Source organism: Rana temporaria, chromosome 1 (assembly GCF_905171775.1).
Source record: "Rana temporaria chromosome 1, aRanTem1.1, whole genome shotgun sequence".
NCBI classification, from domain to species: domain Eukaryota; kingdom Metazoa; phylum Chordata; class Amphibia; order Anura; family Ranidae; genus Rana; species Rana temporaria.
The window spans coordinates 301,352,353-301,424,441 of NC_053489.1; the positions used below are offsets into that span (position 1 = coordinate 301,352,353).

The following is a 72,089-nucleotide window of genomic DNA, read 5'->3' on the forward strand; positions in this document are numbered from 1 at the left end:
CGCCTGTGTACTTTCAGTACAGGTGCTATGTTAAATTTACAGGGGAATGAGAGAGTTTTTTTTGCTCTCATTCATGATGATTTGTTAAATTGGGCCTCTGCTCTAGCTGGGCTGTGCTGTTAGTTCATTATGTGTCCCAGAGATGCTTTCCCATCTTTGAGCGACAGGTGGCAGCAGTAGGGTTCGGTCGGGGATGCCTCTTGCCAGCAGCCAATCAGAGGAGTTTCTCCCTCACTGGGCATGCTGGGGGAGGGTACTTCTAGAGTGTACGCCATTTTGTGGGGTCTTCGCTTGTTCCTGGTTCTGGGTGCGGCACCCATCTTTAGGGGTATCACGGGCCCCGGCGAGATGGCCTACCAGGCCGGGGCGCACGTGCTACGCAAAGTTCCTGACTCTAGGCTCTCATGGCCCGGAGCAACTAAAACTGCAAAGGGGCCCCAGTAACTTACTGGGTCCTTACGCTTCATGAGGAAGATCCCAAGCGAGTTGTGCTGTTCGATGGGGAGTCATTCTGAGATGAGCCCGGAGGCAGGCAATCTAACAGGGCCTAGACAATCCATCAGGGATCACAGTGACCGCACACTGACAGTTTGCTCAATGGCAACCTGTTAGTCGGTAACCATATGGAAAGCTACCTGAGGGAGATTCAGGCAAATTGTATTCACTGAGAGGATTTGCTCTATTATCTTCGTTCTGGAGCAAAGGGCCTGTGGCAGAGGTTCCACTCCTAATTGCAATTTCACTAGAGCCAAGTCAGTGGCAGAGACTTGCTCCTTCTCAGAAGTTCTAAGTGATACTCTGGCTGCCAGGTCGGTGTGAGAGGCCTGTCCGGGTGCACTTTACCCACTCCGGCTGGAGTGGCGACGCAAGTTAAAGTCCCATTGGAGGCAGGACTGCTTCCATTTATCTATAGGCCTGAATCTGCAAATTCTCCTTTCAACAACCTATCTCTATCTACCTCAAGTTAACTGTTTGCCATGTTGGGCAAGTAAATAAAGCACAGAAAATGACACTCTGCTGTTTGGACATTCCGTTACTCCATCATCATCCCTAGACACATCACAGAGGTAACATAATCATGCTGTCCCAATCTAACCAGCGGCACCTGAGGGGGTAGCGCTACATATATATTGCACATTCACATCAGTCCCCTGCTGTGCCACCCCAATGGGGCATAGAATTTATATAGATTGTTTCCCTGAACCATTTTCTATGGACATTTAAATTTAGTACACATGCTGCCATCTAGTGACCTTTTGTGGCAATGCACTTGTTTTTTTCCAATTCTTTTCCCTGATGTTATGACATACTTCCTTTGTATGTAATGTTCCACCCTTTCTTGCTGTGATTGTACTTCCTCTGTCATGGATGCAGCTACAGGCCACATGTAGCAGGACACATGTATTCTGCATAGTAAGCTACAGACAATATCATCTTTTGACCGCATAATACCAATCTATTCCAATCTATTCATCTGTTGTATCCTGTCATCTGCTGTAACTGGATGTTCAGAATAAATGTGGATGGAAACGGTATTGGTGAGTTCAGGCTATCTAATGAGGATTGTCCTCAGTGATCATAATTGCTTAAACAGGCCAGGCATAGAGGTCTCACAAGGGATAATCGTTTCAAAACAGTTAGAATACCTGCCCTCAAGGAGCTTACAATCTAAAGTCCCTAACTTGCATTCATACATACACATACTAGGGTCAATTTAGGCAGGAGTCAATTAGCCTAACCAATATGTCTTTGCAGTTCAGGAGGAAACCTGGTACCTGGTGAAAGCCCACACAGGCACAGGAAAAACATGCAAACTCCAGCAGGTAGTGCCATAATTGGAATTTGAACCGATGACCCCAGTACTGTCAGGCAGAAGTACTAAATACCTAGCCACTGTGCTGTCCTTTATCTCATTTTACTAGGGCCTTTTTCACTTCAGAATTCACAGCTTGAACCTGTTAATGAAACAGGCAAAATAGTCTTTTGTTTGCAGCATGTTACCATATTGTGCACCAAATCACTACATCTTTGGTGCAACAAAGTATCACATCTTTATTCACTTTGTCAATAACAAATCAATACTTTTTATTTAAAAGGATAAGTAAGCTTAAAGGGAAAGGCAGGCAGAGGCGTCACTAGGGGGTGCGGTCCGCAACCCTGGTGACACTGGTTGGAGGGGTGACACCATCCCAAGCGTAGTCATGGCCTCCTTTTAGCATTTTTTTTTGCCTGAACACTTCCGGCGACGCGGCCGCACCTGGCCTGTTCTTTCCTCCTCCTCTCTCACTACTGCTCTGCTGAGCAGCTATCTATTCCCCACCCAGGCAGCGCGGCTACCGCTGTACACTGTGTCCGCTGCCGCGTAGAGTACCAGAGACTGAGAGCTGCTCTGAGATGGTGCGGTAATGAGGAGGGGTGTCGTCTGATTGCAATGGAAGTGTCCACTGCCGCCCAAGGTGCTGAGGTGAGTTGTTGTGCACAGAGTTACAGCTCAGACTGCTGGGGGGGGGGGACACAGCTATATATATGTAGTAGCTGAGCTGCCCACCCCGAGGGGGGGGGGGGTGTAGGTGTACTGCCGGACACAGTTTTTGTTATATATATTAGTAGCTGAAATGGTCTGATGACTGCAGGGGTGGGTGGGGGGTTTGGACACAGCTGTATTTTATATATATATATATATATATTAGCTAAGCTGCCCACCCTGAGTTGGTCTCATAACTGGGGGGGGGGGGGTTGCTGCTAGTCACAGCTATATATATATATATATATATATATATATATATATATATATATATATATATATATATATACAGTGGGGCAAACAAGTATTTAGTCAGCCACCAGTTGTGCAAGTTCTCCCACTTAAAAAAATGATAGAGGCCTGTAATTGTCATCATAGGTATACCTCAACTATGAGAGACAAAATGTGGAAACAAATCCAGACAATCACATTGGGGCTGATTTACTAAAAGCAATGTGCTGCGCCGGTTCATGGCTTAATTGGCACGCCGGATGAATCCTTAAAGGAGTTGTAAAGGAAAAAATGTTTTTTGCTGAAATGACTGTTTACAGGGTATAGAGACATAATAGTTAACTGATTCCTTTTAAAAATGATTAAAAATAGATAAAAATCAATCATATAATGTACCTGTAGTTTCAATTTCGTTTATGCATCTAGTTTCATGCTTCTGTGAAGTACAGAGACACAGAGCCAATAGAGGGCACTGATGGTTTGTTAAAACGAAAGTGATTGGTTCTGAGGGGTTTAAGACACACAGTAATCACACCTCCTTGATTAGTGCCACAGAGAGAAAGCTCCCATGACTGTTTTTATCAGGAAACAGACTGTTCAGAACAGAGAAGGATTACAGCAACATCATAGCAAAAACGAACAATGAGGACATGAAAACAGGACTGCAGTAAGGTAAAGGAAGCTATTTAGCTAAAAAAAAATCCTTTAGTGACCCTTTAAATAGGCACATGAACCGGCGTAGCAGCGGGTGCAATGCAATTATTATGTAAAGCCGCCGCCAAACTCCCTTTAGAAGTCTATGAGAGAAATCAAAAGTGTTCATTTTCAGGGTTAATATGCTAATTTTTGTCCAAAAAAGTGTTTGGGGACCTGAGTCCTGCCCCAGGGCACATGTATCAATGCTTTTTTTATTTTTTAAAACGGCCGTTTTTTTTCGGGAGCAGTGAATTTAATAATGCTTAAAGTGCAACAATAAAAGTGAAATCTTCCTTTAAATTTCGTACCTAGGGGGAGTGTAAAGTAAGCATGTGAAATGGCGCGTGTTTCCCGTACTTAGAACTGTCCCTGCTCAAAATTACATTCTGAGGGGAAAAAAAAATCACTCGCGGCTATAATGAATTCTCGGCTCCCGGCAATTCAGAGCAAATTCATTCATTAAAAATAAATAAAAATAAAGCTACCTATAGCAAGAAGCAGGTAACCCAGCCCTAAACAATTGTACTGCACAGACAGTATATGACAGGGGACAGGTAGAGTGTGCTGTTGAAATGGGCAGAGATTCACCTATATATTTCTCTACCTAGAGCAAGAAGCGGGTAACCCAGCCCTAAACAATTGTACTGCACAGACAGTATATGACAGGGGACAGGTAGAGTGTGCTGGTGAAATGGGCAGAGATTCACCTATATATTTCTCTACCTAGAGCAAGAAGCAGGTAACCCAGCCCTAAACAATTGTACTGCACAGACAGTATATGACAGGGGACAGGTAGAGTGTGCTGGTGAAATGGGCAGAGATTCACCCATATATTTCTCTACCTAGAGCAAGAAGCAGGTAACCCAGCCCTAAACAATGTACTATATGAAGCAGATGTCACAGAAATCAAGATTGCTGGTTTAGATTTCTGAAGCAGCATACACCTCACTGACGCTGTCCCTCAAAATGCAGAGCCTGTCCCTGCCATAGCTACACCAGACTGACGAGCGGCCCATAAACCATAAGATGATAATGATGTCAAAGAAATAAATAGTGCGTTTTTAGAGTTGAAAATATGTTTATTGGAAATTTCGACATATCAAACAGAAAAAGGACAATAAACATTAGAAGGCACAGTCCGCATACAGTCACAATAATGATTGGAGGGAAGAGTCAGCCAAGTGGCTATCGCCTACAACTAGACTCTCACCAATAAGCATAACAATAGACATGGCAACAACTGTATATAAAATGAACCAATAATAAAGGAAATTATGCGTGACCACTAAGGTCTCTTCTTTTTAGCGGAGCTGCAAATGTAAACTACGGTATTGATACAAAAAGAAAAAAAAAAGGGGGGGAGGGGAAAAGAAAAAAAAAGAAACAAGGAGGAGAAGAGGAACAAGAGTGTAGAGAAAGTTGAAATGAGAAGGGAGAAGGAGAGAGAAGGAGGAGAGAGGGGGAGGTGAAAGAGACACAGGTGAGAGGGGATTTGAAGGGGGGAGTGTGGGCTGCCGACAGGACAATCTAGAGGGAGGGTGAGGGGGGGTGTATCTACGGCGGAAGATCCCGCATCGGGGCCCCAACCCGTCCCGGGGCATAAATAATAGTGTTTTTTTAGATGTATGAAGCAGGATCAAACCTCACTGACACTGTCCCTAAGAATCATTCAGCAGCCTGTCCCTGTCATAACTAGAGCGGAGTTCTATGAATAAAGAATGCTTGTTTAGATGTATGAAGCAGGATCAAACCTGACTAACACTGTCCCTAAGCAGCAGAATCAGCAGCCTTTCCCTATCATAACTAAAGCAGAGTGACGATCTGTGCTGTGTGCCTCGATCTAATATAGAGGCTGGTCACATGCTGGGTCACATGCTGCACTGGCCAATCACAGCCATGCCATAAGTAGGCAAGGCTGTGATCAGTTCCCAGTCACAGTAGTAAAGCGAATGGCGATTGGCTGCCATGCAGCGCGCCAAAACATACCCGAACTCCGAACCCGAACCCGGACTTTTTCCAATTATTCGGGTTCGGGAGCAAAAAAAACCAAAGTCCGTACCGAACCCAAACTTTACAGTTCGGGTTCGCTCAACCCTAATGTTAACCTGAACTTTGCTTTTCTTTTAAGTAAACTACAAACGGAACTGTGTTGTGTATTCCCGTGGAGTTATTCCATTAATAACATTGCCAGGTGTGCCAAAAGGGGCTGGGACAGTTCATTGGGGTTGAAAGGCAGAGTAACGAACTGAACAAACAAAAGCAGCTCCTTTGGAGTTTGCTACATATATATATATACACATATATATAAATGTATATATACATTAGCTCACAAAAGTGAGTACACCGCTCACATTTTTTAAAGTATTTTATTATATCTTTTCACGTGACAACATTGAAGAAATTACACTTTGCTGCAATGTAAAGTAGTGAGTGTACAGCTTGTATAACAATGTACATTTACTGTCCCCTCAAAATAACTCAACACAGCCATTATTGTCTAAACCGCTGTAAACAAAATTAGATACACCCCTAAGTGAAAATGTCCAAATTGGGCCCAAAGTGTCAATATTTTGTGTGGCCACCATCATTTTCCAGCACTGACTTAACCCTAGTGGGCATGGAGTTCACCAGAGCTTCACAAGTTGCAACTGGAGTCCTCTTTCACTCCTCCATGAGGACATCACAGAGCTGGTGGATGTTAGAGACCTTGCGCTCATCCACCTTCCATTTGAGGATGCCCCACAGATGCTCAATAGGGTTTAGGTCTGGAGACATGCTTGGCCAGTCCATCACCTTTACCCTCATCTTCTTTAGCAAGGCAGTGGTCGTCTTGGAGGTGTGTTTGGGGTTGTTATCATTTTGGAATACTTCCCTGCGGCCAAGTCACCGAAGGGAGAGGATCATGCTCTGCTTCAGCATGTCACAGTACTAGTTGGAAATCATGGTTCCCTCAATGAATTGTAGCTCCCCAGTGGCGGCAGCACTCATGCAGCCCCAGACAATTACACCCCCACCACTATCCTTGACAGTAGGCAAGACACACTTGTTTTGGACTCCTCACCTGGTTGCCCTCACACAGGCTTGACACCATCTGAACCAAATAAGTTTATCTTGGTTTCATCAGACCACAGGACATGGTTCCAGTAACCCATGTCCTTAGTCTGCTTGTCTTCAGAAAACTGTTTGCGGACCTTCTTGGGCATCATCTTTCAAAGAGGCTTCCTTCTGGGACGACAGCCATGCAGACCAATTTGATGCAGTGTGCGTTGTATAGTCTAAGCACTGACAGGCTGACCCCCCACCCTTTCATATAAAGAAAAATATAAATATATAAAAAAAGGGGAGTAGCCATCCGGGGCCCTGGGGACCTCTGGGCCCTTTAATAAAAAAAAATATATATAAACAAAAATAAAAAAATAAACATTTATAAAAAAATAAAAATAAAGGGTGTTTGCCACATGGGGACCTCCGAGCCCTTTAATAATTATATATATATATATATATATATATATATAAAATAAACATTTTATAAAAAAAAAGGGGGGGTTATATTTTATATATATATATATATATATATATATATATATATATATATATATATATATATATATATATATATATATATATATATATATATATATATATATATATATATATAATAAAAAAAATTAAAGAAATAGAAAAATAAAAATAAAAATATATTAAAAAAAATAAAAAAAAGGGGGGTTGCCATCTGGGGCCCTGTGGGCCTCTGGGCCCCTGGGAACCTCTGGACCCCTAAAAAAAGAAAACCATTTTTTTTTTAAATGGGATTGCCATCCGGGCCCCTGGGGACCTCCGGGCCCCTTACAGGTGTACTGCCTGTACCCCCCTGATGGCCCTGCTGAGCACATACACTCAACTTATTTGATCGACCATGGAGAGGCCTGTTCTGAGTGGAACCTGTCCTGTTAAACTGCTGTATGGTCTTGACCACTTTGCTGCAGCTTTGTTTCAGGGTCTTTGCAATCTTCTTATAGCTTAGTCCATCTTTATGTAGAGCAAAAATTCTTTTTTTCAGATCATCAGAGAGTTCTTTGCCATGAGATGCCATGTTGAACTTCCCGTGCCAGTATGAGTGAGAGGTATAACACCAAATTTAACACACTTGCTCCCCATTCACACCTGATACCTTGTATTATTATTATTATTATTATTATTATTATTATACAGGTTTTACATAGCGCCAACCAGGCCCAGACTGGGACAAAAAATAGGCCCAGGCATTTTAGGCTGAGCAGCCCATTTTTTTTTTAATACAAATCAGGGAAGCATGACATGTTTGTTATTTAATCAAAAGTGGGTGAGGTGGGTGCAGAGGGTGGGGTGGGTGCAGAGGGTGAGGTGGGTGTAGGGTGCAGAGGGTGAGGTGGGTGCAGAGTGCAGAGGGTGAGGTGGGTGCAGGGTGCAGAGGGTGAGGTGGGTGCAGGGTGCGGTGGGTGCAGAGGATGAGGTGGTTGCAGGGTGCAACAGGGTGAGGTGGGTGCAGAGGGTGGGGTGAATTCAGAGGGTGGGGTGGGTGCAGGGTGCAGAGGGTGAGGTGGGTGTAGAGGGTGGGGTGGGTTCAGGGTGCAGAGGGTGAGGTGGGTGCAGAGAGTGCAGGGTGCAGAGGGTGAGGTGGGTGCAGAGGGTGAGGTGAGTGCAGAGGGTGAGGTGGTTGCAGGGTGCAACAGGGTGAGGTGGGTGCAGAGGGTGGGGTGGGTGCAGGGGGTGGGTGCAGAGGGTGCAACAGGGTGGGGTGAATGCAAAGGGTGGGGCGGGTGCAGGGTGCAGAGGGTGCGGTGGGTGCAGATGGTAAGGTGGGTGCAGAGGGTGAGGTGGGTGCAGGCTGCAGAGGGTGAGGTGGGTGCAGAGGGTGAGGTGGGTGCAGAGGGTGCGGTGGATGCAGAGTGTGAGGTGGGTGCAGGGTGCAGAGGGTCAGGTGGGTGCAGAGAGTGGGGTGGGTGCAGAGGGTGCAGAGGGTGAGGTGGGTGCAGAGAGTGAGGTGAGTGCAGAGGGTGAGGTGATTGCAGGGTGCAACAGGGTGAGGTGGGTGCAGAGGGTGGGGTGTGTGCATGGTGCAGAGGGTGAGGTGGGTGCAGAGGGTGAGGTGGGTGCAGAGGGGGGTGTGCAGGGTGCAGAGGGTGAGGTGGGTGCAGAGGGTGGGGTGGGTGCAGTCTGCAGAGGGTGAGGTGGGTGCAGAGGGTGGGGTGTGTGCAGGGTGCAGAGGGTGGGGTGGGTACAGGGTGCAGAGGGTGGGGTGGGTGCAGAGGGTGAGGTGGGTGAAGAGGGTGGGGTGGGTGCAGAGGGTGAGGTGGGTGCAGAGGGTGGGGTGGGTGCAGAGGGTGAGATGGGTGGGGTGGGTGCAGAGTGCAGATGGTGAGGTGGGTGCAGAGGGTGAGATGGGTGGGGTGGGTGCAGCGGGTGGGGTCGGTGCAGAGGGTGAGATGGGTGGGGTGGGTGCAGAGGGTGGGGTCGGTGCAGAGGGTGAGGTGGGTGCAGAGGGTGAGATGGGTGGGGTGGGTGCAGAGGGTGAGGTGGGTGGAATGGGTGCAGAGTGCAGAGGGTGAGGTGGGTGCAGAGGGTGAGATGGGTGGGGTGGGTGCAGAGGGTGAGGTGGGTGGGATGGGTGCAGAGTGCAGAGGGTGAGGTGGGTGCAGAGGGTGAGATGGGTGGGGTGGGTGCAGAGGCCGGTAAGGTGGGTGCTCTCCTCTCCCCCCCCCAGATTCCAGTACAGTCAGAGCTCCACATTCAACTCCCCTCCAAGGCAAGACTCTCCTCCCACAAAGTTCCCCCCATTCCAGTGCAAAGTTTTCCTCATTCTACTCACAGCGCTCCAGATGCACATTTCCGACATCAGGCAGAAGGGGACTCCTCCAGGCAGCTTCTCCCCCTTCATGGTCACCTGACCTCTTCACTTCCGCCCCCCCCCCCCCCCCCCCCCTGAGCTGAATAGTCAGTCGGACGGCCGCGGAGCTGGCCGTGGTGAGGCTGGCTGAGCGGCCCCGACTCACGGAGCAGCCCAGATGACGCAGCCTTTTGATAAGGGATGGGGACCCCGGCCAGAAGGACATGGATGCGGCTCTTCCCGCGGAGCCGGCCATGGAGAGGCCGGCAGCGGGTGAGCAGGGCCGGCTCAAGCAGCTGCTAAATCAGGCACAGCATTGACATGTGGCCGGCTGCCGCGGCCCACCGGGCATACGCCCGGTGTGCCCTATGGCCAGTCCGGGCCTGGCGCCAACAGTTTGTGCATCGCTTATCAAAATAAAGGCAGACATTACAGTTACATTACAATTTGGTACAAGAGGAATCAGAGGGCCCTGCTCATTAGAGCTTACAATCTAAAAAGGGAGGGTCAATTGATACAAAAGGTAATAGCTGTGGGGGGTGTGCTGATGGAGGAAGTAAAACAGTGTTAGTTAGAAGCAGGATAGGCTTCTTTAACCACTTGCCTACTAGGCACTTTCACCCCCTTCCTGCCCTGGCCATGTTTCAGCTTTCAGCGCTGTCACTGAGCTTTCTTTTGGTGGTATTTGATCATCTGTGGTTTTTATTTATTGCGCTAAAAAAAAGGAGAGGGACAAGTTTGAAAAAAAACCACAATATTTTTTACTTTTTGCTAAAAAAAAATATCCATTTTTTTTAACCACTTAAGGACCGCCTCCTGCACATATACGTCGGCAGAATGGCACGGCTGGGCACATCCACGTACAGGTACGTCCTGTACTAGTACCCAGCCGTGGGTCGTGGGCGCTCCGCGCTCCGAAGCTCCGTGACCAGGACCGCGGGACTCGCGGACCCGATCGCCGCTGGAGTCCCGCGATCGGTCCCCGTCGCTGAAGAACGGGGAGAGCCGTGTGTAAACACGGCTTCCCCGTTCTTCACTGTGGCGCTGACATCGATCGTGTCATCCCTTTTATAGGGGGACACAATCGATGATGTCACACCTACAGCCACACCCCCCTACAGTTGTAAACACACTTCAGGTCACACATAACCCCACCAGCGCCCCCTGTGGTTAACTCCCAAACTGCAACTGTCATTTTCACAATAAACAATGCAATGGTTCCAAAAATGTGTCAAAATTGTCCGAAGTGTCCGCCATAATGTTGCAGTCACGAAAAAAATCGCTGATCGCCGCCATTAGTAGTAAAAAAAATAAATAATAAAAATGCAATAAAACTATCCCCTATTTTGTAAACGCTATAAATTTTGCGCAAACCAACCGATAAACGCTTATTGCGATTTTTTTTTACCAAAAATAGGTAGAAGAATACACTTCAGGCCTAAACTGAGGAAAAATATATGTTTTATATATATTTTTGGGGGATATTTATTATAGCAAAAAGTAAAAAAAAAAAAAAAACGCAGAGGTGATCAAATACCACCAAAAGAAAGCTCTACTTGTGGGAAAAAAAGGACGCCAATTTTGTTTGGGAGCCACGTCGCACGCGCAATTGTCAGTTAAAGCGATGCAGTGCCGAATCGCAAAAAGGGGCCTGGTCTTTTACCTGCATTTTGGTCCGGGTCTTAAGTGGTTAAACAATTTTTTTCTCAGTTTAGGCCGATATGTATTCTTCTACATATTTTTGGTAAAAAAAATTGCAATAAGCGTATATTTTTTTTTAACCACTTAAGGACCGCTTCCTGCAGATATACGTCGCCAAAATGGCACGGCTGGGCACAAGCACGTACCTGTACGTCCTCTTTAAGTGCCTAGCCGTGGGTCGTGGGCGCGCGCCCACGGCGCACGCCCGCAAACCCGGTCCGAATATAGGGAAACACGATCAATGACGTCACACGTCCAGCCCCGCCCCCCTACAGTTAGAAAAACATATACATAACCCCTACAGCGCCCCCTAGTGGTTAACTCCTAAACTGCACTGTCATTTTCACAGTAAACAATGCATTTTTTGCTGTGAAAATGACAATGGTCCCAAAAATTTGTCAAAATTGTCCGAAGTGTCTGCCATAATGTCGCAGTCACGAAAAAAATCGCTGATTGCCGCCATTAGTAGTAAAAAAAAAAATGTTTTATAAAAATGCAATAAAACTATCTAATATTTTGTAAACGCTATAAATGTTGCCCAAACCAATCGATAAACGCTTATTGCGATTTTCTTTACCAAAAATAGGTAGAAGAATACGTATCGGCCTAAACTGAGGAAAAAAAGTTTTTTTTATATCTTTTTGGGGGATATTTATTATAGCAAAAAGTAAAAAATATTGCATTTTTTTCAAAACTGTCGCTCTATTTTTGTTTATAGCGCAAAAAATAAAAACTGCAGAGGTGATCAAATACCACCAAAAGAAAGCTCTATTTGTGGGAAAAAAAGGACGCCAATTTTGTTTGGGAGCCACATCGCACGACCGTGCAATTGTTAGTTAAAGCGACGCAGTGCCGAATCGCAAAAACTGGCCAGATCCTTTACCTGCATAAAGTTCCGGGTCTTAAGTGGTAATTCTTACCTGCCCGATGCAATCGTTTTGTACAGAGCAGCCCCAAACCTCCTCTTCTGGGGTCCCCGTCAGTGCCCCTGGCTCCTCCTTCCTTCTGAGTGCCCCATAGCAAGCCACTATGCTCTCTCCTCACAAGACAGTGGGATCCAATGTCTCCCACTGCTGCTTTCAAGTTCTGTGATGAAAGGATAGCGAGAGCAGCTCTGCTGTTTTCGGTACAGCGCTGGACTGAAATCAGGCTCAGGTAAGTATTTGGGGGAGCTGAGGGGGGGGGGGGGGACCTCATCATCACAGAATATTTTTTACTTGCATTAGGATAAATAAAACTTCTATATTTATAACCACTTTAACTCTCCCAGATCTGGACGTACCGATTCTTTAAATGCATTAGTAAGGCCAGCCTGTTGAACAGACATTTGGTCAGGAGTTATGAGTGCTGCTATATAAGCAATACATGTAACCAACTTTAAGGTTAATTTACAAAAATTATTATTCCTTAAAATTATTTTTCGGACTGGTAAATATAAAGATATTTTATTATGTCTATCAGAGAGAGCTGAAAATTGAGCCACTTGCAGTGGAGATAAAATAGCAATTTATAAAATGATTTGGTTCTCATGCTGGCTCTTTAAATGTAGTACTTTCTGAGTTACCTAATCTGAAACAAGCAACAAAAAATAATTCTGACTTTCACAGGCTTTCATTGGTGGCATGCTTGTTTTGGGTCAGCGACTCAGAAAGCTGAAGCTAGCCACAGCCAGTCGAATAGCATTTTCCAAAAGACAGCAGTGGAAACGATCATATTTCCTCTATGACAGGTATACTTTCAATCACTAAACAAAGGGTTAATGAACTAATTAATGAACAAGTGGTCAGCTTGATCACTCATCAATGGATTTGATAAATAGGTGCTTCAGCAAATAGTGTTGCATGTAAGCTGGAGCTCTTTCTAGGTGAGTAGTATTGCCACTGAAATTGTTGTGAAAAAAACTTTTAAGAAGCTATTTTTTTTTTTTAATTGGTAGTTATATAACCAGCTTTTCCCTGTAATGTGCATGTGATGTTGCACTGACTTGATAGACAATTGCTCTCTTTAATACATATGTTTGGGGGGGGGGGGGGGGAGTTGGTCTAATAGCTGCTAAAGGGGAAACATTTGGTTTAAGGAATGTTCTATCCAGGTTTGTCAAAATTCTTTTCTTTGACCCATGCTCAAGCCTTCTGGTCACAAGGCGATCATAATGAAAGAGATCATGTGCTGGGTAAACTACACTGGTATAAAAGGATTAGACTGGGCAGGAAAACTCTCCTGACTCTATCAAAAGGATTATAAGGAAATGGACCTGAAAACAAACTAAAGGTCATCTTTTTAACGTTAACTTTTAAGTGCAGACAATCCTTTTGATGTAAAGGTATGTAATGTTTAAATTGGTGGGGATACTAATGTGAGGACATTTAAATCTAGTAGTTGAGAATATATATATATATATATATATATATATATATATATATATATATATATATATATATATATATATATATATATATATATATATATATATATATATTTAAAAAAAGGTTATCTTTAGAGCTGAAATATTTAATGTAAGCTTGTTCTATTTTCATGTGAAATGACTAAATCGGGAAATCCTTTTATATGAAGGAACTATATTTTATTTTTTTTCCTCTCCTCTTCATGACTTCTAAAGATTTATTTTGCTACACTTTTGTTTAAAAAATAAAATAAAAAAATAGGGATGACAGAATTGTCATTTTAATATTGCAAAACAAGTATTCTTCATTTTTTAGTTATATTTTAAATGGGTATTTTTGAATACGTATGCCTATAATATAAATGTATGTGCAAATATCGTGGGTTTTTTTTTTTTTTTTTTTTTTTTTTTACTATATTTACCCCCCGGCCCTGCATATGATTGGTGGACAAGTAGAGGCTGAGCATGGATATTAAATGGACTAAAAGCAGCTGTATCAGCTTGTCATTAGCAGGGATTATAAGACGCATGCTTTATTGTACAAGCCTCAGAAGTAATTGATGTGTGGGGGGGAAACTGCCTGGGTGTGGCTTTCATCCATAAAACTTTAGTTGAAAGTTGTTAGAGCACCGCTGATTCATTAATGTGTGCCTTTTCTACTCCTGTCCTGTGAAGGTAAGATGACAAACTTTTTTATTTTTTTTTATTTTTTTCCTTTCAATGTCCAAAATATTTTGCTGCCTTGCAGCTTCATTACATGCATATTATAAGTTTTGTTTAACTGACTGCAGCGTACAATCACGGCAATCAGATTAGTTAAGCTTGGTGTGAAAATCGCTTGTTCTGTCTGAGCAAATGCTTTTTATAATTGCTAATATGGCAAACATCGGTTAATATGCCTATTAGATATGCTGAGTTAAAAAGGAGGGGCCCTTCATCAAAGCTGGTAAAATTTAACTGCTAAGCTTTATTAGGCTTCATTTCTGAGGTTTTATGTAATCTAGTTAAATGTTATAACTGACAACACCAGTTCTCTCATCTGTATCTGTTCTTCTACAGCTGTCCACCAAACAATGATGTCGTGCTACATGTCTTGGCGTTCCTTTGCGGTGGCATTTGTAGTTGCCCTTTTTCATGACCTGATTTCTGCACAATTTCCTCGTCCGTGTGTGACTCCAGAAGCCTTAACCAGTGGAGAGTGCTGCCCTGGTCTTTTTCCCCAACAGTCTCCAAATCCTGCTGACCAGTGTGGCTTTACTGTTGGCCGGGGGCTATGTGTGCCAGTTACAGCAGACTCCAGACCTCATGGACCCCAGTATACACTTGATGGTCTGGATGATCGTGAACTTTGGCCTCTCCGCTTCTTTAACAGGAGTTGTTTGTGTAATGGACGTTTCTATGGGTACAATTGTGGAAGCTGCAGACCGGGATGGACTGGTGACAACTGTGATCAACCGCTTGTAGTTGGTAAGTGAACAAAAATCATTTTGACAGCTAAATACTAGGGGAACCCTATAAATCATACCTGTTAACACAGACCTCATTATATTAAACTGTCGGACAAATCCCCATTTTTCTGATTGCATTTACTAATCGTTTCAGGTGTTTGAAAAATAGTTTATGCAATAATTCACTCGTATTTTACCACACATTCTCTCTATTACAGCTTCTCTGTGCACATTTGTAGCCATAAAACTGTTTTATACTGACAATACTTTATTAAATGTCTTTTTAGTCCAAAAGTTTTTCAAATGGTTATAGATGACAATGATGGGTATCCTTAGCATGAGAAAGGTGTATGCTAAAGAGAACTTGACTATGTACATGCAATGGATTTATAAACGCCTGATTTGTTCTTCCTGTTGCATAAAAGGGGTATCTGGGCATGTAAACAAGACGCAAGACTTGCGTTCAGTAACCTGATATCTGGGTTTACTTGGGTGTGTTTTTTGAGCCTGGAAAGCATTGCATCTGCGAACAGCAGGTTTTTGGTGCCATGCAGGACTTCTGTGTATATGTTTTATATTCAAACTATGACAGTGGGCACTGGGGAACAAATGCCAGTCTGCTGTCACTGGAGGGGGAATAGCTGCAGCTGTTGGAACACCTTTAAATATGGGTGGAACATGTTCCCAAAGGTGAATTACTGTTCAGACCACCAGATGAGACTGCTTGGGGGTGGAGGAAGGGCTGACCTGGCACTGGTTCTTGGGGTTGGATTAACTTGTTGATGCTGTGCTGGGGAAGACATCCAAAGGACAAAATATTCTTGTGCTACTCGGTCACATGACATCCCCCCCAACTGATTAAATCTGGCATTTGGAACCCTTGATCCATTCTTGTATGTAATGGGCTAAAACTTCCTATCAAGGGTAATATCTAACCACTCCCTTGATCTAGCCCTTTTTTGTGAAGGAATGACTTGTACAGCACTACACATGCGAACTAAATTGCCTCTAGGCGCTTTTTTTGGCTGGTGCGGTCATTTTACCCTGTAGGATCTCAACACGCTTATGACAGTCATACACACGCATATATATATATAATATATATATATATATATATATATATATATATATATATTTATTCTGGGCCAATTTGGACAATATCCAATTTGCCTACCAGCATGTCTTTGGAGTTCCAATGCCATGCCCAAATCTTGATGTATCCCTAGGGATGCACTGGGGGCTTCTTCACAGCCTTATGGTACAATCAAACACCTGCAAGGCTATAAAGTCTGACATGATGTAAGCAGAATCTCTAATTGCTGGCCCTACTTCCTGAAACTTGAGATTGGATGGGGAAAGGATGTGCTCAAGAGCCAGTAAATTTTGCTTGCACATTTTACCAAACAAAATTACAACCCACTTCAATGAACTCCTTCTCACTAAGCACATACTTGGTACATTCTGGATGCCTTCTTCACATTGTACTCTATGGGGAGAAGGCGGGATGTGTTATTTATAGTGTTGCTCACGAATATTCGCATTGCGAATATTCGACTCGAATATAGCATATTCGAGAAATCGCGCTATATTTCGAAATTCGCGGTGAATATTCGCAATTCCGAATATTCGATTTTTTACAATTTTTTTTTTGAATCAGATCACATCCTAGATATCTCCATCGACGTCTAAAAGCATTGCTGGTATCATTAGAGACCCTGGGCCGAGTAGCTGAAGCGTTCATTGAATTTTCCAGAAAGATCGCAATGCGATTATTCGGCAAACGCAATATCGCGCGATTATTTTCCTCGCCCCGATCTTCCGCATCAGAGCGATTTTTACAGTTTCATTTTTAAAACAGATCACATCCTAGTGATCTCCATAGACGTCTGAAAGCATTGCTGGTATGATTAGAGCCATTGGGCCGAGTAGCTGAAGCGATCATTTTATATTGCCGAATATTCGCAATGCGAATATTCGGCAATAGGAATATTGCGCGATTATTTGCTCCGCCCTTTTGCATCAGAGCCAATCAGAGTTCTCCTTCCACACTCGTCACAGGTTAGCAACCAATAGGAACCTGCCTGCATGGACATTATATAAGCTCACTCCCAGCACCATTTCATTGCAGATTCAGAAGCTTGCTATAGAGTGTGGAGGCTGTTTCTGTGTTCCTGGTTTCCTGGTTTCCTGTGTCTTTGTTCTTGATTGATTTAGATCATCACCAGCATTGCTATTTAGTGATTCCAGTGGATCTTTTCCAGTATATCAACTGCTTTTTTCAAAGCAATAGACCCAAGAGCTTTTTTCAAAGCTACGTTTTGTGCTGTTTTGTGCTGTTTTTTTCATTTGTGTTACTGTTTGATCCTGCAATCCTCCCTGTTCAGTTATATTTGCAAGAGATTTCAGAACACATATTGATCTGAGCTTTATAAAAGAGCTTTTCTAAAAGCTAAGTTTTGTTCATCTTGTGTTACTGTCAGATCTTGCAGGTTCACTGTTCAGTGATATTTGATAGGCATCTCAGTTCAAATTTTGTTTAGTTTTCCCTAAAGAGCTTTTATAAAAGCTAAGTTTTGTGTTCAGTTTAGTTAAATTTTGTGTAGTAAGTGTACACACTGTTAGTGTACATTTATTTCATCTAGCTTAGCTTAGTGTGTGTTTAGTGTCTGTGTTTTGTGTTTAAAAAAAAAAAAAAAAAAAAAAGTTAGTGTTTGTTTAGTGCTTTTTTTTTTTTTCTTTAATTTTGTAGTCCTTGTCTGGTGTACTACTTTTCTTATAGTTTAGTAGCTGTCTGTGTACGTCTTTGTCTGCGTGCCTGTCTTGTAAAAAAAACACAAAAACACATTTTGTTCACATTTTCCCCCCCAATAAAGTTTAACCCCCCCACACACATATCAGCAATTATGAGCGGCATCCGTGGCCGTGGCAGTAGGGGTAGGGGAGTTACTCCCAGTGCTGGATCGCTGCCAGCACGGGGTACCTCTCGTGCCCCTACTAGTGGTAGAGGATCGGGTGCAAGGGGAGTACGCCTGATCCGGGAGTTCTTCCCATCGGGCAGCCGCCCGATATTGCCATCTCAGGCTCAAGTAGTGGTGGACTACATGGGGCACAGCAGTGCCACTGAGTCGTCGGTCCCGACTCACAGTAGTACCACCATTACACCGTTGCCTGTACTACCCCCCCCCAGCCCCCAAGAGTCCAGCATCTTACTGTTCGACAGCGACAGTGATAGGGATCTCTTGGGGGAGGCCATGCATCAGGCAGACCTCCAGCTCTGTCCTGATGGTCAGGACCTTTTTGAAGGGATGGATGAGGAGGATGGGATACCTGCTGGCAGTATCCCAGAGACATCCCTTCAAACTGGTGCTGCTGTTTTGGTGCAGGAAACAGCAGCACCTAGTCAGACCCAGGCGTGGGTGAGGGGACAGCGGAGCCAGGCTAGAGGCTCCATGTCACGTGGTTCCCTCAGACCAACACATCTCAGCCCTTGGTCTGACATCTCTGGGGGCGAAGAGGGTGACCCATCATGGTTGCCATCTGACGCGTCGGCTCACTACGTCAGTGACGACGGGGAAGGTAGGCACCCTGGTGAAACGGTGCGCCAGGTCACCACCAGGGAGACCATCGTCAGGGTCTCCACTGGTGATGGCAGCAGGAGGTGTCAGGAGGAGGAGCAGCAGCAGCAGCAGCAGCAGCAGGCAGCTCCACCTGTGCGCACCGAATCCCAGCAGGTGCAAGTAAGCGTCACCCCATCTGACAGGAGGGCGGTGCTGAAGTCACCTGTCTGGAATTTCTTTACCCTGGTGGCAGACAACCCTACCGTGGCCATCTGCCGGATTTGTAAAGTGAGGGTGAAGAGAGGGAAGTGTTTGGCTCGGGTGGGTACCACAGCCCTGAACCAGCACCTCAGGATAAACCACTGGGCGTTGTATGAGGAGATGAAGCGTGGTGGTGGTAGCAGCGCCACCACCACAAGTGAGCAGGGTACAGCAGCCCCTGCCACATCTTCATCTGTTTCCAGCAGGTCATGCCCCCCCGCTCCCTCTAGTAGAGGTACTGGTACCGGCAGCCAGACCTCTACTTCCACAGCACCCTCCACGTCTGTGTCCCGCACTGCCGTCCGGCGCCAGGCGTCGATTTCAGACGCCTTTGACCGCACCACTCCCTTCCCCCCTGGAGACCGACGTGTGCGTTCCCTCAATGGGCTCCTGGCAAGGGTTATTGCCCAACATCTGCTGCCCTTCAACATAGTTGACAGCAACCCCTTCAGGCAGATGTTGGAGCAGGCCCAACCCCAATGGCGTGTCCCCAGCCGCCATTTCTTTGCCAGGACTGGTGTCCCTGCCCTACACCAGCACATTGTTCAGAATGTAACCCTGTCGCTGGATCACGCTGTCAGCGACAGGGTTCATCTGACAATGGATGGCTGGACCAGCAGGCATGGGCAGGGACGCTACATCAGCTTCACGGCCCATTGGGTTTCCCTCCGAGGCGTCGGTGAGGGATCGTCGGCAACCGATCTTGTGGTGCCGCCCCGGGGTGTCCAGGGGAGAACTGCTGGTCTCCCTCAAGCCACTGTCTCCGCAGCTGCTGAGCCTCCCAGCAAGCGCCCCCGTAGCTACTCAAGTGTGGGGCACGTGCGCTGTCAGGCCGTGCTCCAGCTTGTTAGTTTAGGGGACCGGAGACACACTGCAGAAGAAGTGCTGAAAGCACTTCAAGCTCAGGTCCAGAAGTGGCTGACACCCCGAAGGCTCCAGCCAGGTATGGTTGTCTGCGATAACGGCAGCAACCTACTCGCCGCCCTCCATGCTGGCAGTCTGACGCACGTGCCCTGTCTGGCACATGTCCTCAACCTGGTGGTGCAGAAGTTCCTGCGCACTTATCCAGGGTTGAGTGACATTGTGGCAAAGGCGCGTAGGATTGCCAGCCACTTCAGGCGCTCCCCAACCGCTACCGCGTCCCTGTCCAAATTGCAGCGGAAGTACAATCTGCCCCTTCACAGGCTGATTGTGGACAGTGTGACGCGGTGGAACTCCACCCTCCACATGCTGAAGAGGTTGTGGGAGCAGCAAAGGGCGGTGAGGGAGTACCTGATGGAACTAGGCACTCAGAGGGCTTCACCACAACTCCCTTTCATCGCCTGTGCGGAGTGGGGGCAGATAAACCAGGTCTGCCAAGTGTTGTCCTCCTTCGAGCAGGCGACCAAGATGGTCAGCAGTGAGCAAATTGGCCTCAATAGCGTGCTGCCAATACTGTTCATGCTGGAGAGGACACTAGATCGCCTGCTCGAGGCTGGGGAGAGTGCCTTGGTGGAGCAGGAGGAGTCAGCAATGCTCCACCGAGACCAGGGCCAGGACCAGGAGGAGGAGGAGGAGGATGATGATGAAGAGGAGGAGGAGGTGGTTGCTGGTGTCGTCCCGGAGTCAGGGCCTGGTCAGGAGGGAGAGCCGGTGTTGGGGGCACCGATAGTCCGGGGGTTGGGCATGTCTGAGTTTGACCAGCAGCGCCTCAGGGAAGAAGAGTCGCACCTCATTCACCTGGCCAGCATTGAGGAGTCACAGCGGGCTGTGCTCTTCCCCATGGCTGCCCACATGCTCAGATGCCTCAGGAGGGACCCCCGGGTTAAGACCATCAAGACGAGGGATGATTTCTGGATGGCCACCCTTTTGGATCCCAGGTGCAAGGGGAAACTGGAGCAGTTCATCCCAGCCAGCCGGAGGCAGCACCGGATGGAGGAACTGCAGGCAGCCATTGTCAGACGGTTGGAGCAGGCAACTCCCCGGCCTCCAGTTGTCCCCCCTCATCTCACCCAGCAGGTGGCTGCACCCAGCTGCAGCCGAGCAGGGGACCTAATGGAAGAGATGAGGATGTTCTTCCAAACCGAGCGACCCAGTACCACCACCAGCAGCAGCAGCAGCAGTCACCACCAGCGGCTGGCCCACATGGTGGCAGACTACATGGCGTCCGTCGGTGCTTCTGACAGTATGAGCACCGACGACCCCATGGAGTACTGGGTTGCCAGATTGGACACCTGCCGCGAGCTCGCTCAGTATGCGCTGGAGTTATTGTCTTGCCCCCCCTCCAGCGTACTATCTGAGCGGACATTCAGCGCGGCAGGTGGGGTGGTCACGGACAAGAGGACCCGTCTGTCCACAGAGTCCGTGGACAGACTCACATTCATAAAGATGAATGAGTCCTGGATCGGCGGTGACTTTCTGGCACCCGTCGTCGGTTCAGGGCGCTGAAGGGTCCCTTGCCATGCATTCCCTGATGAAGCCCCGGACCTGATGTATTTACAGTGCTGAATATAACTATTTCAACATCAGAGAAAATCAATGTTAATATTTGGTACAGTAGGCTTTCTTTGCAATTACAGCGGTCAAAAATTTCTTGTAGTTTTACACCAGCTTTGCACACACTGGAGGAGGGATTTTGGCCCACTCCTCCACACAGATCTTCTCTACATCAGTCATGTTTCTGGGCTATCGCTGAGAAACACGGAGTTTGAGCTCCCTCCAAAGATTCTCTATTGGGTTTAGGTCTGGAGACTGGCTAGGCCACGCCAGAACCTTGATATGCTCCTTACAGAGCCAATCCTTGGTTATCCTGGCTGTGTGCTTTGGGTCATTCTCATGTTGGAAGACCCAGCCTCGACCCATCTTCAAAGCTCTAACTCAGGGAAGGAGGTTGTTGCCCAAAATCTTGCAATACATGGCCCCGGTCATCCTCTCCTTAATACAGTGCAGTCACCCTGTCCCATGTGCAGAAAAACACCACCAAAGCATGATGCTACCACCCCCATGCTTCACATTAGGGATGGCGTTCTTGGCATGGTACTCATCATTATTCTTCCTCCGAACACGGTTAGTGAAATTATGATCAAAAAATTATATTATAGTCTCATCTGACCACATGATTTTCTCCCATGACTCCTTTGGATCAGTCAAGACAATTATGTCAGCAGTTATTTCACACCCTATATACTCTTATTAAGACTGCTGTACATCATGGCAACTCCTGCCCATGTGATATGACTCTGTATCAACTACTACTGTTAATACTACTACTGATGCTTCTGCTGCTGCTGCCGCCCAGTCAATACACCTATGTCAGCAGTTATTTCACACTCTATATACTCTTATTAAGACTGCTGTACATCATGGCAACTCCTGCCCATGTGATATGACTCTGTATCAACTACTACTGTTAATACTACTACTGCTGCTTCTGCTGCTGCTGCCGCCCAGTCAATACACCTATGTCAGCAGTTATTTCACACTCTATATACTCTTATTAAGACTGCTGTACATCATGGCAACTCCTGCCCATGTGATATGACTCTGTATCAACTACTACTGTTAATACTACTACTGCTGCTTCTGCTGCTGCTGCTGCCGCCCAGTCAATACACCTATGTCAGCAGTTATTTCACACTCTATATACTCTTATTAAGACTGCTGTACATCATGGCAACTCCTGCCCATGTGATATGACTCTGTATCAACTACTACTGTTAATACTACTACTGATGCTTCTGCTGCTGCTGCCGCCCAGTCAATACACCTATGTCAGCAGTTATTTCACACTCTATATACTCTTATTAAGACTGCTGTACATCATGGCAACTCCTGCCCATGTGATATGACTCTGTATCAACTACTACTGTTAATACTACTACTGCTGCTTCTGCTGCTGCTGCCACCCAGTCAATACACCTATGTCAGCAGTTATTTCACACTCTATATACTCTTATTAAGACTGCTGTACATCATGGCAACTCCTGCCCATGTGATATGACTCTGTATCAACTACTACTGTTAATACTACTACTGATGCTTCTGCTGCTGCTGCCGCCCAGTCAATACACCTATGTCAGCAGTTATTTCACACTCTATATACTCTTATTAAGACTGCTGTACATCATGGCAACTCCTGCCCATGTGATATGACTCTGTATCAACTACTACTGTTAATACTACTACTGATGCTTCTGCTGCTGCTGCCGCCCAGTCAATACACCTATGTCAGCAGTTATTTCACACTCTATATACTCTTATTAAGACTGCTGTACATCATGGCAACTCCTGCCCATGTGATATGACTCTGTATCAACTACTACTGTTAATACTACTACTGCTGCTTCTGCTGCTGCTGCTGCCGCCCAGTCAATACACCTATGTCAGCAGTTATTTCACACTCTATATACTCTTATTAAGACTGCTGTACATCATGGCAACTCCTGCCCATGTGATATGACTCTGTATCAACTACTACTGTTAATACTACTACTGATGCTTCTGCTGCTGCTGCCGCCCAGTCAATACACCTATGTCAGCAGTTATTTCACACTCTATATACTCTTATTAAGACTGCTGTACATCATGGCAACTCCTGCCCATGTGATATGACTCTGTATCAACTACTACTGTTAATACTACTACTGCTGCTTCTGCTGCTGCTGCTGCCGCCCAGTCAATACACCTATGTCAGCAGTTATTTCACACTCTATATACTCTTATTAAGACTGCTGTACATCATGGCAACTCCTGCCCATGTGATATGACTCTGTATCAACTACTACTGTTAATACTACTACTGCTGCTTCTGCTGCTGCTGCCGCCCAGTCAATACACCTATGTCAGCAGTTATTTCACACTCTATATACTCTTATTAAGACTGCTGTACATCATGGCAACTCCTGCCCATGTGATATGACTCTGTATCAACTACTACTGTTAATACTACTACTGCTGCTTCTGCTGTTGCTGCTGCCGCCCAGTCAATACACCTATGTCAGCAGTTGTTTCACACTCTATATACTCTTATTCCTACTGCTGTTCATCATGGCAACTCCTGCCCAAGTGATATGACTCTGTATCAACTACTACTGCTAATACTACTACTGCTGCTGCTGCTGCTGCTGCTGCTGCTCAGTCAAGACAACTATGTCAAAAGTAATTTCCCACTCTATATACTCCTATTACCACTGCTGTTCATCATGGCACCTCCTGCCCAAGTGATATGACTCTGTATCTACTACTACTACTACTACTGCTGCTGCTGCTGCTCTGTCAAGACACCTATGTAAAAAGTTAATTCCCACTCTATATATACTCCTATTACCACTGCTGTTCACTGATACCACTGATAGTTAATTTATCCCTTAACTACCCCCATTTGTGAGGGTCGGGGTTTTCCTTTAAAGTCCCATGCAAATCAATGGAAAATGTATGTTCCCACATAACTTCTGTACGCCTGGAGATATTTCAATAATACCCGCTATACATATTACTTATATGCCAAATAAAAATATATAACAGTTAAATTAACCCTTACCAACACCCTTATATAAAAGATGGGTATATTTATATTACTATGATTTTCCTCCCCAAAAGGTTAAGATAGGAAGACCGGGCAACGCCGGGTATTCAGCTAGTAATAGTATAAAATGTTTTCGGTTATTATTAAGCTAGATGTGTTGATGTTGATGTTGATGTGTTAGATGTGAAGTTAGATGTGAAGTTAGATGTGTTTAAAAAACTAACAATTTCAATAAGAAATGAAACCTTTGCAAAATATAACATTTTTTATTAAAAAAAAAAAAAAAAAATTAGGACATTAACTTCTGAAGCTCTGTCACCTCATCCATGTTTTTCGCCAGTTGTTGCACCAGTTGTTGATTTTGGCGCATCAAAAACAGTATCTGCTGCTCATTTGCCATTACTCTCTTCGTGAGGTTTTTCATGGCAGCTTGCTTCACCTCTAGCTTTTTTAGAACTGTTAGGATATAAGAAAAAAACATTTGGATTTCAAAGACCGTTACGAAAGATTATTTTCAGCCATAAAAATAATAAAGTCTGACTTAAGAGACTCTATGAAAGAGGATCTGGCAGAGGCAATTCTCTTCCTTAGAACTCTACATTGCATTTATTTGCATTTGCTAAGCCTAGAACTACATTTCAAGATTAATATAAACCATTTCTAGGTTTTTCATATTTTTTTTTTTGGGTTCATTATAGATAAGCTTTGTTTTGGTTCTAAAACAGCCAAATAATGTGGTCTGTATTTTTGAACTGTTAAAGATCATGTTCCTGATGTTTAAGCCTGCTGCTACTATCCAGTCACTTGATTGTTTTCATTGTGTTTGTCTTTTGCTTAAACTGTGCAATACAGTAGACTGTTGGCTTCCCAGCCAGTAGTCCTGTGGTAGTTTGCGTTTCTTTCCCTCAAGGAATCTATAAAATACATTTGCATATTAATACAGAGGAGTCGGAGTCGGGGAGTCGGGGAGTCGGAAGTACATAAAACTGAGGAGTCGGAGTCGAAAAATTTATCTACCGACTCCACAGCCCTGCTTTAAATGCTGTCCATTTTTAGAGCTACATTTTATTGTTGAAATTTTATTAATATATGTGCACATATTTACCCTCCTGATTGACGGTATAATTAACCGTCTCATCCTGCTCCTCTTCCTCGTCACCCACTACTCCACCAGAAGTTTCGGGGGGGGGGGTGCAGCTCCTCCTCTTGCTCCTCCACAGGAACTGGGGGTGGTGATGTGGATGGCCCTGGCTGCTCCTCCTCATCCCTCTCCTCCTCTTCCACATCCTCCTCCTGCTCCTCCTCTGCGGCCTGTCGCCTTGTGCGCTTGGGGCGCACAGTTGGTAGCGGAGCTCCTATAATAACACAATGTTCATATATTATAAAAATGTTTTCTAATGACGTATGCAAATTCTGTGTACTCTACTGTATTGTATATGAATACAAATTAATTTATATAGACAGTTAACCAATGGGACAATGTTATATTAAAGGGTCTTGTGGGCACTACAGGGGACTGAGCGTGAGCTGGGCTGCCACCATGGTAAAATGAGCTGTTTTTGTCTCCTTTGTTTTGTTCAGACGATCTCATGTTAAAAAAAAGTACTTGATGGAGTACACAGGATTACTATAACAACCCCACGCCTAACACAGGAATTTAGTGGGAATCTATATATATAAAACTCAACGTGTGTGTGCATGTATGTATGTATGTTCCACCATCACGTCCAAACGGCTAAAGATATTTACATGAAACTTGGCACACAGGTTACTTATATGTCAGCCACAAATATAGGATTGGTGGTTTAACCCATACCCACCCCCATTTGCCTTGGTCAGGGTTTTTCTTTAAAGTCCCATTCAACTCTATGGGAAATACATGTTATTTCATAACAGCTGTAGATATTTCGATAACACTTGGTCACATGTTATCTATACGTCCACTTAAAGTATAGGATCGTTAATTTATCCCTTAACTAACCCCATTGGTGAGGGTCGGGCTTTTTGTTTAAAGTCCCATGCAAAGCAATGGGAAAAGTATGTTCCCACATAACTTCTGTGTTCCTGTCTGCTGTCCCATGTTTTTTTCCAACAGTACTATGAATACCTTGGCTGGTGGTGATATATGTTACAACAACATGGCGTCTTGGTTAACAACATCTGACCTTACATTAATTACATATGACCTTCCATAACTGTCCCCAAGGGACCCGGGCTGGCTCAACGCGATTGCCACTGCGCTGACAAGCCATTCACCTCTGCAGCTAGGGGTTCGGATCCCGCTCTCGGCTACATGTGAATTGAGTTTGGTGGTCTCAGCTCGGCCCCCGGTGGGTGTGCTATGCGAGGTAAGCCTGCGCTTAGTATGCCCACCTCCCTCCCACAAAAACCACCACACTTACACACGCACTCGCAATTGGGTTAACATGCACGCACTCTGACCATGCGGTCTCTAAAAAGAGAGGCGAAGGACTAACGGGGCTGGTTGAGCGGGCAAATCCTCTCACTCCCTTATAGGGAGTCCCTCTGCCCCGTGGGGCTTCGAAGCGGAGCAGGTAGGACGGTCTGTGTGGGAGGACCCCCTCACACCCGCCATTGCCACCCGGGGCATGGAGAAAGGTGGCAGATTACCTCTGGGGGAGGCCTGCCTACTCCCAACTCCTGCAGTCCGGCTCCTCTCTCGAGTACACGCACAAAATACACTTTAGGGAAAAAAAAAACATAACTGTGACCAATAACTTACCAGGATGATATTTATTCCGGATACGCCTGACCCGGTTCATCTGGCGCCTCTTCAGGTCGGACCACTTTTTGAGGATCGCCATGCGAGTGTGTTCTTCGCCTAGTTCCTCAATCAGGGAGCTTATAACTCCCTGTTTTTCTTGCTGCCTCCGCAGCTCATCGTATCCTGTTTCCAGGAACTTCTGCAAGATGAAGAACAAAGTATATTGTAATACTTTTGTTGACAGCCTTATGGATATATGACATAAATGTATGCTATTCAACAATTGGAAGCATTCTCGCCTTATTAATCAATGACAGGGGTAACATGACAGATTTTATATACTGCCATTTCCGTCGCCACCTTTTTTACATAAATATAGCAGCCATTATCATTTGCATAATTATGAATATATACTAACTTTTAAACTAGACTAAAATGCAGTTGAAGATAATGAAATAACAGTGGTCAAAATACTTACACAAATCAGCAACTTTTCCTCAGATACAGTGAAATTACTTCCAACCATCTTGCTCTGCGATTGCGTTGCGATCATAAAGTTGGAAACTGGCAAGGGTCCAGGAAATGGTCGCGTGTTGTTCGCGTGTTGATTGCGCTGCTTGGACCGAGATGGGTCCATATGGCTTCGGCTGTATGGACCACAGTAACTCTTTTCCCTGTCAGGAGCCTAACGCCCCGGGGGGTCAGAGACGGGACCTTTTCGGAGGACCACTGACGTATGCAACCGTCGCAGTTTTTTGTGATGTCACTCTTTAGGTGTGTGCAAATTTTTCCTTGCACCGGGTGGAGTTTTTGGGTTGTGTTTTGCACGCCACAGGCTTTTCAACAGAAAATAACCAGCTGGAGGCAGAATGGTTGCAAAACACTACGGGTTTGTTACCTAACTCTGGGTTTCAAGACCAGTCCACCTCCAGCTGTTGCAAAACTACTACTCCCATCAGCCACGGTCTTTCAGTGCATGCTAAGAATTTTACTTTTGCTGCATCTAGGGTGCCACAGTTTAGAGACCCGTGCATAAAGGCCTGAAAAATGTGGGCCTGCAGAACTTACAATACTAGAAGTGCCAGCATTCCCAGGCATGCTGGAAGTTGTAGTTCTGCAACATCTAAAGGGCAATATGTATTCGAACGTCCTTGGGCCTTGAGGACACTGAAGTCAGGACGTTCGCATACGTCCTATGTCCAAAAAATTTTTAAATTCATTATGCTAAATAACAAGGAAAAGTGCCTAAATACACATTTGCCAACCAGGGTGTCTGCAGCTGTCCAGGCATGCTGGGACTTGTAGTTTTGTAAAAGCAGGAGACACATTTTTGGTTAAATACTAATATCTGATCATATATACTAACTTTTAAACTAGACTTAAATGCAGTTGAAGATGATGAAATAACAGTGGTCAAAATACTTACACAAATCAGCAACTTTTCCTCAGACTTTGAGAAATTGCTTCCCACCATGTTGCTGTAATATTGGGAAACTGGCAAGGCTCCAGGAAATGGTCGCGTGTTGTTCGCGCAATTGCGCATGCGCGATCGAAAAATCGCAATCGCAATATGTATTTTGGTTAAAATATCATACATATTCGATTTCAGAGTGCTGCTACAGCAGTTTTCGAAATATCTGCAATAAATTTCGCATTCGCATGTTGCGATATTTCGATAAAATATCAGGAATATTCTGAGCCAATCAGAGCGCTCCTCCAGCATATCTCGAAATTGCGCAATAAATATCGCATTCGCATGTTGCGATATTTCGATAAAATATCACGAATATTCTGAGCCAATCAGAGCGCTCCTCCAGCATATCTCGAAATTGCGCAATAAATATCGCATTCGCATGTTGCGATATTTCGATAAAATATCACGAATATTCTGAGCCAATCAGAGCGCTCCTCCAGCATATCTCGAAATTGCGCAATAAATATCGCATTCGCATGTTGCGATATTTCGATAAAATATCACGAATATTCTAAGCCAATCAGAGCGCTCCTACCGCAGTTATTAAAAAATCGCAATTATTTTCGCATTCGCAATAGCGAAAAATCGCATTCAATTAATTTCGATAAAATATCACGAATATTCGAATTTAGCGAATATATCTCGAATATTCGAATATATATTCGAGATATATCGCGAAATCGAATATGGCATATTCTGCTCAACACTAGTTATTTAGACTACTGAAAAAAAAAAAAAAAAAATAAGAACTTGAATCCTATCTCTCCGTAAAACTAGAGGGGTGTACAGATATATTTGCATACCAAGTACCTGCTACAAATCCATTGTGTGCCAAAAAAACTATCCTGTTCACCTAATGTAAACCTCTTTCCTGACCTTGGAGGCCAGGAACTGATTTAAACTATGGGAAAATTGCTTAAGAGGCCACCCAGTTTGACTGCATTGGCTAGGATCTACCTGCCACTGCTCAGACTTGGAGGCTTTGATCTTTTAAATCTGTACACCTTATATTGTTATCCTGATGACCCAGCTATTGCTCTTAAATTATGTTAACAAGTTTGCAGAGTCAATGTTTCAAAGCATGCTATGCACAATTATGAGAAGTAACCAGAGCGAAGACTTTTGCAAAGGGTTAATTTTGGTATTTGAATCATTTTAATCCTAAAAATCTATATTGTCTGCCTTCTGAAAATGCTAGATGACTTTCTCTGGTTTTAGTTGTCTGTCCTAGGGCAGGTATGTGGCACATAAAGCAAGAACTGCTCTGCATGCTTGTTGCAGGTTGGTAACAATTGACCTAAATTGATAGGGGTGGAAAAAGTACTACGTGGCTATGCCATTGGTGGCAACCTACAGATTTTTACCAGCAGTCTTCCTTTTAAAGCTTTACTGGGTTGGATGTAGTTCATCAGAAAACATGCTGGTGTTTTTCAATTGTGACCGTTTGCATTATTCCCTGATCATGTAACTGTATGCTCTTTAACTCCCATTCTCTTGCTCGATTTATACTTCCTCCATTAGCATGGGTTTGCACTACCCGCAACTTCAAAGACGGACCCCAGCGCGACTTGGCATGACTAGCATGCAAATTTTTAACAGATGTCAATGCAAGTCGGAGAAAAAGTAGTGCAGGAACCTTTTTTTAAGTCTGAGCGACTTAAAGGGGTTGTAAAGGTTCGTCTTTTAATTTCTAAATTGGTTCCTTTGAGCTAGTGCGTTGTTGGTTCACTTACCTTTTCCTTCCATTTCTGAAATGTTTTTTTTTTCTTCTGTTTGAATTTCTCACTTCCTGTTTCTCCTCGGTAAGCTTTCCACCATCATCCGAGCGGTGGAAAGTCAGTCAGAACAGCTTACTGAACACCTTACTGAGGAGGAACAGGAAGTGAGGAATTTAGATAAAGAAACAAAAGGATGGAAAATGTAAGTGAACCAGCAATGCACTAGTTTAAAGGAACCTATTTAGAAAATAAACAAACCTTTACAACCCCTTTAAGTTGCACAGAATGGGGTTTGACTTCTCATATGACAAATGCTCAAGTCAGAGCGATTGTCGCATCAGTGAGAACCGGGCCTAAGTTCTGTGACAGCATTTGCTATTTCTTCTTTAGTAAGGATACCCATCATTAAAGATGTAGTGAGCATTTTAGGATCGTGGAACCTAAATGGTGGGCATGTAACAACTTTAACCACTTCCCTACCTTAGGACGTCATATGGCGTGGGGATATCTGAATATTGGGTGCAGCTACAGGCATCATTCAGATATCCTTTTCGGGTGGCAATTCTGTGCACGATAATGATCATGATGGCGGTTCTGCCCCTTGATCGTTCTTGTAGGCAGCGGGAGGGGATGTCCGCCCCTGCCGCCATTTGGTGCTTCTCCAGGCTCTCCTGTGACATTGGAGGCCCAGAGAATGAATTGGCTGCCGCTGGATGGGGAGGATAGAGATTTCTGGTGACCAGATAATCATCGGTCATTTCTATGGCCGTCAGAGGTCCGGGCGCGATGTTGTGACGTCACGCCCAAGTACCTGGAAGTAAACAAAGCTGCAATTGAAGCTGAAAGCATGAGATCGGTGACTTAATTTTTTTTCACAATCTCATGCTTTCCAGCCTGGAGGAGAGATGTGGGGTCTTTTGCCTATGGGGATTTATGTACCGAAGTTTGGCGCCATTTCATGAGTTTCATGGATTTTAAAGCGTGACAAGTTGGGTATATATTCGGCATAACATCTTTCACATTATACAAAAAAATTGGGCTAACTTTACTGTTTTGTTAATTCATGAAACTTTTTTTTTTTTCAAAAAAAGGTGTTTGAAAAATTATTGCTCAAATACCGTGCAAGATAAAAAGTTGCAATGACTGCCACTTTATTCCCTAGGGTGTCTTCTAAAAAAATATGTTTGGGGGGTTCTGAATTTTTTAGCAAAAAAGTGCCAGAATAGGTGCGGTATGGAAGTGGTTAATGTCAGAAGTGGGATATGTTTGCCAGTTGAGTCAGGCACTGGAATGCATAGGTATGCATCATAACCACAAAACCTAAGCCATCTGCCAAAGATTCCCCTTTTATGATATTGGGTCTTGTCTTTCTGACAACAGCTGAAATTGAGCTCCAAGAGCTGGAAAGCAGCCATGTGGAAACCAACTGAACTTTCAACTGCTGTAAGGGCTGGCATCACCTACCGACTAATGGAATAAATTACTCACTTTAGGTTGAGACTATGGCCATTTGTACTAATTGTTTAATACACAAACTACTTGCCAGTTTTGCCTATATTGAAGCCTCTTCCTGTGTCAAAGGATAACCAATGGTGGCAGCAGCTTTTCTTCCTCTTAGCATGAGCAGTGACTATTTTTTTTATGTTTCTTCAAAACCTAGTATTGAGTAGAACCTTTTATCTTTAGGGGAAAAAAGTAAAGTTCATCCTAATCCTTTACACTTTGTATTCTAGTAAGAAAAAACCTTTTGGACCTACGCGCTGAGGAGCGCCAACGCTTTATTAGTACACTTGACCTTGCAAAAAATACTGTGCATCCAGACTATGTCATTGCTACAAGGCACTACAACGAGCTCCTCGATCAAGACAGAAATACTACAAATTTTGAGAACATTTCAATTTATGACTTCTTTGTCTGGACACACTTCTATAGTGTCAGCAAAACCTTTCTGGGACAGGGTCAAGGAAGTGCTGGTGGAATAGACTTTTCTCATGAAGGTCCAGCATTCTTAACTTGGCACAGGTTCCACTTGATGCAACTGGAGAGGGACATACAGGTACAGCTCTTTAACTGTAACTAAAATATTTTGACTGTGAAATGGCTACTTTTAGCCATCTTTTACCACTGGGTACAAGAATGTCTATCTGTGGCCCTAACGGATGTGCACACTTGTCCTGGGTCAGATGTATACATTTCTTTAGTGTATTTCATTAGAAATTTTTAATCTCTTAAAAGTAGCTGCAACCAGGGGCATGGCTGCAGAGGGTGCACTTGTGACCCGCCTCCAGGGGGCCCCCTTGTACAGCTGAATAGGAGGGGATGGACTTGGATCTCTGCCTCTTGCAGCCGCTGAATGCCAACTTGTTCTCCTCCTGCAGGCATTCAGTGGCTGCAGGAGGCAGGAATTGATTCCTTTGTCACCCCTCCTATCCAGCTTCCCTCTGCTGCTGCTTCCAGGCCCCTCTTCAGCTCTACACTGAGCTACTTGGGAACACACCTTAACATGACGGCATGCCAAGCAACCCACTGCTCGCAAGAGTGAGAAATCTCTGAGCTGCCGGTTACCGAGTGAGAGCAGTGAAGAGTGGATAAACTGCCCTAGTATTTCACCACTGTAGGGAGGGGCAGTGGCGGTTCGTCCATAGAGGGCGCTGGAGCGCCGCCCCCTCTGGCTCCGCACCGCCACTGACTAATAACAGATTCATTGCATGAATCTGTTATTGTCGCCGCTGGTCTATTCAGATGGCCGGACATAGAGCGCCGGCCACCTGAATAACGGCAGCTGGTTGGCTGTACGAGAGTGCCTATCAGAGCCAGCGTTCCTTGGATAAGACTGACAGGCGTCAATCGGGTTCACCGGTTCTGGCTATCGGTAACCTGATTGGCTGAAGCGTCATCGAGGGCGGGAGAATACATCGAGGGACGTGGCTGGCTGACTCCAGTAAAGCTAAGTGCCGGGGAGGGGAATTTTACAGGGCACAGTGACATCGAAAGGCACAGTGGTGACAATGGGGATAATTGGTACAGTGGGGATGCAATTTTTTCTTTTCGTTTGCGCCCCCCCAAAAAATTTGAGCACCAGCCGCCACTGGCGGTGGGGTTGCTTGCTGCAAGGCGCTGAGAGCATATCTTATACAACTCATAGCCTGCACTGACAGTAATATTTGGCACTGATGGTCATTGGCCACATTTGAGCACTGATAGGAGGCACTGATGGGCAGCACTGACCAGTGCCCTGATTATCAATGTAACCCATGTACTGACAGTCTTGCTGGTAACGGCTCTTTCCTCAAACAGACACATCGTGGGAAGAAAGTACTGGCAATAACTAGCAAGTCTGTTTACATGTGATCACATGTTAAAGGGCTGCTGTGGTTGGCCCTTTACCGTGATCTGCTGTGTCAGATTATGCTGGAGGCACACAGGAGGCAGGGTTCTGGGAGGATGTCATGGATGCCTTCTCAAAACTGGAAGCCCAGGGCTTGGATGGAAAGGGGGTGGGGGAATGTATTCTTTGCATTAAGATACAAAACCTGTGTGCAGCAGTCCTGTCCAATTCCTCCCTCTGCCCCCCCCATACTTGAGCCCCATCTCAATCCAGTGATGTTGCACGAAAGACTCGGCTCTCCAGGACTCTCCCTCCTGATTAGTTGGCACGCACAGTGGGTCATTGTCTTCCGCTGCTGTCGGTCAGTGAGCCAATAAGGAAAGGGGGTGGGGCCAAGCTGCAGCTCTGTGTCTGAATGGACACAGAGCAGCGGCTTGGGTGCCCCATAGCATGTGACTTGCTGTGGGGGAAAGCGGCAGGAGGATAGGATAGGGCTGCCCTGTGCAAAACCACTGCACAGAGCAGGTAAGAATAACATGTTTTTAAACAAAAAATGTATCACTTTAACTGTATTTGCAGTCCCACCTTTTATAAAAAAAGGGAAAACCCCACAACAGTCCCTTTTGGTCCAAAAACAAGTTGGGTTATCTCTCCTCTCTACAATCATCTGTGCATTGTGTATACTAAACTTTTGCACAACAGATCTTTGCCTTTATGTAAATGTACATCGCTCTAAGGCTGTTTCTCTTACCCTGCTGCTCCATTAGCCTCTATCCCACGTGGAGGGTGCGAGCCCTGTATGCATTGCCAGCAGGTGCTTGGCACAAAAAAAGGCTGGACGGCCACTCCTGTGCAATTTCATTGTTCAAATACAAAGGTCAACTACAGATGCAAGCTAACATGTTTCACACCAAGGTCTTGCCCTTTACATCTTCTCATAGTAATTTCACAGGGCTGTATCAAGACTTGAGCCTGCTCTTTTGGAGGAGTCAGGCAATTTTCAAAATAAGTGGGCTATCAGTCTGTATAAGTTAGTGTTTCTAAAAAATGCATTTGCATGCACACTGTCTAAGTAAGGCCCACATATGATGAGCCTCCATGATTGAAAAAACGAAAATCCAATGAAAAGGGCAGGACCTGGGCAGAAAAGCACTAGGTGATGCTGGATGTTCACTTGCCTGGAAATGTGGTTAAATCTAATTTGTGCTATATGTGAAAAGGTAGATCGTGGCATAGACGGCTTTATAATCCAGTCTACCCAAAACTGGTTTTAAGTCGCTAGGTTGAGTAGTTTCGTGTGTATTTGAAGAATAGTTGGACTGGAAATTTTCCATCGGTATGCTAGGTTTATCTTGCCATGCAGAAATGTCATGTTTAGAACACTGTAGGCAATTTGCTTATGTCAAGGGGCCGTGCAAGAATATAAAAAAAAACTCCTTGGATCTTAAACCCTTGTCTCAAACTGGCGGCCCTCTGGCTGTTGCGAAACGACACGTCCCATGAAGCATTGCAAGACTTCCACAGGCATAATGGGACTTGTAATTTCACAACAGCGGGAGGGCTGCCAGTTTGATATTTATTAGTTCCCCAAACTAGTGCCCACAATTGGCATAGATTTTTAATTCAACTGCGTGCAGAACACACACCGCTAAAATGTTTTACCAAAATTGAATGGGCTAATTCATGATGCTTGGTATTCGATTTGGCATAATTCTAGCAGTGTTTAGTGGTGTTTTTTGTTTTTCCTGTTGGTATTAAACTTGCCAAAACAATGTGACAAGGAAGAAATGGTTCCTAGATCTGGTTAATGTATATGAAATCCCCCCCCCCCCCCTTCAGAATCTTCTACAGGATCCTTCTTTCGCTCTTCCCTTTTGGAATTTTGCTATTGGTGGAAATGAGTGCGACGTCTGCACTGATGACTTAATGGGCGCAAGGAACAACTTTGAACAAAATCTGCTGAGTCCAAACTCTTTGTTTTCTCAATGGAGAATTGTCTGTGAAAATGTAGAAGACTACGAAAGCCTTGGAACTATCTGCAACAGTAGGTCCCAATAATGTAATTCTGTCTCGGGAAACATGGTATTCTATAGGAATGGTCTATCAAGAGTAAAGTTCTCATAATCTGCTTGGTTTATACAGGGAATTCAAGTACTGCTTGGGGGGTGCGCATGTAATGCAGTTTAAGATGCAAGCAAAAACTAGTGAGTTTGAAGCACTCAACATATTGGAAATTCTTTTATTTAAGGATTTCCACAATTTGACAATGACGAGCTGGACCTATTTTCTGTTGAAACAACGTGTGTGTGTGTGTGTGTGTTTGTGTTCTAGGTTATCTCAATAGATCTGACCCCCTACTGGTAATGGATGGGCAAAAATGGTGGTGGTGGTCATTTGCATAAATGTCTGGGTATGCGGAATACCTGGTTGCTGAATTTCGGTATCTGTTCTCTCATTGCATATATTCTCTCATTGCATATATTCAACAAAGGGGTGGGGGGTGTGGGTTTTTTTTTTTCTGGTGGGCCTGTTTTTAATCTAACTTTAACCTTCAGGTACAACTGGTGGCCCAATAAGGCGAAATCCTGCAGGAAACATTGACCGCCCCATGGTGCAAAGACTTCCTGAAATGGAAGATGTGTTGCTCTGCTTGGAAGTAAATTTGTTTGATACACCACCATTCTTCTCAAACTCTTCTGAAAGTTTTAGAAATACAATTGAAGGTACAAATTTTAGTCCTTGCCTTTCAGTTTGCCTGCAATAACCTATTGTACATTGATTCCCTAACACCATGAGAGGTTCACTGGTTTGTTTGTTGTTACAGGGTACAGTGAACCTTCTGGTCTGTACAATCCTACTGTTAGAAGTCTTCATAACCTTGCTCATCTGTTCCTGAATGGCACTGGAGGACAGACCCACGTATCTCCAAATGACCCACTCTTTGTACTTCTCCATACTTATACTGATGCAGTATTTGATGAATGGCTGAGAAGAAATAATCCAGGTAAGGTGAACATGTGGGTTCTTGCGACATCCATTAACCATAGCACTTGAGATGCAAATACGAACTCCTATCTGGAAACAAGATTGTGTGCGTGTGTCCCCCCAGACAACTGAATGAAAAATAACAAATGCAGCTTAATTCTTACAAAGCAAAAAATAATGCCCTAAGTAATAAATCTTTATTCCCAAGTGTAAAATGCAGCTATAAAAGCTACTGTTGGTAGTTCATGCTTCACCTGTAGTGTCAGTATGTGATCGAAGGCTGCAATTGTCTATAGCCATAATAGTGTAATACACTAATGTATCTCTAGGTATGTGGGTCATGTTTTGCATAGGGTGTGTGTGGTGGTTTTGTCTTTGTATAATTTTTTTTTTTATTTTTTAGATTCATCCCAATATCCACTAGAAAATGCACCAATAGGCCACAACCGACAACACAACATGGTTCCCTTTTGGCCTCCCGTAACTAACAATGAAATGTTTGTAACCGCACCAGAAAACCTGGGTTATTCATACGATATCCAATGGCCTAGTAAGTAATGTGTTGGAATATTAGTTCTGTGTTTCGTTAAGTCTCATGCACGGGGCAAGGCCAATTGTGAATGATCACTTAAGTCTGTTACTCTTTAGGCCTCATGCACACTGGACATTAATGTTATAAAAATGCCAGTAGATTTGCAGTTTTTCAATGTTTTTACAATAGTGTTTCTTTTTGGGTGCCTTGCTGGCTCCCCTCCCTTAAGCAGTGCCCCAGAAAAAGCCGCTTTCCTTGGTGGCACCACTGCGTGCTCTCTCCTGAGATGTTGCTCTCCACATTCATAAGGCACATGCAGCCATGGCTTGGCTCTGCTCTCATTTGCTCATTGTCTGTGATTGGCATCCACTGCTGTTAATGGGCTCCCTCCTGTCTCAGCCAATGAGTCCCGAGACAGCCAAGTCTCAAGCATATCGCTGACCTGAGTGGGGGCTCAGGTAAGTTTTCAGGGGAGCAGCACAAAGGTTTCATACATTGAATGCATGAAGGTAAAACACCTTCAGCCTCTAACCACTCTAAAGCTGCTATTTTGTGGGGGTGTCCTGTAAATTGTTTATAATCTGTTGGGTTAGGGTGCCTGCAACTAGCTGGGTGTGGTAGTGGTGCTGTTCACGCTAGATTCATAGTAAATGGTGTAGCACCCTATTGGCCTACTGGGTTCCCCTCCCAACACATGTCGTCATTAAAGGTAACTTTGATATAGGCTCCCTTTAATCGGCAACCATGTTTGTGAGTGTGTGGGGGGGGGGGGTTGGGTGTGTCTTTTGGTGCACATCTCACCTTTCAAAATACTGGGCCTATGAGTAAAACATTTACATAGCTTAGGAAATCTGGGAAAATCCTCTGTATACAATGGTAAATGTTTAAAAATGCTAAGAGTTCAAATCTAAACTTTGATATAACCTTTTTTTAAGGACTGTTAACCTGCAAACTATAAATCCCATTGCTACTTCACAAATATCATAAGCATGGTTTTTCCACCTTGCAGTTGTTGGTAATGGTAGGAAACCTACTTTGCTCCAAGACTAGCACCCTTTGCAATTGGTGAAATAGCTATTGGCATATTTTGTATTGAAATAAGTTGCTGGCATATAGTTTTGCTTTCCATACTCGTAGTCAAACAGGAAGTGGGAGGCTATCTCTGCAAATTAAAGTAATTCCTTGGTGAACCCCCAGGTCACCCAATCTAGGGTCCCCATTGGAAGAGTTCTAACCCCAAATTTGTGTCTTTAAAAAAAAAAAAAAACTTTAATTTTCCAATGATCATGGTAAACAAGACAAATGAGGGTGATCTCCCTAACTGGGCCACAGACATCAATTTAAAAACTGACACATGTTCTTATCCCTCTCCCCAAAGGTGTTCTTCAACCTACAGTATAGTGATTGTCTTTTAAAATGTGTGTGTGTTAACGCTAGGCTCTGTAAACCTTTTTAGGCTGAGTTCACACTATCTGCGACACAGCTCGCAGCAGGGGGTTCTGGTTATGTTGGTTTTGTTTCTGAATTTCTATTGCCTAAATTCGGACCTGAAATTATGCCAAAGATGCACAGGGCCCTTCTACAATGTTCTATGTCGCCACACCCAAGATATGTAAACTGGCTCCATTAAGAGCCAATCGCTCTCATGCAAATTGGATGTGGAGAAACCTGCATCCAATTTGAACCCAGCCTTAAAGTGGTTCTAAAGCCTTAAGGTTTTTCACCTTCATGCAGTCTATGCATGAAGGTGAAAAACGTTCTCTGCCTCAGCTGCCCCCCAGTTCCTTACCTGAGACTAAACCAGCGATATGCATGAGCGCAGGGTCTCTCTCATTGGACAGGTTGATGGAGCCTTACATTGGGGCACCCAATGAAAGGAGCATGGGCGGGATACCCCAGAAGAGAGGCTCAGGGCTGCTCTGTACAAAACCTTTGCACAGAGCTGGAAAGTGTAGCTGGGTAAAAAAAAAAAAAAATTTAGAACCTGCTCTATTTCCTGCCCCCCTCTTGGGTGCTAGGTATTGGAATGGCAGTGCCCACAGGATAAATTGAATGACTGTTGCTACCTGTTTTTAAAGAATCACTGTCATTGGAGTACTGACAGTGGTTGCACCTCTGTTCCAGCACATCGTATTGCATGAGTAAAGTGTATTAGTAATTTTGTATTCATTGTGTTGGGGTGGCCCCCCTTCCCCCATGGTGTATCCTTAAGTGTTTACTACACCTGTAAGTACATGAGAGCGAATGGCAGGAACTTGGAAAAATGATGCCTGAATATTCTGTTTCTTTAGGTCGTCCACTGAACAATACAGAGATCATTACTATAGCAGTAATAGCAGCCTTAGTTCTTGTGGCTATAATCTTTGTTGGTGCCACATGTGCTGTTCGGCGCAAGAACCAGAAGAACGAGGTACTACAGCCACTCCTTGGTGAATCTTACCCACGTTATGCTGAAGACAAAGAAAACACTCAAGCAGTGTGAAATCTATACTAGAACTATTGCCATATAGACTGGACACGTCCTTCACCATTTTGTGTTTTGAAATGGTTCTGCCCAATTTTAATGCCTAGAAATCCTGCATAGTTTTAGTGCCGTGCAGTGATGTAGATGTCCTTTTGTGGGCTTTCTGGCAGAGAAGTAAACTTTAGCTGAACCTTAAATGTATACTTTGAGCTCTTTTTTCAATTGTATTGTATGCTCTTATGTCCTGCTGGTGGGATTTCAAGTGACCCAACCTGTAAGGATGTAAAAATGCCTAATTTGTGTGGCGGAGGACTGCTTTTCATCTGCATAAAACTATGAACAATTTAGAACCTCTAAGTTGCTATATTGGTAAATGTGTGAATGCCAAATCCAAATAAAAAAATATTTTGACACTGGCAGTGTTTCATTTTATTGCTCTTTCAATGTCGCATAAATGTGCTGGTTACAGCAATACAACTTTAAATTATAATGGATCTAATAAGATAAACTATTCAATTTCTGAGCTAGAAAATGAAATCGGCATTAAGTAACTAAGGGAAATTGCAGACATTAAACAGGTATTCCAGATGGTAAATTACAACTTTGGCTATAGTTTGTACATTCACCTTCATGACTTGGGACTTTAGCATTGATTTTAAATTTGTGTGTGTGTGTGTGTGTGTGTGTGTGTGTGTATATATGTGAATTTTTATATATATATATATATATATATATATATATATATATATATATATATATATATATATATATATATATATATATATAATTTTTATATTGCACACTGCTCAAAAAATTAAAGGAACACTTTTGAATCAGAACTCCTGGGATATTGATCTGGTCAGTTAAGGGGAGGGGCTTATACAGAGGGGGTTGTTTATCAGTTTCAGCTGCTTTGCTTTTAATTGAAATTAACAGGTCCACTAGAAGGACAACCTCCAAAACGGGAATGGTTTTTCAGGTGTGGGTGTTTTTTTTTCTTTTTTTTTTTTTTTTTTTTTCTAGTCCTCCTCTTCTGACAGTTTTTCACTAGTTATGCATTTGGCTATGACTGTGTCATGACTGATAGCACGAGACGATACTTGGACCCTATAAAGGTTGCACAGGCAGTCCAACTCCAGGATGGCTCATCAATGTGTCATTGTCAGAAGGTTTGCCGTGTCTCCAGCACAGTCTTGAGCATGGAGTAGATTCCAGGAGACAGGCAGTTACTCTAGGAGAGCTGGACAGAGCTGTAGAAGGTCCTTAACCCATCAGCAGGACCGGTATCTGCTCCTTTGTGCAAGGAGGAACAGGATGAGCACTGCCAGAGCCCTACAAAATGACCTCCAACAGGCCACTGGTGTGAATGTCTCTGATCAAACAGACTTCATGGGGGTGGCCTGGGGGCAGACTTCCTCTAGTGTGCTCACTGCCACACTGGAGCTGGATTGGCATTTTCCATTGAACACCAGAATTGGCAGGTCTGTCACTGGTGCCCCATGCTTTTCACAGATTAACAGGTTCACCCTGAGCATATGTGACAGACATGAAAGTCTGGAGAAGCCGCAGAGCACTTTATGCTGCCTGTAATATCGTTCAGCATGACTGGTTTGGTGATGGTCTGGGGAGGCATATCCATTGGGGGATGCACAGACCTCTACAGGCTACACAATGACACCCTGACTGCCATTGGGTATCGGGATGAAATCCTTGGACCCATTGTCGGACCCTACGCTGGTGCAGTGGGTCCTGGGTTCTTCCTGGTGCACAACAATGCCTGGCCTCATATGGCAAGAGCATGCAGCCAGTTCCTGGAGGATGAAGAAATTGATACCAATGAATGGCCACCACGCTCACCTGACCTGAATCCAAAAGAACAACTGTGGGACATTATGTTTCGGTCCATCTGGTGCCGCCAGGTTGCACCTCAGTCTGTTCAGGAGCTCAGTGATGCTCTGGTCCAGATCTGGGAGGAAATGCCCCAGGACACCATCTGTCTGTCTCATTAGGAGCATGCCCCGATGTCGCATGCATACAAGCACTTGGGGAGCCATACAAACTACTGAGGACCATTTTGAGTTGTTGCAATGAAATTTCAGCAAAATTGACTCTTGCTGCAAAAAAAATGGCACTTTGATTTTTGGTGTCTTTGACTTCAGACCTCCTGTAGGTGAATAATTTTCATTTCCATCAAATGTGCCAACCTTTCATTTCTAACACATTACCTAGTCCATATCGGTATAGATATCCAGCATGAGATATTTTGCCGTTGAGATCTGATATGTTTTCAAAGTGTTCCTTTTAATTTTTTTGAGCAGTGTATAAATTCCTTTTCACTATAAACTCATGCTTTAAATAGATGTGGGGTGCACAGTTGTGCTGTGAACATTGTATCGCTAAGTCAGTTGGACAAGGGTTCCTATTTGTCATTTAAAAGTCATATTTCCGCCGCTGTGCAGCTCGTTTTACACAGGGTGGCCCGAACATCCTCTTCTGGGGTCCCAAGCAGCTCCTCCCTGCAATAGCTAACCCCCTCTGGGAAGCTCTCTCCTGAGAGGGTTACCTTGCAGGCATACTCCTGTGTCACACACTCTGTGTCCAAAGACGCAGAGTGTATGACTCGGACCCGGCAGCTGTGTCATTGGATTTGATTAGCAGCGGGAGCCAATGGCTGTGCTGCTATTAATCTGTCCAATGCATAGGATGCATTAAGGTGCAAAAACACATGGGTTTACAACCCCTTTTTAAAGTTGATAAAGACTAGTTGCTGCTTAAATGCATCTATTGGCTAGTCTGCAAATCCATAACTGATCAGCCTCATCCACCATGACTGAGGAGCATACAGTGGGGGAAAATTTGATCCCTGCAGATTTTGTAATTTTGCCCACTTACAAAAAAAACGGTGTGTTATGTGTATAAAAATACACCTGTTCCTCTATGTAGTTCCATGCAAGATTTTTACCTCATGGGGTAAGGATGGTCATGAGAAAATGAGGGATAAGCCCAGATCTACACAGGAAAAGCTTGTGAATGGTCCCAACTGCCTTGAGACCACAGTCACCAAACAAACCATTGGTAAAACGATATACCGCCATGGTTTCAAATTCTGCAGCGCCAGCAAGGTCCTCCTCAAGGCACATGTACAGGCCCGTCAGAAGTTTTCCAATGAACCTCTAAATGGTTCAGAGAAGGACTGGGAGAAAGTGCTGTGGTCAGACGCAACCAAAATTAAGCTCTTTGGCATTTACTAAACACACTGTAATTGGAGGAAGAAAAATGCTATGACCCCCAAGAACACCATCCCTACAGTCAAGCATGAAGGTGGAAACCTGCTTTTGGGGCTTTCTCTGCCAAAGGTACATGTACTTGGCCTCATTGAGGGGCCATGTATTGTAAACTTTTGGATGAGAACCTTCTTCCTTCTGCCAGAACACTGAAGATGGGTTTTCCAGCATGACAATGGCCCAAACATACTGCCAAGGCAACAAAGCAGTGGCTCAAGGAGAAGCACATTAAGGTCATGGAGTGGCTTAGCTAGTCTCCAGACCTTAATCCTATGGAAAATGTATGGAAGGAGCTTAAACTTCGAGTTGCAAGGTGACAGCCAGGAAACCTTAAGGATTTGGAGAAGATCTGTTAAGGGTGGACCAAAATCCCTCCTGAGATGTGTGCAAACCTGGTAACAACCTACAAGAAACCTCTTGCCTCCAGTGCTTGCCAACAAGGGTTTCTTTACCAAGTCATGTTTTTGTTAGGGGATTGTTGGACTTTCAGAGCTGGATGACTGGTGGACTCCCGTCGGAGCTCCAGGAACACATGACACCAGAAACAAGGTGTCAAAACATGTTTGGTTTATTCCAGGAAAATTCCAAGCTTCTATACATTAAAAAAAAAAAATGGACCATTGGAAACTGGCCTGAACAAGAGTTAAAATCGGATGATACCTTCCAGCAGTGTTTTACAAGTCAAGATGTTCTTGCAAAAACATTTCTACTGATTAAGTTTTTACATACAAACACAATTTAATGACCATGAGTCATGCATATTTATATGTAAAGCAGATAAATATAAACATTAACCCTTCAGGGAATCAAATACTTGTATTTCTCACTGAACTGCATTTCTATTTTGTATTGTGTGGGGTGGGCTGCTGGGGTGGTTACGATTTTTTGTTGATATTCTGTCTCTATCATTTAAAATACACCAATCCTAAAAAAAAATTAGACCCTTAATTTCTTTGTGTGGACAAACTTACAGAATCTGTAGGGGATCAAATAATAATCTTTCCCCACTGTACGCATTTAAGATTAAGTTCCCCTGAATCAAAAGGGGGAGGTACTGTTATCAATGTGCTTGCATGTAGCACAGTTCTGCTTGTTTTTTTGTTTTTTTAAATGCCTGTACACTTGAAGGTAGGTGTTAAGCTGTAGTATGTTCACTGACCTGAAGGTGTCTGTGCTGTCTTTTAGGCTGGCAAGGGGTCACTGAGGACTAACTTGTCCACTGCTATGGGCTCCAGGCATTTAAAGGTGGTTTCAGTAAGCACTGAATTTAGTGCCTTAAGTCACCTTTAATGCTGTTATCTGTGGGGTGTGTGTTGTGTGTTTTTATTTTTTATTTTTTTTAATGCTTCAATAAAGATACCAAGGAGTGCAGCAATATTCTGCGCTTATATATGTTACTGAATCTCACAGCTGAGCTGTGCAGCGCCCTTGGTTCCAGCTTACATGTGAGAGTCGGTTACTTACCTAGAGAGGCATCACTTTTTGGCTTCAAAGACTTTGCGGTCACAAGGTGACCCAATAACCTTTACCTCGTCCAAGGAAAATGCTCCTCTGGCATTCTGTGGTCTGTAAGCTCGTGTAATGGCACTACTGAAAACATTCTTTGAAGATGATCATTGCCGTGTGTGTGACCTGCAAAATGTAGTGCTATTGCTGTAAATTGCCTTATTTCTGGGATCAGTCATTAGTAAAAATATCAATGTGTGGTGACTCAAGTTATTGCGTACTTTGGTTAGACCCCTTCTGCTTTTTTTTAGTGCTGAATTTCTGCACCACCCCCTACGATAACTTGCAGCTGACCCAGCACTCTTGCAGGGAATGGTTTTGCTGCCATAGTATCGACAATGTGTACATGGATGAGTAGGATTGGTGGTGCATGCTGTCCCAGCACTCTTGGAGTTGCCTGAAGATGACAGGGCAGTATGGGCCATGTCCTTGGCCTAGGCAACAATTGGAGGGGAGGCACTTGAAAACCTGTTTTTAGAGAGATTTTATGGATAAAAATTCAAGGATTCGCCTGCATTCAGACCACCTCTAAATTAGCTGTGGCAGCAGGCGGGAAGCTGCCCATACTGCTGCTGGAACAAGGCGCTACATATTGTATGCAGCTAATTCTACAACAGTATTTTTCAGCACACATAGAGAAGTTTATTAATAGAAATAATTTATTTGGGCCACCTTGTCCTAAATGAACTATTTAAAGCTATAGTAAAGTTGGAATTCTTGGGCCACTTTTGGAGAAACAATTTTTTTCTCTGGCTGTAAATAAGAACAATGGTTTTGTATAGGGTTATCGTGCACAGGATTTAAACTCCGAAGCAAGTCAAATAAGACGATGTTTTTTAGGGTCTTTCGGAGAAACTGATATGTGTACCGTGGATTTGGCTGCAAAAAATCTGTGTGTTTTACAACCCAGGCAAAAATAAATAAATGGACCAATATATAGTGGAAGCCTTGCCACCGCCAGTATTTTTACTGTAACAAATGTCAACTCCTTTCTCCTGCTTGGTGCATGTTCACAGTGATGGCAGGCCCAGTGGCCCATGCACAAGATTTCACATGCCTCTGGGAGCACTGGACTGAAAAAAAAAATTGGTGGCATAGGGTAGGATCTGGGAGGAGGGTTAGAGGATGTTGCAAAAATATTTTTTATTTTTCTTATTGTTTGGTTTATTTTCTAACACAAGTTCTCCCTATTCTTGTTTAGGGAGAAGATCCAATGTTAAACGGCCTCTGCGGAGAAAACCATAAGCATGATGAACAGAGGGCGTCTCATTTGATTTGTGATTAGATATGTCAATCTGTGGTGGTGGGTTAAGGCTGGAGTCTTTGCATTTTTTGTTTTATTTTTTCCCTCCTTTTTAGGGATGGTAATATATGGGTATAATTCAATTAGTAACAAAATGCTGCTCTCCACTCTTTGGTGCACATGATTCCATGTTCGAAAGAAAATACATTTACTATACAAGGTACCTAAAAAGTTTGGAATTTTAATTATCAGAACAAAATGTAAAGGCCTGTTAAAAAGAACATGCAAGAAGAAAGTCCTGTCAAAAAATACATACTCTGTTAGGAGTATGCTCAAACAGATTTGTTCATGCATTTTGAGGGCATGACTATCCATTTCTAGTAGGGCCCCCAATGTGCATCCTTTAGTAAACAATGCACATGGCCCTCAATCATACACCAGGAAACACTTGTGCTTCATTGAGATGTGAAGGGAATAAAAGTGCTAAGTGTATTTGTTTGGCATGTGGAAGATAGAAGAGGGCCCACAGGAAATTGGTAGGCATATCTTGATGCAGCAAGCATACAACATTTGCACAACTGTTCAAAAAAGATGTTTGGATTTTTAATATTTTTACCAGCATAGGATGCTAAGACTAAAGGGAATATCAGACAAACTCTGGTTCTCATGTTTGTTGATGCAGCTAAAAATACTTTGTAGCTTTCAGAATTGTACATATGTAGCAAATACAAAATTCTGGGTTTGCAGTAGAATGTTTAATCTTCCAAAAAACTATTCTGGTGAATGTAGAAATATTTTTGCTGCCTCTTATGGCCCTTCTAAGGGAATGGATGCTACAAAGGGTAGTTTATTAATGGCTTAACTAATCATGGTATACTATTACCAAATTTGGATCTCATTTGCACAAATTTCTCCTAAGTTTTATGTATTTGCTTTATCTCTATTTAACTTTTTAAACTTCATCATGCAAAAATGAATAAATCATGGTACTAAACCTGTTTTGTCCATTTAAATATTGTATTTTCGATCATTTAAAATGTTGGGGAATTAAAGTAACATAGTACATTTTGAAGTATTTTACCTGTCAACGATATTGTAATGCTCTTCAATCATACTCGTGATTCACAAACCACTGCAACATTGCGCAGATCAAAACATTATTTTGAGGTTCAGATTATCAGCTTTCTGTGTTACCTGAATGGTCATCATTGCACAGAGGTAATGATGATAATAAACTGTAATAATGAGCATGTAGGTGGTGGAAAGGTGACTATGAAATCTGAACTGCTAAGTCAGAAAATAGGGCTGTCACTCAATAGGCACAGAATTTTATGGTACTGCCCAATGCATTTCATAATCTCTCAGACCAAGTCAGACATGTCCTCTTTGTGAGGACACATGTTGGGGGATGTAGCTATTACTCATCTACATCAGCAAAGAGCATTAAGAAAGGAGAACAGGAAGCACATTTACCACTGATGGGAAAGATGAACTGACTGCATCCAGGAGCATAACAATGTTTACCAGCGTACAGCCACATCCTGTCATTGATTTATACACTCAGTTGTGCCCAACACCTGTGACTACAAGATGTGTGATTCTGCATGGATATGCACATTGTACTGCCCTTCATGTTCCTGGGACTGAGCCTTTAAACTTTCCGTGAAAGTTCATTGAGGAATTTTAGTTCACCTTTTAAAAAAAAAAAAAAGTGCATTGATATTATTTTTTTTTACTGGAGCCTGGAAAGCATTTCCCCCGGGATCAGCAGATTGCAGGTGCCATGCAGGACTCCTGAAGACTTGTCAGTGTATCTTTCTGCTCGTTCCTCATACCTAACAGGAAGAGACTAAGAACTACCTAAAGCGCCCAGCACCCTAATTTTATTGAGAACTACAAGCCGAGGCCAAGGCTGTCGGTACTTGCAGTTTCCCATTCACAGAACTCTGTGAATGAATGACTTGGCTGAGTCCCACATAGCCACATTTTTATTTAAATAGTGTAAGAAAGTGGGCGGAGAAGATCCCCCTGCTTGCTATCACTAGATGAAGCTAATAGGGAACATATTACATGTTCTACCCTAAAAATGGGTAGAACATGTTCCCAAAAGTGAATGTACCCTTTAATTCACCTGATAACTGAATGGACAGATTCCATGGGTTCACTGAGAGAACTTTATAACATCTGACAATTATACCAACTCTTTGCGAGAGTTTATTGAATGAAGTTCTAAATGTAATGTATTTTGTACCCGATGGTAACAATATAAAATTAGGATTTTAACATTTTAATTGGAGGATCTAAAATCCGGTCTAATGCTGATTTGGACCAGTATTAACTGAATTCGAATTGGTCACTATGGGTTATTGCAATTAACTTGGTAGTAAACCTTTGCATAAGTCCAATGACGTAAATCCTCCCACATGAAAAGTACTTTATTTGCAGTCTTCTCTCCTCTATGGCTCTCAAAGAGCAAGTCATATTCTTCCGCTCCCGGGATGCAGGGCATGGGTTTGTGATGTTGCACACTAAACAGTACAGAGCTGTCTGGGACCTGAGTGGGGGAAATAAACACCCCCCCTTTATACAGCCTCAATGAGAAAACATGCACATCATCAGTTCAACCACCACCTGTGTTCTGGGGGGAGGGGGGCCTGCCATTACAATGGATTGCCTGCTGTTGGCAAAAACTGTCAGAAAGTGACACATTCAGATTTCAGGGCAAAGAGAGAGCGGCCAGGATCGACACATGGGCCTATGGATTGAGATGGGCACACATCATATGAGGTGTAAGGGGTTGGCTCGGTAGCGGGGTGTGTGACCCCTTGGATGGGTTCACCACACACTGAATTTATACAGACTGGCAGTCGAAGACGGTTGAAAACAACGTTTTTGGTTTATTTTTCCATCTTGCTGGAAAACAATTGCAAGCATCCAAACAGCATAAACAAAATCAAACATAAAATAAACCCTAGCCACTCTGGGCGTCTACCTTCCACACAGGAACCTATCTATGGAGTCTGACTCAGCCTAGCGCTGGGCAGACAGTGCTGGTCATACAGCACAAACAATAGTCTTTTGATTTTTATCACACAGAAAAATCAATGGTCTCCTCACCTCCTCAGGAGACTTTCAGTACGCTGCTCTCCTACTCACAAAGCCTTAGGAATGATGCAGCAATTAGTGGTATCCCTCTGGACTTCTTATAGAGGCCTTAATTGCCTCACTCTGAACAGCTGGAGTCTTCCAACGGCCCTTAGCCTTCCTGGCTACATTTTCCAGCCGACGCCTAATAACGATTGGTGTATTGTCTAAACAAGGCAGAAATGTATGTTCCGTCTGTGACAACACCCACAGATTTACCTGACTTCCTGTCACAGAGGTTATAAAATATTTGTTCATTTTACATTTCACTGTTGACATTTTTGAATAGAGGCAATATTTTCTAAATAAAAATTCAGTAGGAAAATTTTACAAATTATTTTCCATAATAAAGCAGCTCTTTAACTACTTAATCGCCAAAAGGTTTACCCACCTTCATGACCAGGCCATTTTTTTGCGATATGGCACTGTGTTACTTTAACTGACAATTGCACGGTCGTGCAACTTTGTACCCAAACAAAATTGATGACCTTTTTTTCTAAACAAAGAACGAAAAATTTGAAAAAAATATATATATATTTTTTTACTTTCTGCTATAACAATATTCAATAAAAAATATTAAAATATTAATTTCTTCATCAATTTAGACTAATATATCTCCTGTTACATTTTTCTTTGTCAAAAAAAATCCCAATAAGTGTATATTGATTGGTTTGCACAAAAGTTATTGTATCTACAAACTATGGGATAGATTTATGGATTTTTTTTTTTACTAGTAAAGGTGGTGATGAACGATTTTTAGCAGGACTGTGACATTGCGGCGGACAAATCTGACACTAAGTGACACTTTTTTGAGACCAGTGCTCTGTGCTAAAAAATAAATAAAATTAATGTCACTTTACTAATAGGAAAGGATCCCTCTTGGTGGGAAGTGAAGTTATACAAACATAATAGAAAAGTAAATTTTTTAACAAAGTATATAAAAATCTATACAAATTGTATTGAACAATATTAAAAAGAGCAATTATTGTGGCTAGTATACAAACACGTCAACACTACCGTGATGGAATCACCATGGCATAAGCAAGGAAAACACCCAATGCTTTTCAGAAATTCATTCCTTCATCAGGGGTGTATGTTTAATAAAACTGATCACTTCTATAATAGAACAAAGAAGGAATATATGAGTTTGCATGAACATAACATACATAATTTCTGTACTTCCTTTGTACAAGGTCACACTTACAAGTTGACAGAGGTTAGAAGTTGCATTCAGTAGCCACAAAATTGTTAACAGTCAGTGATGTCCATTGCATTGACCCGAGTGAGGATATGATTTCAGAATTAGCCCTCAAGTGAGATCCAGCGAGATCTGGCGGTTAACGCCACCAAGGAGGGGGAAGCATAGCAGACAAAACCGGACTCTAGTGGAAGAAAAAGGGAATTTGGGAAAGTGAATAAGGATACAAAATATGTCACAAATTGGTGTTTATGTAATACACCTATATATCTGTAACATATAGATACAGGGTTTATTTGAATAGGATTAATTGTGTCGCCTAAATTACTGTCATAGGCATAGCAATCAAACAATCAATTTGATGAAAAAAGAAAGGGATTGGGGAAAGTAAATAAAGTATAAAATATGTCATAAATTGGTGTATATGTAATACACCTTTTTAGCTGTGACATGTAGAAACAGAATTTTATTTTAGTGGGCTTTATCGTGTCAACTAAATTACTGTAATTTTTTCGTCGGTGCACATAAATTTAAATTAATGCAGTCGCCACAGAGGAAGGTGCCAAGATGCTTGCACGGATCTCATCTGGTACTACCCTTGCATTCACTGTGTACTAACTGGTCACCAATTGATTTGGCCCGTCTATATGTAATGGCTGGCTTGTCCGATACAAATAGATTAATGTCAGGATCTATGCCAATATTTCTTAACAATAGTTCTGTGAGTGCTGGTCACAAAAGGGGGTTATAATGTGGGTATTGTCAACTTTGGACTTTTTTGGGTCATAAATTAAAGTGTTTCTTGCTGGTGTTGTGGCACGTTTGTAAGCCTTTTTTTAGACAGGTTTTAGAATATCTCCTAACCAATAGTCTATCCCATAGTATGGCAGCTTCAGCCTGAAAAGAGCTGTCACTAGAGCAGTACTGGCTATAGGGGATAGAGTTTACTAAAGATCTTGGATGACAGCTTGAAAAGTGAAGAATATTATTACCTGCTGTGGGTTTTACGTAGAGACATCTAGAGAGTACAATATCCTGTCCATTGGAAATTGTGATATCAAGAAAAGAAATAGAATATAATCTATAGTTCATTGTAAATATAAGGTTAAATTAATTTAAATTCATTGCTTGTAAATATTGATGAAGAGTCTCAATCGAGTCATCCCAGACTATCAAAATGTTATCTATAAATCTATACCATAAACCAATGTGGCTGGAAAACTCCAATAGATCCTTGGATGACAACAAGTTGCACTACCATTCCCCCAGGTACAGGTTGGCATAGGAGGGGGTACAACAGGTTCCCCTGTACCTGGAGGAAATGGGAGACCTGGAACAAAAAATCATTATGAGTGAGTATAAATTCCAAAGCCATGAGGATGAACTCATTCAGCTTCCACTCAGACTGATTGTTTTGGGATAAAAATGTTTAATGATAAAGACCCCCTTATCGTGTGGGATAAAACAGTATATGGCTTCCACATCAAACTAAAAAAAGCATTCTCATGGATTTGGAGCCCATCAATAATTTGAAGTAAATGTGGAGCGTCTCTAATATAACTGGGAAGACTTAAAACATACGGTCCGAGGTACTCATCAATATATTAGTTTAAATTCTCAGTAAGTGAGTGACTCCCCCTATATAATCGGTCTTCTGGGTGAGTTATTTTTATTTTTGTGTACTTTCGGGAGGGCATAAAAGGCAGGAGTCACAGGGTGTGTAGTCTGTATTAATTCCCATATGTATTTAGGGATTATGTTGTTTAGATATGCTAGGTCTACCATCTCATAGAAGCTGTCACTATGATTTTTGATATGGGAGCTGGGAATAGGCAATACCAGCCACAATTGCGGAGGATATTTATACACATTCGTGAATACTGGTCATTGTCCATGATTACTGTATTTCCCCTTTTGTCTGATGACTTCACTGTGATTTCCATTTGGTTAGTAAGATCAAATAAGGCCTGTCTTTTTCCAGAGGACAAATTATCATGCTGAGAATAGGTTTTTAGTGCTTGAATATCTCTACTAGTAAGTTTGAGAAAGGCTGATAGGTTAGAATTGAGGCTAGGTGCAGGGTAAATATCTGACTTTTTCATTAAGGATGATTTAGTTACTGGTGTTGCATGAGTTTTTGATAGGAGGGCATTTAGGTCAATACTGTCAATGAGATCAAGAGGTTCATTTTCATCCAATAAGCTTACCAAGTTATCATTTGCTTTCTGTTCAACAGCAGAGAGCTGATCTGATGAGGTAGTCTTTTGCCCATAAATAGTTTTCAATAATAATTTACATCCAAATAGTTGGAGGTCTTTAACCACTACCCGACGGCCGTACGACTTTATACGGCCGCGGGGTGGTTGTCAATCTCTAACAGGCCGTAAAAAGACGGCCTGCGCACGCATCCAGCGGGGGGCGCGCGAGCGCGTCCGACGGCGGCGCGTGCGTGCTCGCCGCATCGCTGAGATGCCGATGCGAGTGCCTGGCGGCCGTGATGTCCGCCAGGGACTCGCGATCGGCGGCTACAGGGACAAGACGTGGAGCTCTGTGTGTAAACACAGAGCTCCACGTCCTGTCAGGGGAGAGAGGAGACCGATCTGTGTCCCTTGTACATAGGGACACAGATCGGTCACCTCCCCCAGTCACCCCCCCTCCACCTACAGTTAGAACACAATTTAGGGTACACATTTAACCCCTTCCTCACCCCCTAGTGTTAACCCCTTCAATGCCAGTCACATTTATACAGTAATTAGTGCATATTTATAGCACTGATCGCTGAATAAATGTGAATGGCGCCAAAAATGTGTCAAAAGTGTCCGATGTGTCCGCCATAACGTCGCCATAACGTCGCAGTCACGAAAAAAATGCTGATCGCCGCCATAAGTAGTAAAAAAAAATAATAAAAAATAATAATAATTCTGTCCCCTATTTTGTAAGCTCAATAACTTTTGCGCAAACCAGACGCTTCTTGCGATTTTTTTTTTCCAAAAATATGTAGAAGAATACGTATCGCCTAGACTGAGAAAAAAAATGTTTTTTAAAAAAAATTGGGCTATTTATTATAGCAACAAGTAAAAAATATTGTTTTTTTTTTCAAAATTGTCGCTCTATTTTTGTTTATAGCGCAAAAAAAAACAAACGCAGAGGCGATCAAATACCACCAAAAGAAAGCTCTATTTGTGGGGAAAAAAGGACGTAAATTTTGTTTGGGAGCCACGTCGCACGACCGCGCAATTGTCAGTTAAAGTGACGCAGTGCCACAAGCTGAAATTTCACCTGGTCAGGAAGGGGTATATGTGCCCAGTAAGGAAGTTGTTAATTACCTCAAATGTATCCATATTGTTTGTTGGACAAAAATTAAGACCTGATTGTAAGACCTGGATTTCCTCGATGGATACGTTGCGTTTAGCCTAATCCAAGATTAGAGGAATGACCCAAAAGTGATTTAGCTTGAGGAAGTGAAGTAAAAGGTGAAGAAGGTAAGTCTATTGAGGAGAGCATGCATAAGGACCATCACCATGTGGACGTCACTTATTTTTCCTTGAAGTTTTCTACCTGGAGGCCTGGGAAGACAAAGAAGTGGAGGAGTTAGAAGATACATCAGAAATGACAGAGTCATGATCATTGTTATGTTTGCAGGGTTGTCTTCTTATTTATATTTAAAGCAGAGGTTCCACCAAATTTTTATTTTTAAAAGCCAGCAGCTACAAATACTGCAGCTGCTGACTTTAAAAAAATGGACACTTACCTGTCCAGCGTGCCCGCGATGTCTTCAGCTGAGGACGAGCAATCGCTCGTCCCTCGGCTGCACCCGCCACTATCCTCCGTTAGGGAATCGGGAAGTGAAGTGTTGCAATTTCACTGCCTGGTTCCCTACTGCGCATTTGCGAGTAGCACGCCGCGCTGTCACTGGTCCCCGCTCTCTCCTGGGAACAGTGTATTTCCCAGGAGACATGGGGGGGTGCGGGTAGAGGCGTGTCTGCCGCACAAGTTGTTCCTGGAAGTGGGTGCAAATACCTTTCTTAGACAGGTATCTGCACCCCCCTCCCCCCTGAAAGGTGCCAAATGTGACACCGGTGGGGGGGAGGGTTTGGAAAAACGTAAGCTCTATTTTTGGGTGGAGCTCCACTTTAAGTTAGCCTGGTTCCATTTGTATGCATGACCCTCTTTAAAGGCTAGTTGATCCCACCAGAACTTCTTGTCCTTTTGGAGCAGAATGCCTTTATTGAATTTGTCAAAATATACTTATAGTTTATTTTCCTCTTAGATTTTTTTCCCAGGCTTTTTTTAAATCTTTACACGCAGGCCTAATGGGTTAATATCGGCTTTGATGTACCTGTTAAATGAGTGGACATGCCAAAATACAGATGATTTATGTTCTAGAGTTTTTTTGAGATGGAAAAAGAGGGTGGGTAGCTCTGAATCAAGAGACCCTTTAGGCTGAAACTCCTTGTCATAGTCAAGCATTAGAGCCTCCCATTATTTGCCTAGGTAATTAATTAGTCATGATGGAATAACAATGCAGAAGAAGAGAACAAAAAATAAATATGCTATACACAAAATGTGTTACAGCCAAAATGCTGGAAAACCCAACATATATATGTGTATATAGAGAGAAGAGCATACACATATGTATATCAGGAAATAACGACCACCCAACAATATTTGGGGATGGATATTTTATACCCTAGGTCAGGAATCTAAGAAAAATGCAGGCTGGGTTGATCAGTGAAAAAAAAAATAGGATGGAAATGGGGCCAAGTGAGGACCCCTGAAAAGCCCTTATGGAGAATCAACCATGGTATACCGAAATTAATTATAAACTTTATTGTTGTATCAAAAGGTGTGCTATAGTTCTGTTAAATGTTACATATGAGGAATGTGTCCTTATCCTATCCATCAATAAAAAACATACATACAAAACAGTAAAAATAGACAACGTTGTCACAGTAAAGGCGCACAAGCGCACAGTAAAGGCGCCAGACCTAGGAGCCCCACACATACACATACACATGTACGTCCAGCTTAGGACACTGGATGGTGCTGCTATGTATCAGGTAAATTAATATTAGCATGGGAAATATATACTGATAATTGAACTTGATCTCAAAAGAGATATTGCTCTGAATGTCTATTGAAGACCATTTTCATCATGGCTAGTCCATGAGTAGTTTTCCTGATGATATATTAATTGATGACTGCTGACCAATTCTGAAGCACAACCAATGTTAATATTCAAACACAATTGCTGTAAAAGTCTATGGAAACAGTTCAAAAGGGGATATAGTGGATTCACCTTGTTTGGAGCACAAGACCCATATAGATCACCCCCGGTTTCCTTTTTTTTTCAGTTGTGCTTTTTGCTTTGGAGGTATCCCATCAAATTGAGAAGAAACAGTAACCATAATTCCTTCATTATAATAGCCAAGCTATTATAGCAGTATATTGGATTCATGGATGTTTTTATAATTTTTTTCATGGGTTGATCAGTGAATTGGGCCCACATCCCAAATATGAAACAATAGGAAAGGACATGGTAGGACTTTAACAGCCCAAGTGATGTTATACAAACATTATAGAAAAGTTGATTTTTAACAAAGTATATAAAAATCCATACAAATTTGATTGAATATTAAAAAGAGCAATAATCGTGGCTATAATACAAACACATCAACAAAGTGCAGAGAACAACCGTGTATTCAGTTCTCCCTAATCCCTTGACTACCGTGATGGAATCACCATGGCAGAATGAGCAAGTGAAAACACCCATCACTTGGGCTGTTAAAGTTTCCTAATGTTCCATATTTGGGATGTGGGACAAATTCACTGATCATCTCTACATGCATTTTTCTTAGTGTCACTGTACTAATAACACGTGCAAGGAAGGGCTTAACATCAGGGGTGACTGATACCATCTCTGCATTTTTCTTGCCCCTGTCTATTACAGGAAAGTGCTCAGGGCTGAGACAAGAGGTTGTTCTGAAGCAGCCTTCCCACTTCTTTTTTTTAATTCAGATTTTATTGATAAAAAGAAATTCATTTTACACACAAAAATACAAAAACAAAATAATTACCCACCTTGCAGGGCAAAACAAACAATCCAATGACACAACGCAAAAAAAGAGAAGGGAAAGAAGAAGAAGAAAGAAAAAAAAACACAAAGGGGAAAGAGTGAAATCATCATATAAATAAAGTGATCAATAAATGGTCGCTATCAAAAATTAGGATACATACACTCTATCCACTTGGACCATATTGCTTCAAACTTCCATATAGAGTTCCTAAAGAAGCAAGTACCGTATTTATCGGTGTATAACACGCACAATCGTATAACATGCACCCTAACTTTAAGAGGGATAGCATAAATGGAACATCTCTATATGATTCACGTAAGTTGCCAACACCCCTGGTAAACAGGAAAAAGCGGAGGGACCCCCTAAATGGGGCTTTAAAGGCAACAAAGGTATACAGTAATCACAGTAATCCAAAAAATAGATAATTTAATATTCAAAAATGGAAATTGTACACATATATAACATAGAATTATTTAAAAACAATACATGGTTAGGTGTCATTGAAAAGCAAGGTCCATGAAGACATACACGGCCCTACGCGTTTCGGATTACCCTTCATCAGGGGCCGAAGTATATGTAGTCAACGAGTATAAGAACCACTTTTCTAAAAAACAAAGAAAGCATATATGTTGCAAGTGTTACAAAATAGAAAAATGGCAATAAATACATCAAAAGGTGCAGATAAAAACACACACATACCAATCACAGCGTTTAATCAACCCTGCACACCCCAGAGAAAGGACACCACTATCAGGACGCAGAAAGACTCCTCTGGATGAAATTAAGAGGAAGGAAGCCGGTGGTGCAGAACCACATATAGCAAGACCTCAGGCCCATATAGTCACAAAGTAACATATGATAATGTAAAAACCTGTCCATAAAAATAGGGACAGGATAAATATACATGTAATGAAATACCTAACCATATGTAGAAAAATATGTCAAAAAATAATAATTAAATAACTGCATACCTGAGGTTAGCAGAAATGTGTCATATTAAATTTGGCCAGAGGTGTCAGTAGAGAGCTAGCAGAGCTCCAATCTGTGAATACAATGGATGGCAATAGAAACAGGCATTAGATAAGGAAGGAGGGAACCAATGCAAAAGGTGATAAATAAAAAGATCCAGAGTAAGGGAGTACTTACAAGAGACAAGCGCTCAGTGTGGCCACCAGACATGTCACTAGTACCTCTGCCGTCCAGCAATGTCTGACATTTTTTGGACGGCTAGAGGTTTATATAGGGAAGTAAGGGGGCGGGCCTAGGTACGGCGGGCGTGGTCGGAGAGACCAGGCGAGCCATAATAGGCCGGTAGTGTGGAAGTGGGCAGTAGTAAACAGACAGCATGGGGAAAAGACTGAGAAGGCCTGTCAGGTGACAGTCAGTCACCTGACACAGAAAGGAGAGTGGGACAGGAAGTAAATGGGAGTAGGCTAATGTAAAGGGAAGGGGCGGTGCGGAGACAAAGACTGCTGAGAAGGTGTCAGCAGTGAAGGTTAAACTGGGAAATGATTATTGGTTGTAAAAAACGGCAAAAAAAAAAAAAAAGCTGCTGGGAAGGACACCAGACATAAAATATATAATAGGAAAATGATAAGGCCATTTAAATAAGGAGGGGACATTGTTCAATGTATACCAGGCCAAGGACACAAACGAGGTAAAGGTATTAAAGTAGTAAGTATATGGACAAAGGGCCAAAAGGAGATCCAGGGACATGCAAGAAAGCCAGGGGTAAAAGGAATGAAACCCCTGCAGTTTATAAATCCCTGTTATGGGCGCAGGTATAGACCCTAGGTCAAACGACACCTAAAAGGTGCGAAGGGACCAGGTCTGGGGAAGCCGTCCCTCAAAAGGGGGACGGCTTACGTGCGCCCAGCTATATATAGTGAAACAAACACCGCACGGACAACAATTCTGAGCCTGTGGGAAGTCCCTAAAAAGGGGAATGCGCAGGGGATACAGGGACATAATAATGATTACATAAATCATCAATGTTTACACAACGATGAAAACAAAGAAGTCAATTGGACAAGAAACATGAAATACAAAAGGCAAACAGAAAAAGGCAAAAATACCAAACAACACAGTATCGTATCAATCTTTCTCGCACCCCCCAGATGAAAAGCCCTCCAAAAAGGGCCTAAAACTGATCTGCTCGTTAAGACCAGGAGGGTGATTGGCCTCTAGCTCAGCGATCCAACGGGTTTCGAGCTGTAAGAGGATTTTGTTCCAATCCCCCCCTCTGGGGTTAGGATGGACTCTATCAAGGATCAAAAATTTGACCCCCAGAAAGTGTCCATCGTGTTCGGTCAGAATATGACGCCCAAGGGGTAAATCAGGATTGGCCGTACGCATGGCATGCAGGTGACGGGATGCCCGTTTATGGAAGGGTAGTTTGGTCTTACCCACATAAAACCTCTTGCAATGGCAAGTTAGCAAATACACTACGCCAAAGGTTTTGCAATTGGCGTAGTGTCTGGGTTTATGGAGTTGGCCATTGGGTAGAACAATTTGCCGATCGGAGTTAATATAACGGCAAATGGAGCATCCTCCACAAGTGAAGGTGCCTTTCCTCTTGCATGGGTCACACCTAAAGGTGCCTTTAAACTCACTGGTCACAAGGTGGTCCCTGAGTGACTGAGCTCGGCGATATGTAATCGCAGGTTCCTTTGGTACGAAAGGTCCTAATTGGGGATCGATCAAAAGCAGATGCCAAAATCGTTTCAAAATGTCTCTAGTTAGTTGATGTTGGGAGTGGTATTTTGTAATTATCCTAACAGCCTCATTGTTATCGGAGGATTTCTTTCCTGTCTGAGTCAAAAGGAGTGACCGAAGGTGCCCATTAGCACGTTGAAAGGATCTTTTTAAGTTTTTCTTGGAATAGCCTCTAAGTAGTAGCCTATCTCTTAGTCCTGCCGCCTCTAGAAGAAAATCTTCTTGCGTCGAACAATTTCGCTTGAGGCGCAGGTATTGGCTATATGGTATTGATTTTATTAATGGAGAGGGGTGGGCACTGGTGGCGTGTAATATGGTGTTACCCGCTGTGGGTTTTCTGAAGAGTCCCGTAGATAGGGTCCCATCAGGGCTCTTTAGCAGGGTGACATCGAGAAAAGCAATCCGAGAGCTACTAAAATTCATAGTGAATTTAAGGTTAAAATCATTGCAGTTCATGATAGTCATGAACCGCTCAAGCTCTGGAATTGAACCCTCCCAGATCATAAGAACATCATCTATGTATCGGTGCCATCCAGATACAAGATGAATGAGGGGTTGTACAGGGGTACTGGTCAAAAATAACTTCTCCCACTCCCCCAGGTACAGGTTGGCATATGATGGGGCACACGAAGTCCCCATCGCAACCCCCTGCACCTGGAGGAAGTGGGAGCCATCAAAAGAAAAAACGCCATGATAAAGTATAAATTCCAGTGCCATGATAAGAAATTCTCCGAGCCTACGATCTCCCCGAAAAATTGGGAGGAGAGTGTTCTTTATAGCAGATAATCCCAAAGAATGTGGGATTGAGCTATAAAGAGCCTCCACATCGATCGCTACCAGTAGTGCTCCTGGGGATACTTTGAAATGCTGGACTTTTTGTAAGAGGTGGATGGTATCCTTAATATTTATTTTTCCCATCCTATATTAAGGATACCATCCACCTCTTACAAAAAGTCCAGCATTTCAAAGTATCCCCAGGAGCACTACTGGTAGCGATCGATGTGGAGGCTCTTTATAGCTCTTATCTGCTATAAAGAACACTCTCCTCCCAATTTTTCGGGGAGATCGTAGGCTCGGAGAATTTCTTATCATGGCACTGGAATTTATACTTTATCATGGCGTTTTTTCTTTTGATGGCTCCCACTTCCTCCAGGTGCAGGGGGTTGCGATGGGGACTTCGTGTGCCCCATCGTATGCCAACCTGTACCTGGGGGAGTGGGAGAAGTTATTTTTGACCAGTACCCCTGTACAACCCCTCATTCATCTTGTATCTGGATGGCACCGATACATAGATGATGTTCTTATGATCTGGGAGGGTTCAATTCCAGAGCTTGAGCGGTTCATGACTATCATGAACTGCAATGATTTTAACCTTAAATTCACTATGAATTTTAGTAGCTCTCGGATTGCTTTTCTCGATGTCACCCTGCTAAAGAGCCCTGATGGGACCCTATCTACGGGACTCTTCAGAAAACCCACAGCGGGTAACACCATATTACACGCCACCAGTGCCCACCCCTCTCCATTAATAAAATCAATACCATATAGCCAATACCTGCGCCTCAAGCGAAATTGTTCGACGCAAGAAGATTTTCTTCTAGAGGCGGCAGGACTAAGAGATAGGCTACTACTTAGAGGCTATTCCAAGAAAAACTTAAAAAGATCCTTTCAACATGCTAATGGGCACCTTCGGTCACTCCTTTTGACTCAGACAGGAAAGAAATCCTCCGATAACAATGAGGCTGTTAGGATAATTACAAAATACCACTCCCAACATCAACTAACTAGAGACATTTTGAAACGATTTTGGCATCTGCTTTTGATCGATCCCCAATTAGGACCTTTCGTACCAAAGGAACCTGCGATTACATATCGCCGAGCTCAGTCACTCAGGGACCACCTTGTGACCAGTGAGTTTAAAGGCACCTTTAGGTGTGACCCATGCAAGAGGAAAGGCACCTTCACTTGTGGAGGATGCTCCATTTGCCGTTATATTAACTCCGATCGGCAAATTGTTCTACCCAATGGCCAACTCCATAAACCCAGACACTACGCCAATTGCAAAACCTTTGGCGTAGTGTATTTGCTAACTTGCCATTGCAAGAGGTTTTATGTGGGTAAGACCAAACTACCCTTCCATAAACGGGCATCCCGTCACCTGCATGCCATGCGTACGGCCAATCCTGATTTACCCCTTGGGCGTCATATTCTGACCGAACACGATGGACACTTTCTGGGGGTCAAATTTTTGATCCTTGATAGAGTCCATCCTAACCCCAGAGGGGGGGATTGGAACAAAATCCTCTTACAGCTCGAAACCCGTTGGATCGCTGAGCTAGAGGCCAATCACCCTCCTGGTCTTAACGAGCAGATCAGTTTTAGGCCCTTTTTGGAGGGCTTTTCATCTGGGGGGTGCGAGAAAGATTGATACGATACTGTGTTGTTTGGTATTTTTGCCTTTTTCTGTTTGCCTTTTGTATTTCATGTTTCTTGTCCAATTGACTTCTTTGTTTTCATCGTTGTGTAAACATTGATGATTTATGTAATCATTATTATGTCCCTGTATCCCCTGCGCATTCCCCTTTTTAGGGACTTCCCACAGGCTTAGAATTGTTGTCCGTGCGGTGTTTGTTTCACTATATATAGCTGGGCGCACGTAAGCCGTCCCCCTTTTGAGGGACGGCTTCCCCAGACCTGGTCCCTTCGCACCTTTTAGGTGTCGTTTGACCTAGGGTCTATACCTGCGCCCATAACAGGGATTTGTAAACTGCAGGGGTTTCATTCCTTTTACCCCTGGCTTTCTTGCATGTCCCTGGATCTCCTTTTGGCCCTTTGTCCATATACTTACTACTTTAATACCTTTACCTCGTTTGTGTCCTTGGCCTGGTATACATTGAACAATGTCCCCTCCTTATTTAAATGGCCTTATCATTTTCCTATTATATATTTTATGTCTGGTGTCCTTCCCAGCAGCTTTTTTTTTTTTTTTTTGCCGTTTTTTACAACCAATAATCATTTCCCAGTTTAACCTTCACTGCTGACACCTTCTCAGCAGTCTTTGTCTCCGCACCGCCCCTTCCCTTTACATTAGCCTACTCCCATTTACTTCCTGTCCCACTCTCCTTTCCGTGTCAGGTGACTGACTGTCACCTGACAGGCCTTCTCAGTCTTTTCCCCATGCTGTCTGTTTACTACTGCCCACTTCCACACTACCGGCCTATTATGGCTCGCCTGGTCTCTCCGACCACGCCCGCCGTACCTAGGCCCGCCCCCTTACTTCCCTATATAAACCTCTAGCCGTCCAAACAATGTCAGACATTGCTGGACGGCAGAGGTACTAGTGACATGTCTGGTGGCCACACTGAGCGCTTGTCTCTTGTAAGTACTCCCTTACTCTGGATCTTTTTATTTATCACCTTTTGCATTGGTTCCCTCCTTCCTTATCTAATGCCTGTTTCTATTGCCATCCATTGTATTCACAGATTGGAGCTCTGCTAGCTCTCTACTGACACCTCTGGCCAAATTTAATATGACACATTTCTGCTAACCTCAGGTATGTAGTTATTTAATTATTATTTTTTGACATATTTTTCTACATATGGTTAGGTATTTCATTACATGTATATTTATCCTGTCCCTTTTTTTATGGACAGGTTTTTACATTATCATATGTTACTTTGTGACTATATGGGCCTGAGGTCTTGCTATATGTGATTCTGCACCGCCGGCTTCCTTCCTCTTAATTTCATCCAGAGGAGTCTTTCTGCGTCCTGATAGTGGTGTCCTTTCTCTGGGGTGTGCAGGGTTGATTAAACGCTGTGATTGGTATGTGTGTGTTTTTATCTGCACCTTTTGATGTATTTATTGCCATTTTTCTATTTTGTAACACTTGCAACATATATGCTTTCTTTGTTTTTTAGAAAAGTGGTTCTTATACTCGTTGACTACATATACTTCGGCCCCTGATGAAGGGTAATCTGAAACGCGTAGGGCCGTGTATGTCTTCATGGACCTTGCTTTTCAATGACACCTAACCATGTATTGTTTTTAAATAATTCTATGTGATATATGTGTACAATTTCCATTTTTGAATATTAAATTATCTATTTTTTGGATTACTGTGATTACTGTATACCTTTGTTGCCTTTAAAGCCCCATTTAGGGGGTCCCTCCACTTTTTCCTAACTTTAAGAGGGAAGTTTCAGGAAAAAAACTTTACACAGCCCCCTGCGTATAACACGCAGGCACAGTTTACCCTCTATTTTCAGGGTAAAAAAGTGAGTGTTATACGCCAATAAATACAGTATTTTTTTCATAGAGAATATGTTTGTTGAGCTCTGTTATCCATTCAGAAATAGAAGGGGGTAGTGGGGAAGTCCACTTAAATACAATTAATCTGTGGGCTATAAATAATGTTCTCAATACAGTGAGCCAAAGGTTCTGATCTGTCATAGATAAATCTACAAAACCAAGTAAACCAGTAAGAGGGTCAACCAACAAGCTAATCCCTAAAAACCCATTACCACCTTAACCAAACACCTTCTCAATTTGGGACAACGCCATGAAGATGAATAGATATGTGCCACATTTAGCACAGAGAGAGTCATTATTCAAACCAATTGAAATAAAAATTTTGAGGTTCTATAAACTCTATATGAAATAAATAATTGTGTGTGTCTATGAAAAGGAGATGAGGACTGTAGGATATTCTTACAGCTATCATTAGGAATAGAGGGCCAGATTCACAGAAGAGATACGACGGCGTATCTCTTGATACACCGTCGTATCTCTGAGAGTATCTATGCGACTGATTCATAGAATCAGTTACGCATAGATAGCCCTAAGATCCGACAGGTGTAATTGACTTACACCGTCGGATCTTAGGATGCAATACTTCGGCCGCCGCTGGGTGGAGTTTGTGTCATTTTCCAGTGTCGAGTATGCAAATTAGGTTTTACGGCGATCCACGAAGGTACGCGCGGTCATTACGTCGTCGCAAGTCTTTTTTTTCCCATCGCAAAGTTAGTCATGCTTTTTCATGGCTTAACTTTACACAGCCCATGTTAAAGTATGGCCGTCGTTCCCGCGCCAAATTTGAAAAAAAAAATTCGGCGTAAGTATGGCGTAATTACGTTACGCACTTCGCCATTCACAAACACTTTGGGGCGCCGTAATTTTGCGCAAAGCACGTCGGGAAAATTGCGAACAGAGCATGCGCAGAACGTTCGGTGTGGGAGCGCGCCTAATTTAAATGGTACACGCCCCATTTGAATTAGGCGGGCTTGCGCCGGACGTGTTTACGATACACCGCCGTAAGTTTACACGCAAGTGCTTGGTGAATCAGGCACTTGCGCTGAAAACTTGCGACGGTGTAACGTAACGACCATACGTTATGCCGCCGGAGTTTTCTGTGAATCTGGCCCAGAACCTATATCTCTCTCTCATCGAGACCCACATAACAGAGGAAAGCAATCGATCTAATAATGCATGCTAAGTATCCCAATTCAATCCCTTAGTTGACGACACATGGGGGCTGATTTACTATTCTCACTGCGCTGCGCTGGTTCATGGCTTAATTAGTACTTTACTACTAGTAATTTAGTAGTAAAGCCGCTGCTTTACTACTAAGTCTATGGGAGAAATTAAAAGTGTTAATTTGCGCTCTAATGGGTCGGACAATCTGGAGGATTCGTCAGACGGAAATAGAGATTTCTTGACCATCCGGGCAGCCGCCAGATCAAGCTTAGGTGGATTCTCCCACTCAGATGAATTTTTGGGGTCCAACCTATAAGTAGTTTTAAAGCGGGCCCCCGCATCAGATTTTCTATCAGGGTTGGCCCAGTCCTTCTTGAACCAGGCACTCAGAATGGGGTGAGAAGGAAGTCTCATATCTGGGATCTGTGGAAAATAGTACAACTGATCCTTTTTTGGTTTAGCAGATACGTCTTTGGGAGACTCTATAGAGTCCTTCACTGCAGACAGTAATTTGGGAAATTTATCCTTGGGCAACAAGTACAAGTCATCATCCAAATCATCAAACACTATCTCCAGACTGGATGAGGAGGTGCTACATTCCCCAGATGAGGAGTCGGATGCAGCAGGGGACACATCTCTGACAACTCTCTTTCTCTTCTTGGGCACCAGGGATTTTTTAATCTCTTTGAACGTGTTACACATTTCTCCTTTGAACCATGATAGGAAAGAACTGGTCTGCATGTTATCAGATGGATTCAGACAAGATTCACAATTCACATTGTCCCTTGTACATGATTCTGGTAGGGGCTGTTCACATTTCTTGCACAAGTTGTGTCTAGACTTTCTCTTAGCTTTTCCAGAGGGAGCCATCTGGGAAAACAAGAGAAAACAGAAGGGCTCCCACTTATGTAATATGTGCCTTGCAGATAACATAAAGAAAAGGGAACATCAAAGATTCTCCTACCGCTGACCGGCCAAGGGATCTGCTGCCTAGGCTGAGTGCAGCCATTTGCAGAACACCCGCCGGTCAGAAATAGCTTGAAGATCTGAACCGGAAGTGACGCGGCAGAAGTGGGGCAGAGTACTGGGGAATCCCAGATGCCAGACCCGGCCGCCCACATTGGAGTCCCCCACATTATAATGCTGCGAGCGGCGGAAGGGATCAGACTCAGCGCCCCCAGCTATAGGTAAGGCCTGACAGGAAAGATTTACACATGCTAATGTAGCATTGTGCATTCCAACAGATCACGCTTACCGCTTGTGGGTCCCTCTCCATCCGGTCCCCGACGCGAACTCCGGGACTTCCGGAAGTGCGTCACACGCCTGCGCAGTCCTCCCCGGCGACTTCCGGTGCTGCAGCGCGCAGACATCCCCGGCGTCCATCTAACACCGATCACCGAACGGGAACACATGGCGGCCTCCTCAGGATTGAAGTCCTATACTGCCGGACCAGGGAATGTCGGGGTGCAGGCTGAGGGACCGGGGATAGCACCCGGTATATGGCCGCCCCTAAGCTCAGGGACCCAGAAGCACCGGGTGTGAGCAACTTGCCTCACGTCTTCTTCATCCGGTAAGAAGAAAGAAAAAAATACATGTGTCTGTATTTCTTGGGGTAGGTTTATGGGTTCCGGACAGGTGAGCTCATTATGTTTAATTGACTAATTAACTTGTCTCACTGCTAGTTTTAGTTTTCTTCCTTTTGGGTAAGCAGGAAGGCTTAACCCGTGGTGTGCCGCCTTAAGGACGCCCAGGAAATATATATATATATATATATATATATATATATATATATGGCTCAAAATTTCAAGCCCTGAGCTACTAGCCAGGCCTCAAGAGTTACTCGCCACCAGTTGCCCCACCCAACCCATACACTGCCCTGCCCCCTAATTACACCCCTAAACATCCCCTTGTAGATTATCTCATGGAATGACACTGTTAAATGTTTTATGCAGAATCAAGTTACACAATTAAATATTACCAACAACAACTTTAACAAAATGGGACAGGACACTGGAGCAGACCAGAGGGACAGTGCACTGGAGCAAACCAGAGGGACGTGGCATTGGGGACAGACCAGAGGGATGTGGCATTGGGGACAGACCAGAGGGACATTGCACTGGGGCATTCCAGGGGGACAGGGCACTGGGGGCAGACCAGAGGGACAGGGCACTGGGGGAAGACCAGAGAGACAGGGCACTGGGGGAAGAACGGAGGGACAGGGCACTGGGGCAGACCAGAGGGATAGGGAACTGGGGGAAGACCAGAGGGACATGACACTGAGGCAGTCCAGCGGGACATGGCACTGGGGCAGTCCAGAGGGACATGGCACTGGGGCAGACCAGAGGGACATGGCACTGGGGCAGACCAGAGGGACATGGCACTGGGGCAGACCAGAAGAACAGGGAACTAGGAGAAGACCAGAGGGACATGGCACTGGGGAAGACCAGCGGGGCATGGCACTGGGGAAGTCCAGCGGGGCATGGCACTGGGGAAGACCAGAGGGACATGGCACTGGGGAAGACCAGAGAGACAGGGCACTGGGGGAAGACCAGAGAGACAGGGTACTGGGGGAAGACCAGAGGGACATGGCATTGGGGACAGACCAGAGGGACATGGCACTGGGGACAGACCAGAGGGACCTGGCACTGGGCAGTCCAGAGGGACATGGCACTGGGATAGACCAGAGGGACAGGGCACTTGGGCAGACCAGAGGGACAGGGCACTTGGGCAGACCAGAGGGACAGGGCACTTGGGCAGACCAGAGGGACAGGGCACTGGGGTAGACCAGAGGGACAGGGCACCGGGGTAGACCAGAGGGACAGGGCACCGGGGCAGTCCAGAGGAACATGGCACTGGGGCAGACCAGAGGGACAGGGAACTGGGGGAAGACCAGAGGGACATGGCACACCTGCATAGCCATTGACACCACAGCACACCACACACTGACACCGCACAGCACACTGAGACCAGTCTGCTCACACTGCTCTGCTCACGCTGAACTGCTGGACACTTACAAAGAGCGTGTAGAAATAAATTTTTTACTCCACCTTATTTCCATAACTCTTTAGGTATTAGATGTGCAAACAATAAGGTAAGAACATATCTAATACCTACTGAGAGTAATGGAAACAAGGTGGAGTTCAAAAGTGAACCATGCCATTACCTGGAGGAATTGGCATTCAGGGGGTTAAAACAGGCAGGGATGAAATGTGATATCACCTCCTCTGCCTGTCACTCGGCAAGTTCAAAAACTGTGCATGTGCGGTTCTGAGCTGGCGACAAGGCAGCCTTTGCAGACTATATCAGAGCAGCCCAGGGGGAAAACGCATCCCTGGCCCAGCCTGCCCCTGCTAAGTGTAGGTACAGATTGGACTGTTTGTCATGCAGAACTATCATCACTCGCCCCCAGCTTAAATCCACTCGCCAAATGCGAGCAGGCAAGTGGAGATTTTGAGGGCTGTATATATATATATATATATATTTTATTATTATTTATGTATTTATTTATATATATATATATATATATATATATATATATATATATATATATATATATATATATTAGGGCTGTTACTGATTCGTGTTCGATTAATCAATTTTTTTTAATCGATTAATCGACTAATTTTGATTAATTATAGCGCACATACAGATCTAACTACTTTTACCTGATCTCCTTGCAGGCTGATTACCAGTGCAGCTACCAACCACTGGAAAAATGGATAGCACGATACAAAAAACACAAAAATGCAGCCCTCTATGGGAATAGCATTAAAACTTGTATAGTCTTCAAGTAGGTAACAAAATAAATATTGCACTGGAGATAAAAATCGATGTAGCTACATAAACTGTAAAAATGGTGTAAGTAATACCAAACGGTGGCAAAAGCAGTCATGAAAGTATGTAGTTAAGTATGATATTGTTATAAAATATTTACAACGACACCACTGCTGAATCCAGGGGGGTTAACATCAGTCCGTCGGCATGTAGATGTCCCGTGAAGGGAACTATAACATTTCCCAGTGGATGGCTGTAGAATCCCAGGTTGATAGAGGGAAGGGATAGAGGGAAGTGTAACAGCCCTTGCGTGTGGCAGATAGTAAGGTACCGCCGGCTTGCAGATATGAAGGCACAGCAAAGGAGCCCTTCAGATGGACACAGCAAGCCCCGCCGGTGTCCGTGACATCACCGGATCTCCAACGGAACTCCCTGAAGACCCGGAAGCCAGCGGAGAGGTGAGTACCGATCAAAAGAATTTTGATTGATCAAAAAAATGTACGATTAATCAAGGAATTGATAGTTAATTTCCACAGCCCTAATATATATATATATATATATATATATATATAGATTTAGGTTTGGGCTCTGACTGGGCTATTCCAAAACTATTCCAAAACTTTAATATTCTTCAGGTGAATCCATTCCTTTGTTGGTACATAAAGACCAGGTGGGATTTGTGCAAACGCGTGAAGCCCGGGATAACACAATTAAGACTTTGAATTTAGTTCATTGGGTGGCCTCATCCCGAACCCCATGTGTCTTTCTAGGGACAGATACAGAAAAAGCTTTTGATCGTATAAACTGGCAATTTATGTTCCTGGTATTGAGACACATGGGGTTTGGTAATAAAATGCTTCAATGGATTTTGAGTAATTATATCCACCCGACTGCCTAGGTTAGAGTAAATGAAGTAACGTCCCCATCTTTTAAGTTATCGAATGGGACATGACAGGGGTGCCCCCTATCCCGCTCTTGTTTGCTTTATCGGTAGAACCCCTATTGAATAGGATCCGGTTGAATACAGATATCAGGGGGGTGTCTGTGGGAGGTGCAGAATATAAGATTTCAGCATACGCGGATGACATGATGTATAGTTTGACTAACCCGATGGTGTCCCTCCCGAATCTGCTTCAGGAATTGGACATATACGGGAAGTTAGCAAATTTTAAGGTTAATTACGTAAAGTCTGAAGCGATGGGTGTGGCGATCCTTAAGGAAAATCTGAAAATTTTGGAATCCAACTTTAAATTTAAATGGACAGACATAGCTCTGTCGTATTTAGGGACATCCACCCCTGGGATCTTACACAAGTATTTAAGTTTAATTTTCTGCCATTGTTAACCAGGATGTGGATCCTCCTGGATGAATGGCAGGGGCTCCATTCGTGGTTTAGGAGGTGTAACATTAATAAAATGAATATCCTGCTAAAATTTCTGTACCTTTTTCAGACACTCCCCATCGATATACCTAAAAAAAAATTTAAACAGGTACAATCCTTGTTTAGCAGATTCATATGGGCAAAAAAACGCCCAAGAGTTAAGGGACGTACATTGTCATTATCTAAACGAGATGGAGGCGTATCAGCCCCAGACATTTACAGATACTATCAGGCGGCTCTAGTGGGCCGTCTGATCGATTACAGTAGACATAGTGGAGAGAAAATAAGGCCGGGGCTGGAGCAGGCTCAGTGTGACAGTACAGTATGCTCCAGCGAGCTGCATGGTGCTATAGGGAGCTTCCAAAAGATATGAAGAGACACCCGCCGATAGGCCCTACTCTTCAGATGGGATATGGACTATTTGTGAAGGGAAAATTATCAACAGTAGACTCACCTCTTTTCCCATATTGGGGAACCCACAATTTGGACCAGGATTAACGAAGGCTGTTTCAAGCCACCCATTTTGTGAAGGCGGGAGAATGGCCTACGATTCAGGAGATGATAATGGGAGGTACACCCTATCAATTAGATTTGTGGAGGGCATTGCAATTACGACACTTCTAGATATGAGCAAAAGCTAACAAAGTTCGAGGAGTATTGTAACAGGAGCGGAGTGCTTCAACAAACTCTCTCCAAAATTAGTGAATTATTGAATACCCCCGCTGAGGATTTCCGATTACCTTTTACTTTACATCTTTACTTTACATCTAGTGCACCAGTTGTTAATTGCAATTATCAGCGAAGCAGCTGAAACTGACTAACAGCAACCTCTGTATACCCCCCTCTGTTACTTAACTGACCAGATCAATATCCCAGGAGTTCTGATTCAAGAGTGTTCCTTTAATTTTTTTGAGCACTGTATATATATATATATATATATATATATATATATATATAGTAAGATCTATAAGTCAAAAGGAATCCAAGTGGATACATACTTTACAAACTCTTACACCAGATGGATTTAACGTTGAATTTGATTTAAAGAGTAATTTTTAGTATATATGAATTCATTTATTTATATCTAACTTATATTTCATAGTTGTTTGTAGTGGATCCTTATACTACGCATTCGGGTGAATGGTATATGCATATAGAAGATCTATTACCTATCTTATTAAATTTAATTTTTATCTGCATTTTATAGTTTAAACTTATATTGTAAATACAGTGTTGCCATATTTATTTAACTTATTTCATCAAGAAAATGGCCACCAACACGCTGGAGAAATTTTTATTGTTTGTCTTCAAGAAAATGTCCGCTGTGATTTGATTTTGAAATTTTTTAACTAGTATTGAAAATGATCTCCATGAGATTGAATATACTGGCTTCAAGAAAATGGCCGCCAAACACATTCTCTCAAGCCTTGTCCGTCTTGGTTTATCTTAGCTAACCAACAAAATGGCCACCACCATAGCGGAGACACATACTTAGAGAAAATGGGCGCCGTATTACTTCCTGTTTTAGCCCATAAAAGGAAACACCAGACATCCAATCCAGTTTCTCTGATGCAGTCACGTGGTGTTACGTAACGTGTAAGGGCCGGATGTACTGTGGAAAACGGAAGTGATGCTAGAAGTGACTACAAACGAACGTTTTCCATTTCTGTCTGTTTTACCTTGTTTTTATGTGAGAGCATTATTGATGTTCTAAATGTTTTGGAAACGGCCAGCAGCTGACACCCCGGACATCCAGGAGATTCATAGGGCTCAGTGTATTCTACCGTGAGGTACGCGCTCTGTAAGCATTAAAGATTATGGAAATCACCTATAGAAGATTTGTTTGATTCACTCTGATGCACGAAGACTTACTACATTAATTTTTCATAGTTATAAGAACTTTATTCATTTGTTCATTATCCCTTTGGGAATTGATCTTATTTTGGACTATTGCACATATCATATTGATTTTATGTTAAGAGGTCATTACCTTAGTTTGCTTGTTTAGGCAGTCGCGCTTATCATTATTTATATATATATATATATATATATATATATATATATATATATATATATATATATATATATATATTATTACCTAGATATAGTACAAATGTCAGATTGATAGCTTACAAATGCCAGCTAACTACGTGGTACAATGGCCTATCCAAACTCATAACTAGGATTTGAAAGCATCCAGCAACATGGGACAAAGTACTAAAGTACTGCATGTACTTTGTCTTACAGGGGACAGAACAGTGAAAAAAGAATTTTAATGATAGTAGATCTTTAAATGCTTATATTCCTAGATCAGCATGGATGAAGTATTATAATATAGTACAAACCTGAAAGTTCGTGCTGAAGAGCTATACAGGTAGAATATTAAAGTGTTTTCTAAACCCAGGACCCTGCATTCACTATATCTGGTCTCCCACAGTACACAAAATATGGAAATGTAATTCAAAATTGTAAATGTGGTCCAGAATGTATAGATTCACCCAAGGAAAGGCACCTGGCTGGGCTTCAGTTCTCTTTCCACTGATTTGGGCACATTTGGCAATGCTCTGCAGTTTCCTCCTTGGTATGGGTGGCCGTGCGGATTGTTTTTTGGCCACAAGGGCACCCGGGGAGTTTAGTGTTAGCCTCCACACTTACTCCCCTACTCACAGCTGATCTTCCCCATGCCATGTCGTTAGCGATCTTCCCCTCCTGTCAGTTTCACTGACAACACAGCCTCTGTCCATCTGTGATCAGCTTGCTTTGATTGCTGTGTGTATTGTTACACATACTTTTCTGAGCTTACTTGTCCACTGATGGGGTTAAATTTTCTCCCCGCCGTGTTGACTCAGTAAGCTCCTTGTTTGATTCATCCCAC

At 43.4% G+C, this 72,089-nt stretch overlaps 1 protein-coding gene and 2 long non-coding RNA genes across 5 annotated transcripts; 2 read left to right on the forward strand and 1 right to left on the reverse strand.

Moving 5' to 3' along the window:
* The first annotated feature begins 12,842 nt into the window (after window positions 1–12,842).
* On the forward strand, window positions 12,843–39,833 carry TYRP1 (tyrosinase related protein 1). Of its 3 annotated transcripts, none has more exons than XM_040358378.1 (8): window positions 12,843–12,882; window positions 14,482–14,889; window positions 31,842–32,164; window positions 35,276–35,480; window positions 35,992–36,159; window positions 36,261–36,440; window positions 36,825–36,971; window positions 39,245–39,833. In XM_040358378.1, exons 2-8 carry the CDS (start codon window positions 14,496–14,498, stop codon window positions 39,433–39,435), a joined length of 1,608 nt encoding a protein of 535 aa, XP_040214312.1. In that variant the 5' UTR covers window positions 12,843–12,882; window positions 14,482–14,495; the 3' UTR covers window positions 39,436–39,833. The 3 variants fall into 3 exon arrangements, with proteins under 3 accessions (XP_040214312.1, XP_040214302.1, XP_040214318.1); XM_040358368.1 differs by lacking the exon at window positions 12,843–12,882 and adding an exon at window positions 13,231–13,341; XM_040358384.1 differs by lacking the exon at window positions 12,843–12,882 and adding an exon at window positions 14,073–14,097.
* Window positions 39,834–56,360: 16,527 nt separating this feature from the next.
* On the reverse strand, window positions 56,361–57,102 carry LOC120924932. Its single transcript, XR_005746476.1, has 4 exons — window positions 57,016–57,102; window positions 56,841–56,911; window positions 56,569–56,740; window positions 56,361–56,473 (listed from the first exon to the last, which is right to left on the reverse strand). It is a non-coding gene; the product is annotated as an uncharacterized LOC120924932 (long non-coding RNA).
* Window positions 57,103–61,824: 4,722 nt separating this feature from the next.
* Window positions 61,825–62,557, forward strand: LOC120924933. Its single transcript, XR_005746477.1, has 4 exons — window positions 61,825–61,962; window positions 62,067–62,137; window positions 62,238–62,409; window positions 62,505–62,557. It is a non-coding gene; the product is annotated as an uncharacterized LOC120924933 (long non-coding RNA).
* Window positions 62,558–72,089: the final 9,532 nt, after the last annotated feature.

Bases quoted from the DNA above. Each gene is read 5' to 3' on its own strand.
- TYRP1 (XM_040358378.1), top strand. From the start codon at position 14,496: ATGATGTCGTGCTACATGTCTTGGCGTTCCTTTGCGGTGGCATTTGTA. The intron at 32,165-35,275 runs GTACAGCTCTTT...CCCCCCCTTCAG, and splicing joins AACTGGAGAGGGACATACAG to AATCTTCTACAGGATCCTTC. The intron at 36,441-36,824 runs GTAAGGTGAACA...TTTATTTTTTAG, and splicing joins GCTGAGAAGAAATAATCCAG to ATTCATCCCAATATCCACTA.